This window comes from Eleutherodactylus coqui, chromosome 8 (genome assembly GCF_035609145.1).
Source record: "Eleutherodactylus coqui strain aEleCoq1 chromosome 8, aEleCoq1.hap1, whole genome shotgun sequence".
Classification (NCBI taxonomy): domain Eukaryota; kingdom Metazoa; phylum Chordata; class Amphibia; order Anura; family Eleutherodactylidae; genus Eleutherodactylus; species Eleutherodactylus coqui.
Genome location: NC_089844.1, coordinates 66,864,514 through 66,936,602, shown reverse-complemented (window position 1 = coordinate 66,936,602; position 72,089 = coordinate 66,864,514).

Below are 72,089 nucleotides of genomic sequence, written 5' to 3'. Positions count from 1 at the left end.
AAAGGGTTAACGGTTTAAATTTTTGGTTACCACTAACTGACTGCATTCCAGTGACAATGCTGGTTGCACTTTCTGTAAAAATATGGATTGCATAATAACCTTACGGCAGTTTAACAAAGTACAACTAGGAGAAATCGAGGCAAAGGTATTACTGTACGTTGACTATGGCGTGCATATGTTTAACTAAAACTGCCCTTGTTGCCTGACATGCAATGAAAACAGCCTCCGGACGGCAGTGTGCCCTTCTACGTAGCGTAGCCAGGTGGCACAGTACAGCGGTTACATAAGTTAGTAGCAATGCCAATTAATACAACGCACAGAAATAGCAGAACACAATGCTAGACACTACATAACTCCGCACGCAAGCCACTTTGAACTTTTGCAGCTACCCAGGCGAATTGCAAATGTTAGTCAATTAGTGCCAGCTATTGTGCTCAGCTACATATGCTACACCCCTTTACTGCATAACACCACAATGTACTAAGATAGCTATGCAGCAAGTGGCATGCGTATGCAAAAAGGTAGTGCACCGTGTAATGATTGGCGCATGGTGTTACATTGTGGGTGCGCAGGGACAAAGCGGTAGTGCAGTGCGTTGACATGCTTGTACCACATTAACATGCTCTACACAATCATTTAGAATTGTAAGCGGCCGATGCAGCAGTCCTGCAAACCTACGCTGCGGCAACCCTCTTAAACCAATTGAACAATGCAAATGTATGTGTGTGCATAATGCCAACCATTACATACTTGACAGTGAGTAAACACTTGCAAACAACCCTAACCCACGGCGAACCAAATTACCATGTTAAAATTACGCTAGTTGTTCCCATTCTATGAGTTAGAAAATTGCTGTTCTAATTAAAACGTTTGGCTGCATTCAAGGTCAAGGGCTGTAATGTGCCATGCCTCACACATGCACTTTGCAGTACAGCAAGACAGTAAAGATACAGAATTTTTGGACTTACGGTCCTAGGTCCATAAGGATGTCCAAAAATCCCAAGAGGTGCGCATATTTATAAGGATGCTTTCCTAGCTGTGAAAGTTTGGCCCTGGCGATATTCCCTTCTGTACTGGTCCCTGGCTGACTTCCAGTTACGCTGTACAGCGCCAACTGCATATTTTGCGGAAACAAATAAAAGGGGTAGAGGTTTGAAAATTTAGTTTAAGAAGAATAAGTTAATGCTGAAAAAGAAAGTTGTCCTTTTTCTTAAATCACAGATGCAGGGGGATCAGTAGGCTTATTACTTATTTTCAGACTGAAATCCTTTAATAAACTAAAACGTAACTTTTAATTAAACTTGTATAAAATGTGCAAGAGAGAAGGGCCTTATAGAAGACAAAATTTCCATAAGAGTTTGTTTACAGATGACTCATTATCCTTATGCACTATCGTATATATTTCTTATAAAAAACGGTCCGTATAGTCAGTTAGGGGACCGAATATACTTCTAGCCTTAGACAAGTATCTTCCCATAGAGCATTTCAATAGTGGCCAGAAATCGTTGTGGCCTAACCAGTATCACTTTGCTTGTCTTGGCTTTGATATACGGTAGTGCATACTAATATCTATGATCCTTATTGTGTGACTAGAATAAATGTTAAAGAAAACAAATTTCCTGTCCGGATTCTTAATTCTATGCAACGTTCAGCTTGACGCGTTTCTATCGCTTTCGCGATTCATCAGGAGCCATCAATATATAGAAAGAACTGGATATGTACAGGATCAAAAACTCTAGTGTATGTTTATATAACACAAGGATTATACACCTTGAGGGTGCGTTCACACGAGCGTCGCCGTTTACGCGGCGAAGCGAGTGCGACGTAAATGCGCTTTGGCGGTCGTATTTCACGCGGAAAGTTCTGCGGTGTCTCGCCCGTTCATACGAGCGTCGAAGCGCTGGCGAAAAAACGCCGATAAGAATGCAGACGCTGCAAGCTGTGTGCCATTACCGCTTAATGAGCTGGCCCTGCCCCTTGGCTTACGAACGTTACACACGGACTTCTTCACTCCACATTGACTGCACTTTGCAACAGAAGACAGTGAATACTCCTTGCAGAAATCCTGCAGTTACTGTTCATATGCTGCCCATCACCAGGGACGATGCCGCCGCGGCATGGCTGCTGCATCGCCGTTTCTGTCGACGGCGCAGAAGACAACGGCGTCTTTCTGGAGCAGAGCATGCATTGTTGCTGCATGCTGCGCCAAACATGCTGCGCAGGACAGAAAGTGAGCGCCGCTTTTGGGTGCATCCCATGATGCTGTCAGCGCAGAGCCAAGACTTCTTCACACAGATGTATGTTGCATTACGCAGCTATCCGGAACAGTTTAAGCTGTTCTGCAGGCTAACGATACTGCAGTTTGACTCTCTCCTACTGGGTTTGTCCGTTGCTCTCACACGCCAAAACACAGACATGCGAGACTCTGTGCCACCTGAGGAACGCCTCTTAATAACCTTGCGGTAAGTAACCTTTTTCTGTAAGTTCCATAGCGTTTTGCTGAACACTACCTAAATTGTTGTTCCCCTTTGGTTGATTTACACGCCAGGGCAACAAGTCTTTGAAATTAAACTGCATTGTGTCTGGCCGAGAAAGTTACCGCGGGTTCATGTAGCGTCAATTTGCATGCTTATTGCGTTGTTTGCCACGACAGTATCTTGACACAGATAAAAAGAAATCACAGCAGCCTTTTGTCTTTGCATTTCATTATCAGTGCTGGCTCTCTTTTATGCTGCAATGAAAGTGTTGATGGTATTTTTGCAGAGATAACTGATGCGACGTACAGTTTTTACAATAGCACTTTGAATGTGAAAGTTGCAATATTTCTTGGCACTGTTTTGAAACGACGTTCCGGGAGCTTGCCAATGCTCTCTTGAAACAAGGTGCTGTCACATACTGCCGGTGCTCTGCGCTCGCCAAGCTCTTAGTCTTGCCGCATGCGCATGTTGCATTAGGGATACAGCGTACATAACGATACCATGTCTACGCCCCCACACCATATATTATAGTAGCCACAGTCTTTGTTCTGCTGGAGCTCGTAGGGCAGAACAGTTAAAGCAGTTTGGGTGCTGCAATCATTTGGCAAGCCTTTGTCACATTGATGCCTATTCAAATTTAGCAACACTGCCAGTGGGCCGTTTAAGCACCGTCTGTGCCAAGTTAGAACACAACGTAACGGAATCTTTTGTTATGCGCTGCAAATTCCATTGCTGCTAGCACTAATGAAACGGCGTTGGCCATTGTCCGTCCATGGCAAACGATTCCTATGGCCTTTGTGGTGGCTGTGCAGCAGGTGATAGTGGCAATTGTGAAGCGGCATCACGTTTACCCATTACATGAAGTTATGACATTTTGAGGTCAGAGTCTGTTCGAAACAGTAATGTGTAGTCAATGGAAGTCAAAGGCATTGTTCTACTATTAACCTTTTTATTTGTTTCATGGGTTTCTGTCAACGGGACATTCATATGCATCGCTGCGGTTTGCATTTCAACGAGGACGTTCCACAATTTCCGTTATTGTCCCTGAAACATGCACTCTCATATGGGAGTATCTAGTACCTATAGTAATGGCCCCTCCATCGCAGCAAGATTGGCACGAAGTTGCGAGTGCCTTCTGGGAGAGGGCCAACTTTCCAAATTGTCTTGGGGCGCTGGACGGCAAGCATATACGCGTTCGAAAGCCTCCTAATTCTGGCTCCCGATATTTCAACTATAGGCATTTTTTTTCTATGGTCCTTCTTGCCGTCGCCGATAGCAACTACTGCTTCCGCATAGTTGATATTGGAGCATATGGTAGCAGTGCTGACGCACGCATTTTTAGCACCTCACGAATGAGCAGGAGGCTTTCGGCTGGCCAGCTTGCCCTGCCTGAACCATGTGCGCTTCCTGGTCTGACTGAACCAGCCCTTCCTTTTGTTTTTGTGGCGGATCAGGGTTTTGGATTATCAACCCATGTTATGCGGCCCTTTGCTCGCAGGAACATGAGCACCAGGAAGCAGGTATTTAATTATCGGCTCACACGCGCCAGGCGTTTTGTTGAGTGCACTTTCGGGTTGCTCTGCAACCGGTGGCGGGTGCTGCACTCAGCTATACAACTCACGCCGGAGCACGTGTGCGCTGTAATTAAAGCGGCCGTGGTCTTGCATAATTTCTGCCGGCGAAGCAATGTTGCCTGGAATGCTGTCGATGGTCAGTTTGCCATTCACAATGCAAACTTAAACCTGAGGCAGTATGCAAGGCAAGTACCAACTGCTGTGCGAGTGCGAGACAGTTTTTCTCACTTTTTTATGAGTCCACATGGACACCTTCCCTGGCAGATGGATCATGTGCAGGGAGGCAGTTGAACTTGCCCATCCTAGCAGCATTTTTTTTTTTTTTAAGCCTATAAGTTGTATTAAAGCAGATGAATTTGGGCTGCTCAGTTATTGGTACAACAAAGGGTAGGGACTCGCAAGCATCGAGGACCCGTGACGTGGGTTGCGAGCTTAAGCATCATATGCCGTGCAGATTTCTTTCATTTTCTCCTTGCTTGGCACAGCTAAGCAACAATTTGCACGGCATATGTTGTAACTAATACCTCGATTTCTGACAATTGTTATGTGTATAGCTGTGTGTACTATTTCATGACAACATCGGGAGCTTCCTCAGACACTTACCTTACCTGCCAACGAAGACCAACACTTATCCCAAAATCGGTGCCCGCATTCACGACTCAACAGGAAGATGTCTTTATTACCACAAATTTGCTGTCCATACTTCACAGCCATGTACGATAATGAATGAGTTGCTAAGGCCATCGGCCGCAAGCTGACATTATGTCTTTTGCTGGTTTGGCGCAAGTTACCCTTTTCTTGAAACATCGTTGCATCTTAGTCGGCACTCTGGGAAACCGTTAGCAATGCAGTGTTATATGGCTTCCTCAGTTCTTGCTGTTAGCACTCCGTTACTGCAGTACCACGGATAAGTCAGCTGAAATGTAATAGCCTACCGTTTCAGTGAATACATTCTGTTTGCCGATAACGGAGTTACTGCCACTACCACAAAATGAGTATTCATTCCTGGAATAAAAGACACTGTAGCTCGGTGAAGCAATTACAATGCTGTTGCCGACGACCAGTACATTGCACGGCAACACACAATAACGGTTCGGCCATTGTACCTGCTGGCTACTGCAATGCCCCTTTGCTGTTTATAGCATAAGCCTTGGGCAACTATTTTCACATGGAGTCCTTCTAGTTTTGTGCATCGGGACTTTAACGGGGAAGTGGTTGTTATGGATAAGTTGTGTAATGGTGGTGATTTACACCTTCATAGCTGCAATTTTCCCCATAGTCTGAGCATTTAGTTCTTGGTTGAGCAATTCTGACATTACTGCTTTCCTAAATGCCACTGCAGAATACCTGAAACCTTGCGTTACGCAACCCTGCAGTGGTTTCAAAGCTGTGCTCTGACATAACTGTGCAGCAACGGGCAATGGTTTGCATAAATGCAGACGCAAAGCAACATCGGAAGTAAGGATCCAAACCAGCAAGCGACAGCATTTGGCCCTCGATATGCCCGTACCTCACCATGCTTGCTGCGCTGATCTAACAATGTCTGTGTGCCATACCGCTGACATTTGTGTGTAGGACGCCACTTTTTAAGAACAGTGGAGGCCCAAGACAGTGCTTTGCATCACTTTCCGCAGCTAAAATTCTAAGCCCTATGCCTACTACATTTGTTTTTATTTGTACTTGTATGGGTGTACTGCATCAACTCGCACGTTTAAATGCTTGGTACAGTTAAGCTGCCCCAGAACTGATCAATTACAGAACAGGAAAGGAAAGGTTTTTGGCATGTTCAAAGCTGCATTACAGCGGCGCATTTGCATTTTGCCGCCTGACATTTTCGTATTTTCCGTCAGCTCTCCACGCTCGAATCGGTATGCTTTACGGGTTTTTCAACTCTTCCACTATTCTAAACTCTTTTAACACTCCACCGTTTATTGTCCACGTTTACGCGGTAGTAGAAATACTAGGAGGTTACGTCGAGCACACATGCGTTCTCCCCATCACCAGGGGGGGGGAGCTGGAAGAGCCCTTGAGCAGAAGAACAGCTTGCGCTAACTCACTGTCTCATCTGCAGCACGCTGCAATCTTTGCAAAGGGAAGAGGCGGCACGGGGGGTGTGGCTAACTTCCCAAAAAGTTATCCCGGCCCCGTACTGCCGCGCCTACTTGCAAATACTGCAGAGCGGCGGAGAGGAGGCAGTGTGGCGACGGGAGCACAGTTCCTGTTCCTGGCCTCTTCCAGCCCCCCACCCCTCTCTGCAGATGTGGACAACGATTATCGGCGCGGATTTAAAAGCGGCCTAAAAAGAGGACAACAAAATGCACACTTCTGCCTAAACAAGTTCAGAGATTGTGAAGTTATTATGACTAAGAAGGCAATGTCTCGCTTCTTTGTGTGCGCGACAGGCGTAAGGGCAGAAGTGTTGTCGAAGTACTAGGATCCCTCGGGGCACGTAATAATGTTGCAACGCTGGACCATGTGCTGCGCTGCCACATGGTTTTGATTTCATTTTATGAGGGGATACTTGAAGCATTTAAAAATGCAGCCCATAGTGCGGATAAACACGCACATGGGTTTGTTTCTAAAGGGTATGGGGCACTTTCAGTTCAATTAGCGGGGTAGTAAGGCTAACTTTCTGGTGTTCACTAAGCGGACAGAGGGATAGAAGCGGTTTAGTAACTTTATCAGCCCGTTTGTCTGTCTCGCATTGTTAGTGGTGTTCCAACGGCACAGCTAACATGTCTACTAATGCAAGTGGTTGTCCAATGAAGAGTTGTATTTGACGGAAGTTATTGTATCTGTAAGCGCATCTGCGAACATAGAACAATCAACGTAGTGCATATCGAGCAGCAAGTTGACCCAGCACAGGTAAAAGTAGTGAGGAAAGTGCAAAAGTGCGTAACTTAAGTTTTAATCCAAAATGCCAGCAAGTGCTGTAATACAACGAACACACAAAGAAAAAAAAAAATTATACAAAGGGCTGGAATGTCCATTTTGCAAACACGTCTTTAACTGCTGATTAAAATCACTGTTAAGGAAAAAAAAAATAGAAACTTAAAGGTGCGTCCCAATATTTTCTTCACGTCACGCCTCCAACTGGGCTACGCACTCGAGTGCCTCTGAAATATGGTGCTGTGCCGCCAGCAGTGACGCAGTGCTGCTCAGTATCAACTGCTGCAACGTGCTTGTATTGCTCTGGTTCGGCTCCGGCATGGAATCTAGCAAAAGGGGAAGAAAAGCTGTGGTCAGATGACGCAAGTCGGCAGTTTCACCAAATTGTGCAATGTGGCTTTTCAGAGCAGTCTGCCTTGGCAAGTGCAATCTCACCGCTTGCTTTGGCATCATATTCTCTAAAATGGTCTTCTCTGCTGATGACTATTCCAATGGAATGCATCGTTTGGTGGAACACACGCAATGTCGGTGCTGTGATTCCACCGCTTCTGCTGGTATTGCGCCGGGCAACAAAGGGAAGGGCATGTCATCTTCTAGATGCTGTTGCAGTGCGATTAACACCGAAAGAGCATCGTAGCGCAATGTCGCATATGACACCGAATGCAACATTATACAACGGTTATCTAAAATGGCCGATCGCTATTCCCCAACTGCAGGGAGCAACCCAAGCGAGTGCGGCCTGAACTCGTAAAGCAATATATTTGCCTTTGCAAAACTATGCATTGATTCTCAGTGAAATTGTGGTTAGTGGGAATAATGATTCCTTAAGCTTCCCCCAAGCAGCAGTGGAACCTTGGCTGGAACATTACAACTAGACCAATGCTGTTTGGGTCCCAGTCGTCTCGGAAGTTGTGATTACTGCTAGTTCTAGCATTTGTTGAACGCATCACAGTGCTCTCTGGTCTCCTTGCGCCACCGCCATAAAGTGCCAATATGGCCAAACAGCGGTGCACTGGCGCAACGTCCGCAATTTCCTTTCCATAGACGCCCGTTGGAAGATACCGCTGGCTGAGATTACGCCGTGTGGCAGTCTAACACTTCCATAACCATTTAAAGGGCCCACAGCTGCTTGAAAGATAGCGGTTGTTAATATCTTTGTATGCCCCGCCCTTAGCTTGCCCAGAGGGGGGGGCCACTGTGCGCAGCTTTGCGCTGTGCAGCGTGTGCGTGTCCAGTTACGTCCTCCTTTCCTTTTTACCACTGCAGCATCTGTAGCAAGCACACTGTGAAGCTGTCCTCTTGTTAGTCGTGGTATCAAGAGCTACCCGCCACGCATTCAACATAACTAGTTGAAACTGCAATGCACTGCCACCTCAGCGATGAGTTTAGTATTAAAAGAAAGACTGCCTCGCCATCCTGTAAGTTGCAGCAGCGCGGTGTGAAACGAAAAACGCTTTATGCGTGGTTGGGCTTTCAGATGGAAGAGATTAGAAGCTTTGCTATTGCTCATTGGACACAAGGCCAAAGCAGAAAGAAATGGGTCTTGGCAAGTTCAACAGACATGCAATGTGGATGAAAGAAATGCAATTGTATGCCCCCGGACGGTTGATCGGAGTGGAATGATGTACAGCAGAGCTATAGAGTTTTTCCCTTTGTTAAGCTTTTCAGCGACCAAAACAAACTGGCTGTTTTGTTCACGGGTTCAGGGGCGGGACTCCATGTAGTTTTCCATCTATGACACTTCAGGCGGTAGAGTATCTCGTCCATGGCGCCAGTTACACTGCTCCCGCTGCGAGTGCAGTTTTACTTAGCCAATCTATGCAAATACTTCTTTTGGTGCTAGTAGCTTAAAGAGTCAGCAAGTACTTAGCCTGCGTCGCGCCGAGCTTAGTTTGCGACTAGGCGACATGTGTGAAGAATGCCCACTAGGACCCCCAGACGACATAACTGTTCTTTTAGTGAGTTAACAGTGAAAGCATTCCATACCCTTTTCACGCCACTCTCTGCTGGCTGTCTCTGGTTGCGGTGGCGCATGACGACCGAGTTGTTGATCAATTCTGCGCCCGCAATGGCGGCAAAAAGCCACAGGGGGACTGGCCCGCCGAGAATCAGCACTGCCTGCAGTGAAACATAATTTTTTGGGGGGGTATTTTATAATGGACTGGAAATGGAGCCACAGATAAACAGGGCTAGAAGCACCGTCGTTTGGTACAGCTGAGAAGTCGAAAATATTACTGTACACTACACAGCATTCACAGTCGCTCTGCAATGACCTTGACTACTTACCGTTCTGGGGTCGTGACTGCTCCTCACCGTCCCTTGTTGGTTGTCTGTGTGGCGGGCCTGTTGGCAAAGGTCAAGATGCAATGGTCAGTTCACTGCAGACAGTATGCATGCCACTCATAATGAATTTTGCTTTCGACTGTCTACACTACTATCTGAGGTATTGCTAACGAGACACGTAGCTCCGTATGAAACGCGTGGAATGCATGCAGCTTGATTACACGCTGCGTTTGCCCCGTGAGCGAGTTGCCCTTCATTCTCCATGCTGTTTGTGCATGTTTCAGAAGTCCGTTGGCAGACAGTTTACAATTACTGTTCTGGCGCTTAATAACTGCCTCTGAAATGCAGAAGTTTGTGTATTGTTTTTGCTGTTTGCAAAGAACAGAAAAATGTAAGCGGACAAATGCGATTGCATTCTGCGCTTCCCGCAAAGCGGGGGCGCACGTCAACGCGCATTCTTCCGGAGGTAAACTACGGTGCTGCGTCACTACACAGTCATACTTTGCTGGTAAAGCCATCTCGTTTGGCCCCGGATATGCCAGTTAGGAACCACTCTCCCCTTCAGCATCAGGAATGCACAGACTGGGCAAGCAAGCAGAACAGGCGACCGAGGGACGCGGCGGTAAGATGCCCAAACCAATGATAAGTTCCCGACTTGGAGAACAGCAGTTTGTTGTGCTCATCGTGTTGTGTACTCGAGAGCAGAAAGTTAGTATGGCTGGAAAACTTTGAGTCATCCTTTGCACCAACATCGGCTCACTTGATCAAAGGGCAGCAAAGGATTGAGCAAAGCACAACTGATGTTGATTACACTAAACAGGGGCACAGCAGGGCATGACATCGGTCATAAAGTATTACTGCATTTGCCCAGACGTTTCTTTGTTTTGGAGACAAATGTGTTTCCCCCGGCGGCTATGCAACTGCACAAGTACGTAAGCCATTTTCCCAAAAGAAGGCCCATAAACTTCCTGCATGTACCATGTTTTGGCCCAAATTTCCCAAACCGTAGAAGGTCATCATGCGTTCCCACTGCATACCGCACTGCCGACACAGTTTGTCGAACGTCGTGCAGTGTATAAGCATGAGCACGCCATTTCCCTTTGCGTACGTCTTCTCCGGCGTTGCATTACACACCCCCACCTCTGCTGATCGACAGTTGTTTGCAAGTGCACGACATTAACAATGAAATTTTCGGTAAATTTTCGCTCGAACGAATTACTAACGGAACAAACCCCGCGGAGCTTCTTAAAACTTCCGGCATGTCACTGTAGCCTGAGCAAAACAGGGCCTACCTCTTCCGCGGCGACGGTTGCGTCTGCGGATGGAGCGCAGTCCCTCAGGGTCCTTTGCCTTCATGTCGCTCCACTTCTTTTGGAGCTGGGTGCGGCTTCGGACGGTGCCATAGCGCCGCTCCAAAGTTTTAGCGACTTCACGTAAAACTGTGCGCTTATGAGCGTTGGGGCGCAAGGAGGGCCCCTTCACTCCATCATAGTCCCGAAGATCCATAATCTGCACAAAAGTGTGCAGTTCCCGTTTGCCAAGTGGAGCGGTGCGGGAAGCCATCTTTGACATATCTGGGGGATGGTGGTGGGGGGGGGCCTGGGGTGCGCGCCAAATCGCTGAATTTTCCCGCCTTTCCTGTTTCGGGGCGCCGCGTTGACACGCATTTCCGTTGTAGGCCCAGACACAAGCCGTCATTGCAGTCATATGCAATCTCATCACAAAATTTTTCGCGAGGATGCGATTTGTCGAAAAACGGGCGACCTTTCATTAAAAAAAAATCGCAATTCGAACGGGTATCGCGCACTTTCATGCCTCGACAGTCGGAGTTTTTTTTTATTTTTTGCACTTGGGTGTTGCACTAGCATCGCAGCTACGCGACGCGAAAGCGCGTACAGGACGAGCCAATGCACTTTGCCCGCGAAGACGGTAGCATGACACCACCGTTTACACTTACGGTATGTACGGGGTCGAAATACAACATTCCCCCTATGTAATGGCTGTATGCACCTGCGAGCATAGCACATCCCGTTACTCTCCAGTTTCAGAGGCTGCCAGAAGTGATTCATTAGTAGAGGTTGCAGTTAAAATGCTTACTACTCGACGTTACATGTGCACCTAGGCGCACAGCGATTGCCAGAACGTCCCATTACGGACCATGGCTTTGCCAGCACCCAAAAGCCACGTCGCGGTGCTGCCGTCAACTGCCGTTTGGTGATTGGTGCGTTAAAGCAACCCAAAAAAAAAAAGAGTCCCTGACCCACGTGCTACGTCGTTTGGTAACACTGCTGAAGCACTCGCAGCCGAAGGCAGTTGGCGGATGAAAGCTGCGTTCCCTGAGTCAAGCAGCACATGTGAACACCCAAGTAGGACAGTCACATCCCACTACAGTGCTAACTGAACTCACCCAAGTAACTAGAAATGGCTTTTACTTTGAATGTTACCAGAAATAATGTTAACGCATTTAGTACACGACAGCAAAGTGCTCAACATTCATGCAGACTAACCCTTGCCCATGCAAATACATACATCACCCCTTCTCCCCACTGCTACCCTGTCTGTAACCCAGTACCACGAGAAACACGTATCCCCATCTAAGCACTGTAAGCAAATGCGTAACACTTTGGTAAGTATCTAACGCTGTGTGTCGCGACTGCATGTATAGCGCTGACACCTCATTGACAACGCGCCAATCGCTTGTCCCACTAACCACTACGCCAGGCTGTTTGTGCATTTCATATATACACTGCCATTTTAATTTTTTGAAGACACTGGCGTGCGTTACAATGAACGTGGGGCGGCCATTGCTTGATCACACCAGAGCCCTTAAAGGCCAGCAGGGAAAGTGAAAGTCCCAAAGTTTTCATTGCTGTTACACAGTTGCCAGCGTTTGCAGCAGCACGTCTGACGAACAAGTCTGTCAGCTAAGGGTAATACAGCCGTTGCGCAACAATTTCTAATGAACGACTTGTCTCCCCTTTAGGTTTGCCAGCTGGCTAGATATCTGAGAATACCGTCTCAGAATGATGTATGTGATGGGAGGTAGTTTGAGGCAATGCTGCCATGAAATAGTTACATAGCGGGCCTTGGCCGGAGCGACATAATAGCACAGGATGTTTAATGGACAAACCACTAGTCACATTGTTTTTAACAAATCAGTTTACTGGCAAATAAAAGAAAAGCAAACATGTACTTGGATTTCAGTAAACACAAGCTTTAACTTAGGCATGCTACAGCTTGGCAAGTTGCAGGTGAGAATAAACCATCCAAAAAAGAAGCGAAAGCCAACTTATGCGTCCGGCTTAGGGCAAACAAGAATACTCTTGCAGCGACCGTGTCTTTCCATCGGTCTTATCAGTCCACAAACCCCACTTCCCACCATGTGCCTGAACGGCAAAACTGCAGCAAAAAACAAAATGGCTATGCAGCATGTCAGGCAATCCATCTTTTTCGACATACTGGTCACATACAGGACTATCTCGCGGTTCAGTCAGCATCCTCTTCGCTAAGTGAACCAGAAGTGTGGGTGTAGCCGCTTAAGAAGTGCTTTGTTTGAAATACTTCTGGCTCTGCTGCTGTACTGCAGTGGGCTTTACGTACGGGGATTTCCATAGTTTCCTCGTTAAAACACGATCGAGAGGCTTCTGCCCTTAATCGCGCTACGCTTGCGACCAGCGGTATGGCCGGCGAGCGAGCAGCCATACTCGCACTTGTTCCCGCAGTGCCACCGGGTGCAGGCGTTAGCCGGGGCCCGCTGTATCTAAGCTCCTCTTCGCTAGAAGTTGTCTCCCAACCATGGCGCTGTTGAAAGAATGAGGACGTTCTTGTGGCAGTTCTGCGCTGTAATTTCACGCGGGGAGGTGTGGGGCACAGGACCGATCTTTGCGTTGCGGTGGGAGTTGTCATTCCCTTCGGCTTGTGCACTGTCTGGAACGGGTGTGGCACGTCTGTGTCGCTGTTGTGCCGCTGACGCGCCGTTAGTGCATTGCCGGGGCAGCTAGGCTGATGTACGCCAACAGTGTTTTCACTACTTTGCTGCTGCGCGGCAGCTGGCTGCGTTGCAGCTTGGTTTGCAGTGATTGGTGCTGTAATAGGTGACCTGAGGCCCTCCAAAAGTGGCGAGAAGTCCAACACTGGCTCTGGCCCGGGCTCAACCGGGTTGACTGCTCTTGCTGTTGGGTCCCAGCTGTAGGTTCCCCGGCTGGGGTAGCGATCGCGACCGTGGAGACTCCATTGCGTAAGCATCCAGAAGCATTCTTCTGTTGGGTTTGGCCCCAGCGCAGCCTCAAACAGAGTCTCCACGGCCACTTTCATTTTTGGGACAAAATGGGCAGGGAGAGCGCGGAAACTGTGGGCCAAAGAGGCGCAATACGCATCCGCCCAGTCCCCGCCCTCCCTCCCCCGCAGGTAGCCCAAAACAGCCTGGTCAACCCGTGAGCACGGGGACAGACTTCCAGGCGGCGGGTTCGGTCTTGAGGGAGCCGATTCTGGACGCTGCTGCCCATCGCTGCGCCGGGCGCGGCGTGCGGACATTTCAGAGCCCGAACTGTTGCCTGCGAGCCTCTCTGTGCGCTCTTCGTCTGGACGAGTGGCGATCGCCGCAGCTCGCCTGTGCACTGTGCCCGTCCCTTCAACCTCCTGTGCCGATGCGGAGTCCTGTGTGGCCGGCAAATTGGTGGTAACCCTGTTGAAGTGGAAAAAGGAGAATAATGGTTAGTCTTTACAATGACAAGGTCCATGAAGAAAAATCCCAGTTGTCAATGATACATTGCGTCTCGTAACAGGGGACCAACTTGTAAACAAACAATGGGCAGTTGCCCTTCTTGAACACTTAACAGTTACCGGTAGTGTGTCAGCGAGTGGTGAACGAGGCTATTAGGAGAGGTGACGCATACGCACACTTGGACATTCCATATGGCCAAAAGCCACGTCGCCCAAAACGTCACCAGCTACACATGGCGATCAGAGGTGCATGCATCAAGACAAAGAAGGAATGCTAGAGTCATCATCTTTACCTTCTGAGCGTCACTACTCTGTTCGGCTGTGTCACATTTACACCGTCTTGGCATATCGCACTTCTGATGGAAAAATATTTGCACATAAAAAAAAAGGGTAGTCAGGGTGCGTGTCCTCGTGAGATGTACAGCATTGTCACATTTAGCAAGACCGCCAAAGTTCTAAGAAGGTCCTTCTACATAGACAGTTTAATGGAGACAACATTGCTTTGTCACGCTCTACCGTTTGGTACTCCATATACTATGCATGTGCACACTACAAGGTGTTCGAGCTTTCAGTCTGGCACGCGTAATGGAGGACACAGTACAGTTTGGGGCTCACTCGAGCTAGCACACATAAATTGTGTGAATGAGACAACCCACAGACTGTGCGTCATGCCGTCACTTGGAAGCAGGGCAATATCATCCTTTAAACTGTGGGCCAAGGAGCCGCAGGGGCGCTTACCATCATGGTGCATAGCTTACTAAGAGCTGGAGTCAGCTAATAACATGTATGGACCGTTATATAGTTTAAGGTTTACACAGGGTCTTAGATTGTCTCGCCGTGCAACTGCAGTTCAGGAAAAGGGAGAGCTCAGTATTGTCAAAGCAGCATGCAAGTGCCTAGTAGCACGCAAGGCTAGAGGTTACAACGTGTCCCGCTCTCTGTGGTATCGAATTACATTGCTGTGTTTGGCATGCATCTTGTGTGCTGACGCTCAATGCAAGTCTGTAATATGGTCAACGAAGCTCCAGTTCGATATTACATTTGCAACGGGAGTACTGTAGAATCTAAACTGCAGTGTTGTTGGCCGTTCAGTTACTTATATTTTCCGGCCGTCCGGATCACATTTATAAATTTGCAAAGGCAACACTGCAATAATGCAGAAGGGCTGCTTGCCGTCCGAAAGACGGTGAAAGTAAGTCGGAGCTGTTAACCGTTTGCTGCATCGCAGCCTTGAAAGAACTGTTAGTGCTTGTGTATTAGTGAAAGGAAGCAAAGGTGTGCAAAAAAAAATGGGCACTACGCAGTGTTCAGTGTGCGCTTGGAGACTAGGCAGAAACTGTTGGACCAAAGTCTGCTAGCAGAACTGCAGTACGTCCCACTATGCTCCAAGAATATACCATCCTTGCGTGTCGTTTCTGTGTTCTGTTCGGCGAGTACGTCATGCAGCGCTAAGCAAAAAACAACACACAGAAATGACACACAGCGTTTTCAGTCTGAAGCGTGAATCACCATACAGAGGCATATGCAATACTGACTAATACGGTAATGCAAATTTACAGCTACCCATGGAACCAACTTTAGAAACGTTTCTTTCTGTCAGAGACAAAGGATCTTCTTTTCCTTGGTGTTGGGATGCGTGCGCTGCAGTCTGGAATGCGGCGAAGCAATGCTGGAAGAAGGACCGCGCAAAGGACATAAGTGTACATGAATTTCCCAACTTTGGAAAGCATTGCTACTGTTGCCAAAGTAGTCGGCAGCGCGCAACAACACAGCTGTTGCAAGCAATGCAACCAACATTGGGCATGGCTATGTAACATTGTTGGCAGCGAAAGTGCTAAATTTTTAAAGAGTCAGTACCCGAAAACCAAAGAAAGAAAGCAGCAAAACAGACGCGCACATAGCTAGGCAGAATCCCAGCCACACTTCACATCTGTATGGCCAACATGCAGCGTCTGCCTCTCGCTAATACATGCATGCAGTTGAAATAGTGTGATGGGAAACTTACGCTCCAACATCGATAATAATGTCTAGGAAGCCCAACAGGTGTGCAAATTTGTATCGTTTCTTTGAAAGCTGCTCCCCACTCTGCGTCATTCTGGATTCGCGGCGGTACTGGTCGCGTGCCGACTTCCAATTGCGCTGCACCGCGGCCACTGCAGGGATAGGAAATAAACCTGTTAGTTACCAGTTGCAAGTTAGTTAGCTATTGCAGTCACCTTTTCCCCTTTCAACAGCTGTATGCCAAGGCATGCACGCAATCGCATACTTTGTGGTGTAATCGAAAAGGTAACTGCTTCAAGGATAGTGCCCCTCGGTTACCACTGCAGAGGGTGCGTCTAATGATGGATGTAGGAACATATCGGTTAGCGTTCGTGAGCTTGTCCCAATGTTTGCGTTGTTGAGATATCATGTACTGTCTGCACACTAAAACAAACCGCAGAACAAAGGCTTCGCAATGCAACACCTTGCGACTAAACAGACAAGCGTGGATTACTTGTAGCAACTACAGTAGCGCGGTGACAGTTATTCTGGCTATTCCCGTCTGGGGGAGAAATTGCATACAAATCGCTTACCTAATTCCGCACGCTCCAAAGTGCTTGCCGAACACCACTGGGCCCGATGGGTCGCTTGGGCGACTTCTCGCCAAAGGGCGTCCTTCTGCACATTCCGAAATTGGCGGTGCCGCGTGTCCCACAGTGGCGGGCGCGCTTCAACGGCAGGGATCAGCCTGTTCATGACGTAACAATGGTGACACCGCTAAACTGCTGGAGGCCAGAGCGCAGTCAAAGATCGCTCCTTTTTTTTGTAGTTGCCGCCTACCGCCAGGTGGACGCATAATGTACAGCTAATCATCTTTCCCGAGAGAAAGGCTTCGCATCCGCGAAACACAGCTGGTCCTTTCGGCTAATCATACAAATTTGGAAAAGCGGCAGCACCTGTGAGCTTCTGAAAACATTCACGCCAAAACGGCGGGCGCAGCGTTTTTATACCACTACGCCGTTTTTACGTCGCGCACAATATGAATTTCTACAGCCCACGTACATACGAGACGTTCATTCGCTCGTGTGAACCACAGCATTGCAAGGCTAGGGTAACTATGGCGATGTATTTAGGCTGCGACGTTTATTCGCGCCGTTTATGCGCTAGTGTGAACGCACCCTGAGTGTGTAAAAGGCAGAATTCAACCAACTCTTGACATGACAACCGTCAGTAACTATCAGGTTAGGGAATCAGCAAGAAGCATATAGGTTGCCAAAGCGATAGACACCTTGTTTATATTACACTACATTACTTTCCCAGCAGAAGTCTATGGAAAACACACTGTTGAAAATCATGCTTGCAGATTATAAATAACTTACTCTGCAATCAATGAAGAAATGCCTGCCCGCCGCAGAAGCACACAACGCTGTGGGGCACTCAAAACAGGGTAGACTTGACATACTAAGTGGGCTAAGCGGTACAGTTATAGGTTTAAAAATGGCCTTACAGTACCCCAAATTACACAGATGTAATTAAAAACTACATACCTAATTCTGCACGCTGCAGTCCTGAAGCAGCATGCCACTCTGCCATGTGGACATACTGTGCCACCTCCCGCCACAATACGTCCTTTCTGCTCACATTGCGGTAATGTCGATGGCGTGTGTCCCACAATGCAGGCCTAGCTTTAACGGCTGGGATGAGGCGGTTCATGGTCTTCAGGGGTTCAGCCAAAATACAGCAGCAGCCCACAGCAGAATTCAACAGCAGAACTTTTATAGAGTGCGCCCGCCTATGTACAGGTGGCTGCATAATTGCCGGGTAAATGCCTTCGCTAGGCCGGCGAAAGCGCAACGAAAAAAACACACCTGTTGTCACTAAACTGCGCCAATCACTGCACTCGACAAGAAACAGATGATTCTCGGCATGTGGCGCACACTCCCAAACGCCGGTCGAAATGGTTTGACATACGACCACATCGTATATGCATTACGTTTCTGCTAGATTATTGTTAGCGACGTTTATACACGCCGTATTTTCGCTCGTGAGTACAACATTACAAATCATGAGCCACGATTGTCGCGTGTATACGCACAGGTGTTTTTATGCGCCATGTATTCGCTCATGTAAATCCAGCCTTAAAGACATACAAGCATTGCTTTTAATTTTAAACAAAGATTTATAGTGCCAAACGTCTCAAGGGGGTTCACTGAAAAAGGGGATTCATGCAGTTGTGTTAAACGGACATTCACTGTGTATAGTAAATTCAGCTGCCCCTGACAAAAAGCACATTAGTCAACACACACACAGGTGCAGGGATAGAAGTTCAAATTAAAACACAACTAATAAAAAGAGGAACAAAAGCAAATGTTAAGCAAAAAACTTACTATACCATTGCCATCACTGTGCCCTCAGTGATGGCAAACCCCACATAAGAACAATTCCTTACTGCACTTAGATCAAAAGCATTTTGTTAATTATCTTTTGCAAATTGCTAATTCTCAGCCACATACAAGAGTGTAGCTTTATTAGTAGACTCCTGCATGGGGCATGTAAGGCAATTAGAGCACAAGCCAATCCCACCCTAACAGAGTTGACCCTAGCTACTGGGAGAACAATTGGCATCACTCACCCAAAAGGGAAACAAATAACTATGGTTTTAGCGTTCACACACTATGGGCACATTGGCAGGGGAATTAGTGTCATTGTATTCGCCAAGTGGCATTAAGAAAAGCAAAACAGCAGGGGCTTGCACAGAAAGAGAAAGTCACACATACCCCAATGGGTCAAGAGACACCTTTCCTCTCCCACATAGCCTTGGCCCTTCCCCAAATTGCATAGCCTTCTCTGGACTTCACCAGGATGATTTGCGTGCAAAGTTGGGTGTCTGACCAAGGGTTACGCTACTATTGACCCCTTGCCCCTCTTTGACACAAGCAGCAAGGGCCAGGGGTCTAAAAGCACTAAAAGCTTTTTGCAAACATAATTAGCTACAAAGGCATTGTTCTTTATAGCAAGGAAATGAGAGAATTCTAAAAGTTTTCCAATCACACACACTCGGGACCCCCTCATCTACAGTAGCCTAGCACAATAGACTATGCAGCAGCACACACGGGCCTGAAAAAAGCAATGTGCTTGCATTTACATCACAGTACTTCACACATGTACCGTGCCAGTATCTTTACACACTTTGCAGGCGAGTTGCGTCTATCACACACCTTTTGCATTAATACAAATATTTTGGTGCCTTGGGGAAAAAAAATACCAGAAAAACCCCATTAAAAGACAATTGCGCATGGCCAAAACTGAGTCCTTTACTTACGGGGCCAGCTCAATCTATGTCCAGAAAGCCTAGAAAATTAGTACTTGTATGGCCTTTAGGTCAGCTGCCCTGGTGTGTGGATTTGACGGAACTCCCGGCGGTACTGATCCCTCGCCAACTTCCAGTTTGGCTGGACACCCTCGACTGGAGTTTGGGGAAAGCACCCAGGGCGAGACAGGATAATATAAAAGGGAATACAGAAAAAAACAAGGCTGTCACAAACATGCCAGCAACTGCGGACAATATTGCTACAAGCCAGATGCAGCAACACAATTAACAGACACTACCACAGGCTGGCTAACTATATCTATTTCATTGAGGTTACACTAGAGAAGAATGAGAACTCTGATGGTTCACTAAAGTGCGCAAGGGCCTACCCCATATATTGACAGAGCAAGCCAATGTACTAGGATGCAGATCGATGGCTGCACACACATTTCTAAATGCAGCCACAGAATCATGCGGTTGATTTAGTATGTGCAAAATGCATTTGCAAACTACTAAGGGGGTGAGATGCAAGAATAATTTCCATTGTAGAACCAAGAAAAAAAGAGACCAACCTACCTAACACTCCTCGCTGCTGTGTTGAAGCAGACCGCCACTCGCTTGCATGCGTGCGTTGTGCCACCTCCCGCCCCAACGCCCCGTTACGTGTAACATTTCGGTAATGGCAGTGTCTTGTATCCCATAGAGCAGATCTTGCTTCCACTGCAGGAATGAGATGGTTCATGGTCATGTACTTCAAGCAAATGCAAGTATAATGCACAGGAGGCATTCCCAGAAGCCCTTTAACTGCGTACACCCACCTATCCACAGATGGGCGCATAATGCCACACGTCTTCCTGTATGCTTTACAACCGCATAGCACATCTACGTCACGTATACTCTGTTTTGCGAACCAACCTTTATACGCACCATAACACCTGTGTGCACGAAGCCATTGAAAAGCAACGGTACAGATTGTCGCGTATATTTTTTTAGGGTGGATTCAGACGATCGTATATCAGCTGGGATTTCAAGCCCAGTCGATATACGGCGTCCCTCTCTGCAGGGGGAGGAAGCTGGCAGTGCACTGAGCTCCCACCTCCTCTCCACCCCCTATCTGCCTCTCGCCACTATTTGCAATGGGAGGGGGCGGGGCCGGAGCTACGTTGGGAAATCTACAAGCCAGTCGGATTGAACTAGGGAGAGGGATTTAGCCACATGGTGGAAGCTGCCCAACAACCTCTGCAGACAGTCGTTGTGGCGCTGATGTAGATGTGCAATGACCCACCCCCCCGCATCTCGCCAGGTATTCATAACCATTATGAGTAACTACATTGACTGGTGTAGCAGGCAGGATCACCAAGTGCAATATGCCCGCAGTGCAGAGGGTGTTGGGCGACTTCATTTTTGTTGGGTCATATTTCAAGGTCCTCTTGGCTCCAGTTCTCGGGGTCCATCTCATCAATAACTATGGAGCACTACACATGCTTGTACTACTGCCACAGCATTGCCGGGGGTGAGTTAGTCTCTTGCAAAATGCACACTCCACTGTGTGGCGAGCTCTTGCCAGTCAGGAATTGAACCTCTTCAAGGAGTCAGTCAGCAGTCTTCGAGGGGAAAGCAGCATGACATGGTGGCTAAGAGCAAAACCCTCATCTGCAACAAGGCAGTAATGGACAAAGAACTATATATGCGGGGGGGTGGCGGAGGGACCTGTAACTCCCCTGCCTGAAGGCGCTGCCCCATCCTTGAACTCATAAAGGTATGTGCATCCACAGTGCTGCCATATGCGTCTATGTCCACCAACACAAATTAGCAGTGGTTGTCGACAATAGCTAGCAGCACAATTGAGAAAAACTTTTTGAAATTAAAGTAGCGTGATCCAAAATGCTCAGGCTTATGCACCTGGGTGTGTTTTCCATCAAGGCCACCCGGGCAGTTTGGAAAACAGGTGCTGTCCATAAAGTAGTCAGCAATTGCTTGCCAGTGCTCAGTGGTAGAGAAGGGCATAACCTCGGGAAGAAGCTTCTGTCACAGAACCACGCAGGTATGTGGGACAATCTCTGCGATGGTGGAAGTTCCAATCCTGAATTAAAGTTGAAGAGACACACCAGAAATCTGAAAGAAAAAGAACAGAGTTTAGAATGCCATGATAGAAATACAAGCACAACTATAAGTCCACCATGCCTAGTGGTGAGGCAAAAGGGAGTGAAAGGCATCTCGCTCAAAAGTAAAGACTATTTTTAAGCAGCTGCGCAACATAGAATGCCCTCCACATTCTACATTTGATGCGTTTCGCTAAATGTTAAAAAAAATACAACACCTATACAGAGCCAGCCAGGAAGTGCTAGCCATTGCTGCCCTCCATTTTTGGCTACGGACATATTTCCCAGATGCCCTTAAGAATGGGAATACATTTTCAAAACCAAAACCCAAAAGAATATCCAAACTACACAGGGGTTGTACCTGCACAAGGTGGGCACATTACCCTTCAAAAATTTCCCCACAAAAACTATGGCGCACAGAACATTACACTGTGCAGAACCAAAAAAAAAAACTACCTCACAACTAAACATGCCTTTGCTCATCAAATACAATGTTACGTAGCCCAGCGTTTCAAGGGCCCACATTACTGTATCCACTAACATTATTTTGCCCACCACCATTAGCAAGCAGTAAATTTTAACATTGCAGTAACCTACCTCAAGGTCACAAGACGACGTTGGTCGGTGGGAATGCACCCCAGCATGTTGGTATCACACAACATCAAGTCTTCACTAACTAATTCAAGCAAAGCATCAAATGAGGCTATTGCCAGCTGAGTAAACGCAAGGAACTTTTCCCAGTAACACCTGAGGTAATTAGATATAGCCCAAAAATGGCCACACTCCAAACGCTGCTCCAAAATGGGGTGCACCCATGTGCATCTCCTGACTTCCGTACGACGTGAAAAGATGTTAAATGTTCCACACAGTGCAACTTTCCTAAGTACCACTACCAAAGGAAAGAAGCACAGATGTGTTGCAAATTACAAGGGGCCAGGATCAGGTCCCTTTACACTTAACTACATGTTAAGTAATTCTCTCGCACAATAAAATTGTTCGTGAAAACCGCAGGATCATGCGATGCAATGCAAGATTTTTCACGAGAAAATCGCGCGTGCATTGCAGCGATCCGATTTTCTGGCTTCCATATCGTCGCTCGTGTGGAAGCAGCCTTAAGTGAAAAGTGAATCAATGATAAAATCCCTTTCCTATTAGATCCAAAAAGGAATCACAAGATTTGCCACCCAGAAGAAATAGGTGAGAACTTTAAGCGATTTTAATGAAAATCTCTATAATTTGAAAGACCCCCAAACCTTCAGAGGAAATGTTCAAGGTCTAGCTATCAAAAATGAACCTCCCCTCATTAAATACAGACCAGCTGAACAAGCTAAATGCCCCTATGTGAAACAGCAAGATTTTAGATACAATCCAATGTCTAAATAAAGATCCAGTCCCAAACTGTTAGAATGAAAATTATCCTGCGCCTTCTGTTCCCCCTCTGCCACCTTCTGCTTCCCCTCTGCCGCCTTCTGCTCCTCCTGAAGATTGCCGGATTTCCTAATAGGAGGGAGTGCAAAAAAACATTAGTGCAAACTCCCAATGGTGTTAAAAAAAAAACAAAACAAAAAACATGCCTCAACAAGTGAGACCAAGGAGCTCTGTCCTTGAGCTCTTGGGGAAGATGTGGCTACCAGGGCGTCAAGGCACTTGCAGCTTCGGGGAAGGGCCCTGGCTTCGGCAAATATATCGCAGGAGCCTGCTTTGCCCCGAAGGTCCGGGGCACTCTTGTAGGGAGGCTAGGGGGGCCACACTGGAGATGGGAGGCTGCCCTGTATGGGAAGGGACAGAACAGTCATTATAGACCACATGGTGACCATGAGGTGATTGGGAATCCTGCCAGTTGCACAAAGGTCCGGGACATGTTGTGGGTGGTAATTGGTGGGCTACAGGTGACAGGCAAGGCTGCCCTAAGTGCCTAGGGCCCAGCTGCTCTGGAGAAGAATTAAGATGGGCCCTAGGCGCAGTGCATGCTGTGTTCCAGAAGGGCTGGGATGCACAGGCAAGGCCCTGCCTTGAAACTTAGGGGGGGGGGGGGAGGTTTGAGCAGAGCCATGTGTGGGAGGGGCAGTCCCAGCCAGTGGGCCTTTTGATGCAAGCAGCTGCATTGCACTCTCCTCCATCAAAGCCCCTTGGGCCTGACCTCTGGGAGGCATTTTAACCACGGGGACTGAAATCAGTGGTGGTGGTAGGGGGCTGTAATAATTCATGTTGACTTTCACATTTTGAACTATGGGTGGGGTAGGAATTCGGGGACATACACCTCCCCCACCAAAAAAAGAAAAAGAATTAATAACTAGCCAGAGGAGAAATAAAATTTGGATGCATTTTGATCCTCCACAGGATCTTGATCACCTCTAAAAGGTCGTCTGTCTCACTTCTATTAAAACCAACATAATTAAAATCAGTAGAAAACACCTGATAACCCTTGCTGACTGACCAACTGTGTAGTGCAAGACCATATTTAACTATCTCACTACCAAGGGAAAAATTCACCACATTTACTCTGTCTACAAAACCTGAATCTGGTTCCAGAAGTATAATTTGTTAAAGAGCATTATGGGATAAACATTTAATGGTTGTTCTGTCATAATTACATAGAAAATATAACATATCAATTAATTTCTAGCATATGCATTGTATCGTATAAAAAAGATATGTATATTACGCAATCAGATGGAAGAGGGGAGTGCAGGGGAGAAAATGTATGTAGTTTTCTTTTTTAGTATATAATTAAAAATGTAATAGAATTCAATATTGTTATGATGATCAATTTCAGTCCTCTGTTATTACCTGATTCTTCTTCTGCCATATATCCATTCTCATGCCCTGCCCCATCATCTTGAACATATATTCATAAAATGATATTAGAACTTTGTATATATTTAACAGGTCAGTTTTCTTATTCATCCCCTTAGTTAAGAATCCAGTACGCTTCTCGCTTTAAAACGGATTTCTGGCTAATATCAACTTTCCTTATATTCCTCACGTTTTCAATTCCATAAAAGTAAAAACTGTTCGTCTTTCCTTGATGTTTTTCAACAAAATGCCTCGCTGCACCTGAGCTACTTGGATTTAGATTTTTTTATGTACCCTAAATGCTTCGTTATGCGTATCTTTAATTTACGGGTGGTGCAGCCGGCATAATTTAAATTGCATTCAGTACATGTAATATATATAACACTACATTACACGCAATTCATAAAGCTCTTTGTAGCATAATAGTTTGTTCCTTCACTATTTTGAAAATGATTCTTTTTAATGGTCATATCGGATACTTTGCATCGCTGTTTACCACATCTGAAAAATCCCTTGTGATTTAACCAAAAGTAGAAAAAAGTTGCAATTGCGCTACTTAGAGAAATATCCCCAGTTGAAGAAACAAAAAAACCTCAAACGTAATCGAAGAGGTTTTATTTCATCAAGAAAATAGGGATAACACACCTCTTAGTAAACAAAAAAACACATAGTAGCACTAATAAAGGTTATGCAACGCGTTTCGGCGCAGTGTAGCCCCTTTGTCAAGCATAAAATGCAGACAGACCTTAACACCATATATAGCTAATAAGTAGTGACTAAACGAATTCCATACCGTTTTCAAAAGAGGAGGAGAAAAGGAGGTAATCCATTCCGGTGTGAGGCGCCATCTTTGCCTCATTATGACATGCCCCTGATGAGCGCGTCGTCATCATGTTCAGAGACGCTTCCGGCGTTTCCCTGAATTCGTCACAGGGCGTGCCTACGCTGAACGTCGCTCCTGTGTGAAATGGAGCGCAGCGATGCATTTCATGGACACGTGACTGCAGTCCGTCACGTGATGTGTCTATGAGCGCTCCGTATCGGGTGGATCGCAGTGCTGTGTACCAAATGATATGTGAAGGCTTATTAACCCATACAGCAGTAAAAGGACAATATTACTTGCAAAAAACAATAAGATGCACTTCATTCAAATCCTTATAACCAGACAAGTGCATAAAAAAAAAAATTACTAATAAACGGAAGATATATAAATGTACAACCACCATAATTTCTAAAACGTCATAATCTGCTTATAATATAGTAAATAAATAATTAATATATATATAAAAGTATAAATAGAACATCTTTAAAAATATGCACTGCAGCGAAATAACCCTAAACACAATAATAAATAAGTATTGATGCAATTTTCCACATCTTAAGATGCGCGAGACAAAACCACTGATTTAACCACCTGAGGTTTGGATTTTCTGGACATATATAAGCTCGGTGATAACATGACCCCTCAGTTCCTATTCTTCTTGGCCACACGTAGGATACCTTTATCTAATATATCATGTTAGATTTCATCTTGTTTAAGTATGGGAAGAAATTTAAAAAAATGTTTCTTAATGCCAAAAGTTATTACTATAGGATGTGGAAAAAAGTTTCATTTTTAGAACAAATTGTGGAATACTTTTCTGTTAGATCTTCCATTTGTCTATTTTATTAATCGCTGCATTATGGATAACATTTTTATATCCTCGATCATGTAGTCCTGTAACAATAGTGTTTTTAGATGCTTCGAATGTGTCCTCATCAGTACATGCCCTTTTTGCTCAGGTAAATTCTCCAACTGGGATTGCACTAAAAATGTGTTTTGGATGTGCACTTGAAACATGCAACACTGTGTTACCCGCTGTGTTTCCTATATAGACAGGTCTATACTTTTCAAATTTCACAATGTCGTCTTCCATTGCATCATTTGACATGTCACCATCCCATATGATATCAATATAACGAGCATACCACACCATGTGGCCACAAAAAGGATTATCGTTAGAAAAAATAAATAGTTCCTCCCACCAACTCATAACTAGATTAGCAATCGTGGGAGAGAATTTGGAGCCTATCAGGGCTCCTGAAATTTGTAAAAAATATTTTCCATCAAAAACAAAAAAAAACTTTTTAAGAAATTCGACACACCGAACAATAAATTCCTTTCAAGGTGCCGAAAATCCACTGTTTTTTAAAATGAAATTTCACTGCTTTAATGACCAAATAGTGTGGTATGCTCAAATATAAATCTTTTACATCACAGAGAAGCCATCCATATTTTGACCTCCATTCAAAATTTTGCACCTGTTTAACACTTTTGCTGTCAATTAACCCAATGGTTGCAGGGATCAATCCACCCAATCTCTTACAGGGGGAAATCTATCCCGGCAACTAATGGACATAATGGGGTAAGGGAATATCTGTATGTTTTTTAGGCAATCCATGGAAAATGGCCATGAACAGATTATAGGGGGACAAAGAAAAGAAGCCTCTTTCTTTTAGAATACCCATTGCCACTCCTTTTAACAAGTTTGGTTAGTTGCGACATACCTTCCCTCAGTGGATTTTCTTTTATTTTTATATGCACTTCTGTATTGTTTAATATTAAACCATACTGGCATATAGATCAGCATCCAAAATAACCTACCTTAACCCCCGTATCAGACCCCCTGATGACCAAGTTCTTGTTGATCGACAGATTTCTTAGTTCTTCTCTTTGTTTCTTGGAAAGATTCCCATATCTAAATCATTCCTTTTCATTCTTCCTTAGTAATTTAATTCTTTTCCATAATGAACTGGAAGTCCTCCATGCACTTGGCTCTGGATGAAATTGGATAGAATGTAGTATTCGATATTGAGAATGTTATTGATAGAAACAATTTTCCCTTTCTAGGTCTTGTAGGTCTAACTGTCCCAATACTTCTTAAAACTGCTTATTCATAAACTCATTGGAGGAAACATGAACTTTATTTTTTGCTTGATGTTCCAGCATTTAAAGTCCGTTTCTTTAAAGTCCGTGTTCTTGCAAAATCTATTTAAATCCAGCATAGTATTAAATAGACTGAAGTTGATATTGAGCACAAAATTAAGCCCTCTATTTAAAACTGACTTCTGCTCCGCAGATAAAATGTACGGGGTTAAAAAAGGACATTGTTTTCTATTTCCTGAGTCTGTTTGGATATCTCTTTATATTTGCTGTTTCTCATGCCCCGTTTTTTTCATTTATCTTTTTCTGCGGTTCACATTCCTGTTTGTCAGTAATTCAGGGCTTGAGAGATTGCAGCTTGATGTCTTGCACTCAGTAGTAAATTCCTCTGTGTCCAAGGTTAAAAAGGCTGGAACGGAGAGAGACTTTGCAGAGACTAATTGAATGCTACAGGGAGAGGAAAGGTGAGCTAACTTTCATATATATATATTTTGGGGCTGAGTTGGGCAGAGAATGTGTTTTTTTTTTTTTTTTTTTTTCAAACTGTACAACTGCGGGAAAACGTGCATATCCGCAATCAACAGCTATGCTTTTTTTGCTTACAAATATAGGACTACCGCAGTTATTATGCCGGTGTCAGCTCCGTCCGTGGGCATGAGGCCTTAGCAGTCAAACAAATGTAACACACAAGTGTCATACTCTGTACACAATATATTACAATAATGAAACATTCATGTACATCCTAATTATTGTAGTGAGATCAAACAATCCATTTAGTGGTTAAGGGATGTAGTAGGATGCTGTCTTTGTAGAATAAAACACTTATAAAATATTCATGTGTCTGCCAGTGTCTTCTACCTGCCAATCATTCCAGCCCTGCATTGTGCATGATTACGTGTTTCCCTGACACCAGAGTGATTAAGATTCTAATTGCCACATTTCCTAAAATTCTATCCGTTACATTCAAACAGGAGTTGATCAAGGAACTTATGGCAAGGCTACAATAAATTGTACATCAAAGTAAGAAATATAATCATTAAGTGTAGGTATGGGAAGAAGCTGCCCCAAATAAAGACTCATAAAAGAACTGAAAATGTCATTTAGTCTATCAACTCAATAATAAAAATCTAGTGAATAAGGAAACAAGAAATAAAACAATCTAGCTGCATTTTCCTGCTTTATAAATGTTTGATTTTATTACAACTGATTCAATAACTACTCAAATGTAAACTTTACTTCGAACTAAAATTTGGAGTCAGTATCCTAATTTAAAAATACACAGTACTGTGCAAAAGTTTTAGGCAGGTGTGGAAAATTTGCTGCAAAGTTAGAATGCTTTGAAAAATAGATGTGTTAATTGTTTTGCCAGCGAATGAACAAAAGAGATCTAAATCAAATAAATATTTGGTGTGATTACTCTTTGCCTTCAAAGCAGCATCAATTCTTCTTGGTTCACTTGTGCACAGTTTTTGAGGGAACTCAGCAGGGAGGTTGTTCCAAACATCTGTCGATGTAGGCTTGCTCAAATCTTTTTTTTTTTGTGTCTCTTCATGTAATCCCAGGAAGTTGAAATCGGGGGGTCTGTGTGGGGCCATTTATCACTTCCGGGACTCCTCCTTTACACTGAAAATGGTTCTTAATTAGAGATGAGCGAGCACCAAAATGCTCGGGTGCTCGTTACTCGGGACGAAATTATCGCGATGCTCGAGGGTTCGTTTCGCGTAACGAACCCCATTGAAGTCAATGGGCGACCCGAGCATTTTTGTATTTCGCCGATGCTCGCTAAGGTTTTCATGTGTGAAAATCTGGGCAATTCAAGAAAGTGATGGGAACGACACAGCAACGAATAGGGCAGGCGAGGGGCTACATGTTGGGCTGCATCTCAAGTTCACAGGTCCCACTATTAAGCCACAATACCGGCAAGAGTGGGCCCCCCCCCCCTCCCAACAACGTTTACTTCTGAAAAGCCCTCATTAGCAATGCATACCTTAGCTAAGCACCACACTACCTCCAACAAAGCACAATCACTGCCTGCATGACACTCCGCTGCCACTTCTCCTGGGTTACATGCTGCCCAACCCCCCCGCACGACCCAGTGTCCACAGCGCACACCAAATTGTCCCTGCGCACCCTTCAGCCACACTCATGTCTATTTATAAGTGCGTCTGCCATGAGGAGGAACCGCAGGCACACACTGCAGAGGGTTGGCACGGCTAGGCAGCGACCCTCTTTAAAAGGGGCGGGGCGATAGCCCACAATGCTGTACAGAAGCAATGAGAAATAAAATCCTGTGCCACCGCCATCAGGAGCTGCACACGTGGGCATAGCAATGGGGAACCTATGTGCCACACACTATTCATTCTGTCAAGGTGTCTGCATGCCCCAGTCAGACCGGGCTTTTTAATTCATAGACACAGGCAGGTACAACTCCCTATTGTGAAGTCCCTGTGGACCGACAGCATGGGTGGCTCCCTGGAACCCACCGGCGGTACATAAAAATATCCCATTGCAGTGCCCATCACAGCTGAGGTAGTAATGTCATGTTTAATGCAGGTGGGCTTCGGCCCACACTGCATGCCCCAGTCTGACTGGGGTTCTTTACAAGTGGAAACAGATGCATTTATAATTCCCTGTGGACCCACAGCATGGGTGGGTGCCAGGAAGCCACCGGCGGTACATAGAAAAATCCCATTGCATTGCCCAACACAGCTGAGGTAGTAATGTTGTGCTTAATACAGGTGGGCTTCGGCCCACACTGCATGCCCCAGTCTGACTGGGGTTCTTTACAAGTGGAAACAGATGCATTTATAATTCCCTGTGGACCCACAGCATGGGTGGGTGCCAGGAAGCCACCGGCGGTACATAAAAATATCCCATTGCATTGCCCAACACAGCTGAGGTAGTAAGGTCGTGCTTAATGCAGGTGGGCTTCGGCCCACACTGCATGCCCCAGTCAGACTGGGGTTCTTTACAAGTGGAAACAGATGCATTTATATTTCCCTGTGGACCCACAGCATGGGTGGGTGCCAGGAAGCCACCGGCGGTACATAGAAATATCCCATTGCATTGCCCAACACAGCTGAGGTAGTAATGTCGTGCTTAATGCAGGTGGGCTTCGGCCCACACTGCATGCCCCAGTCAGACTGGGGTTCTTTACAAGTGGACACATGTAGGTTAAACTCCGTGTGCACCTACAGCATGGGTGGCTCCCTGGAACCCACCGGCGATACACAAAAATATCCCATTGCATTGCCCAACACAGCGGATGTAACGTCAGCTGTAATGCAGGTGGGCTAAAAATTCATTTGATTACACTGTAGGCGAGGGCCCACAAAAATTGCTGTATGAACAGTACTAATGTACATCCAAAAAATTGGCCATGGCCAACCAAGAGGGCAGGTGAAACCCATTAATCGCTTTGGTTAATGTGGCTTTAGTGGTAACTAGGCCTGGAGGCAGCCCAGTTTAACGAAAAATTTGTTCAAGTTAAAGTTTCAACGCTTTTAAGAGCATTGAAACATATAAAAATTGTTCAGAAAAATTATATGAGTGAGCCATGTGGCCCTAAGAAAAATTGCCCGTTCAGCGTGATTACGTGATGTTTCAGGAGGAGGAGGAGGAATATTAGACACAGATTGATGAAGCAGAAATGTCCCCGTTTTGGATGGTGAGAGAGAACGTAGCTTCCATCCGCAGGTGCAGCCTACGTATTGCTTACGTATCGCTGCTGTCCGCTGGTGGAGAAGAGAAGTCTGGGGAAATCCAGGCTTTGTTCATCTTGATGAGTGTAAGCCTGTCGGCACTGTCGGTTGACAGGTGGGTACGCTTATCCGTGATGATTCCCCCAGCCACACTAAACACACTCTCTGACAAGACGCTAGCCGCAGGACAAGCAAGCACCTCCAGGGCATACAGCGCGAGTTCAGGCCACGTGTCCAGCTTCGACACCCAGTAGTTGTAGGGGGCAGAGGCGTCACGGAGGACGGTCGTGCGATCGGCTACGTACTCCCTCACCATCCTTTTACAGTGCTCCCGCCGACTCAGCCTTGACTGGGGACCGGTGACACAGTCTTGCTGGGAAGCCATAAAGCTGGCAAAGGCCTTGGAGAATGTTCCCCTGCCTGCGCTGTACATGCTGCCTGATCTCTGCGCCTCCCCTGCTACCTGGCCCTCGGAACTGCGCCTTCTGCCACTAGCGCTGTCGGATGGGAAGTTTACCATCAGTTTGTCCACCAGCGCCCTGTGGTATAGCATCATTCTCGAACCCCTTTCCTCTTCGGGAATGAGAGTGCAAAGGCTCTCCTTATACCGTGGATCGAGCAGTGTGTACACCCAGTAATCTGTAGTGGCCAGAATGCGTGTAACGCGAGGGTCACGAGAAAGGCATCCTAACATGAAGTCAGCCATGTGTGCCAGGGTACCTGTACGCAACACATGGCTGTCTTCACTAGGAAGATCACTTTCAGGATCCTCCTCCTCCTCCTCCTCTTCCTCCTCCTCCTCTTCCTCCTCCTCTTCCTCCTCCTCTTCCTCCTCCTCAGGCCATACACGCTGAAAGGATGACAGGCAAGCAGCATGGGTACCGTCAGCAGTGGGCCAAGCTGTCTCTTCCCCCCCCTCCTCATCCTCCTCATGCTCCTCCTCCTCCTCCTCCTCAACACGCTGAGATATAGACAGGAGGGTGCTCTGACTATCCAGCGACATACTGTCTTCCCCCGGCTCTGTTTCCGAGCGCAAAGCATCTGCCTTTATTCTTTGCAGGGAACTTCTCAAGATGCATAGCAGAGGAATGGTGACGCTAATGATTGCAGCATCGCCGCTCACCACCTGGGTAGACTCCTCAAATTTTCCAAGGACCTGGCAGATGGCTGCCAACCAGGGCCACTCTTCTGTAAATAATTGAGGAGGCTGACTCCCACTGCGCCGCGCAAGTTGGAGTTGGTATTCCACTATAGCTCTACGCTGCTCATAGAGTCTGGCCAACATGTGGAGCGTAGAGTTCCACTGTGTGGGCACGTCGCACAGCAGTCGGTGCACTGGCAGATTAAACCTATGTTGCAGTGTCCGCAGGGTGGCAGCGTGCGTGTGGGATTTGCGGAAATGTGCGCAGAGCTGGCGCACCTTTCCGAGCAGGTATGACAAGTGGGGGTAGCTTTTCAGAAAGCGCTGAACCACCAAATTAAAGACATGGGCCAGGCATGGCACGTGCGTGAGGCTGCCGAGCTGCAGAGCCGCCACCAGCTTACGGCCGTTGTCACACACGACCATGCCCGGTTGGAGGCTCAGCGGCGCAAGCCAGTGGTCGGTCTGCTCTGTCAGACCCTGCAGCAGTTCGTGGGCCGTGTGCCTCTTCTCTCCTAAGCTGAGTAGTTTCAGCACGGCCTGCTGACGCTTGCCCACCGCTGTGCTGCCACGCCGCGTGACACCGACTGCTGGCGACGTGCTGCTGACACATCTTGATTGCGAGACAGAGGTTGCGTTGGAGGAGGAGGAGGAGGAAGGTGGTTTAGTGGAGGAAGCATACACCGCCGCAGATACCACCACCGAGCTGTGGCCCGCAATTCTGGGGGTGGGTAGGACGTGAGCGGTCCCAGGCTCTGACTCTGTCCCAGCCTCCACTAAATTCACCCAATATGCCATCAGGGAGATAGTGGCCCTGCCCGCCTGTGCTTGTCCACGTGTCCGTTAAGTGGACCTTGGCAGTAACCGCGTTGGTGAGGGCGCGTACAATGTTGCGGGAGACGTGGTCGTGCAGGGCTGGGACGGCACATCGGGAAAAGTAGTGGCGACTGGGAACCGAGTAGCGCAGGGCAGCCGCCGCCATCATGCTTTTGAAAGCCTCCGTTTCCACAAGCCTATACGGCAGCATCTCTAGGCTGATCAATTTTGCAATGTGCACGTTTAACGCTTGAGCGTGCGGGTGCGTGGCGTCGTAGTTGCGCTTACGCTCAAACTGTGGCACTAGCGACGTCTGGACGCTGCGCTGAGAGACATTGCTGGATGGGGCCGAGGACAGCGCAGGTGAGGCAGTGGTGCAAACCGGAGGCGGTGAACGGGCATCGTCCCACCTTGTGGGGTGCTTGGCCATCATATGCCTGCGCATGCTCTTGGTGGTGCCTCCCCAGCTGATCTTGGCGCGACAAAGGTTGCACACCACTGTTCGTCGGTCGTCAGGCGTCTCTGTGAAAAACTGCCACACCGTAGAGCACCTTGACCTGTGCAGGGTGGCATGGCGCGAGGGGGCGCTTTGGGAAACAGTTGGTGGATTATTCGGTCTGGCCCTGCCTCTACCCCTGGCCACCGCACTGGCTCGGCCTGTGCCCACACGCTCACTTGGCCCTCCGCGTCCTCGGCCGCGTCCACATCCTCTAGGCCTACCCCTACCCCTCAGCATGCTGTATTACCAGTGATTTGATTTCCCAGGCAGGAAAGAAATTGGCGCAAGGCTGCAGTAAACCGTAGGTGGTTGCGTCTGATTTTTGTACGTTCTCCACGCAGCACACACGTACACGGAGACCTTAGGACTGACACAGGCAGGCCAAATATAATTTTTTCGCTTTTTTGCAAAGGGAAGGCCCCACTGCGTATATTCAATGAACAATACATTTAATAACTGTGGTGTGGCCCTGAAAAAGTGTCACACAACTTTAGTGTAGCAGAGTTATTAACTCTGGCAGAGCAGGTATTTGCCAGTCAGGAAAGAAAATGGCGCAAGCCTGCCGTAAACCGTAGCTGGTTGCGTCTGATTTTTGTACGTTCTCCACGCAGCACACACGTACACGGAGACCTTAGGACTGACACAGGCAGGCCAAATATAATTTTTTCGCTTTTTTGCAAAGGGAAGGCCCCACTGCGTATATTCAATGAACAATAACTGTGTTGTGGCCCTGCCTACACAATTCTGTCCCTGTAGTATCAATGGAGGGTGCAATGCTCTGCACAGACGATTTTTAGAAAAAAAAAAAATATGCAACACTGCTAACAGCAGCCAGCACAGTACTGCACACGGTTAAATTTGGCCCTAGAAAGGACCGTTGAGGTTCTTGAAGGCTACACTCACTCCTAACACTCTCCCTGCCTAAGCACCACTTCTGTCCCTAATGCCGGGTGCAATGCTCTGCACTGCCTATTTTGAGAAAAAAAAAAAAAAACCACTGCTAGCAGCAGCCTGCACACAGGTAGATGTGGCCCTAAGAAGGACCTTTGGGGTTCTTGAAGCCTACACTAACTCCTAACGCTCTCCCTACAGCAGCTCCAGCACGATAGTACTTTCCCTCAGCTAAGTCACAAGGCATGTGTGGCGAGCCGCGGGAGGGGCCGATTTTTATACTCGGGTGACATCAGATCTCCCCAGCCACTCACAGCAGGGGGGTGGTATAGGGCTTGAACGTCACAGGGGGAAGTTGTAATGCCTTCCCTGTCTTTCAATTGGCCAGAAAAGCGCGCTAACGTCTCAGAGAGGAAACTGAAAGTAACCAGAACACCGCGTGGTACTCGTTACGAGTAACGAGCATCCCGAACACCCTAATATTCGCACGAATATCAAGCTCGGACGAGTACGTTCGCTCATCTCTATTCTTAATGACATTGGCTCTAAATTTATTCTACAGCCAGACAAAAAACCCAAACATATAGCCTATCTGACACCTCCCTGAAAGTCTTGCATGATGGTTAAGTATCCACCTGTATTTATCAGCATTGACAACACCATTATTCCTGACCAAATCCCCATCTCGATTTGCTGAAATACAGCCCCAAAATTGCAAGGAACCTCCACCATGGTTCAATGCTGCCTACAGGCACTCATTATTGTACAGTCTACTATTTTATCTTTACTCAATGCTTCATCTAGATAGGTCACACTATTCTGGGACAGCATGGAAAAGGAATATCCCTAAAGTAGGCTTCCAATTGCCTATCCAAGCAAACAGGTTTGGAAGTATACAACTCAACATAGTGAGTAGTGAGCGTGTGATAAAGTAGCATGGAGTCATCTGCCCAAGCATCATCAGCGCCCTAAACAGCTAAAATTGAAAGTAATGTGGTATTCTCTCTGGCTAAAAAGACCAATAGACCAGCAGGTGGCTATTTTTAGCAACTTGATTAAATATGCGGTGCTGCGGATAAAGAAATTTCTTCTTGGTGTAGTCAACTAACAGCAGCATATATTCATGTTGCAGAACATTTAGGACAGACTGAAAATCCGGAAAGGGACTAGCTCTATAACTGGCTTAAACTGCGATAGGCGACTCTCTAAATCAAGCCGAACAGATTAAGATATCCTGTATACAGATATCAAGATATAACAAAAACTATGTAAGGACAGTGCTCACAGAGAGTATTCAATAAATATAGCCCCTTTGGCTGGATGAATAAGGTGTAGACTTACCCGGTGTTTAGCAGGACCCAGATTAGGGACCCACTAACACCCCATATCCACGTAAGCTTTAAACGATTGATCAATCCTCCTCCAGAGATCCTTTTTATCCTGTCAGGCTAGAGACTAGGAGAGCCAGCAGATTCTCTAAGCCGTATCCTTGCAGAGATCCATACACAAATAATGAAAGTAAATAAGAAAAAAAGGGGGAACTGCGCTCCTGAAGGAAAATCTCCTCTGGTGTCAATAATAGATACAACCTCCGTTTATTCAGTACGACGCGTTTCGTCACTAGGACTTTATCAAGTACATACAAATCAAACAACAACAACACTTTATATAGTATCCGCATATTACCTTTCCTGATGGGGATCCATAGCTGCCTCTGTGCCTCCGGCGCCTTCTGACGTCCGCTCTGCGTCCCGCGTCATGACGTTACGCTAGGGCACGCAGCGCGATGACGTCATCACGTTAGACGCTTCCCCTTGTGCGGGGAGGAGTTTGGAGCCGGCCGGATTGTATACTGCACTATTGTACCTTGTATATTGTCATCCAAACTGTGCTTCTAGCCTAAAACACAATTAGAAGCAATTTTATCAAACAACTAAACTATACCTATTTAAAAAGAAGTGCCTAACGATCATTTTACTGGAATTTCCACAGAATGTATATGGGTCCTCACCCTGATTTACCACCTATATAGAAGCTATACATATTAATCTAAAAAATGACATAATATATAAAAATGCATAGATATATCATAATAGAAGAAAATTTAAACGTGTATATACATACCCATTAATAATATTAAATAAATATATGAATAATACTATAAAATTTTATATATATATATATTTAAATATATATATATATTTATACTATATATATATTTATTTATACCATATATATATATATATATATATATATATATATATATATATGGTATAAATAAATATATATATAGTATAAATAAGGATACAATTATATTTTTCCTAAAAAAGACAATTCTTCCAAATTTTCTGTCCAAAATTTTTATATATACAGTGTGTATGTATATATATGTGTGTGTGTGTGTGTGTGTGTGTGTGTGTACATATATATACATACACATATTATAAAACCATCCTAAAAAAACCTACATATATACCTATACATACACTACTCCTAATTTTTCTAAAATCTCATTAATACCATTCGGGATGAGTGTATTTAGCCTAAAAATCAAAAACATCTCTTTCTCTCGCAATTTTTGTACAGACCTTTCAGTGATACATTCGATAGGTGTAACACGCAATCCTACAGCATCTTTATTATGATTATTAAGAAAGTGGCGAGATATACTGTGTTTGGTGTATCCTTTACGGATATTGCTCCGGTGTTGATTTAACGTTTCACGAAGTACATTCTTCGTCCTCCACACATATCTTAACCCGCATGGGCACTCCAATAAATATATAACATTTTTTGCCCTGCAGGTTAAATGTTGTCTAATTAAAAATTCCTCACCATTAGGTAATTTGATGCTTTTTGTACCATATGCAATATTGGCACAGCATTTACATTTCTTTTCTTTACATTTATAAACCCCTATATCTCTATCATCAGTCTTCATCACTTCCTTGTTTTTCTTCTCCCTTCTCGGACATGAGGGAGCAATAAGGTTTTTGTTATAGTCTGATTATTACGAAAAATACAGGGAGGTTGTGTGGGTAATGTATTACTTAAAAAGGGATCCTCCCTGAGTATAGTCCAATTTTTTCGGAGAATATGGTTGATTTTATTAGCCTGTATACTAAATTTGGTTACAAATGCTGTCCTATATTTTCCATTGTCCTTGGTACTCTGTTTTTGAGATGTTTTTTTCTTTATTCTGTGATAATATTTTATTATATGCAGCATCAATTAAACCTTTAGGATACTTTTTATCCAGGAATCTCTTCCTCATAATCTGAGCTTGTGTCTCAATCTACCAATTTCGTACAATTTCTTCTAATACGCTGGAACTGACCAAACGGAATATTTCGCCTCCAATTTTTATGATAACTATAATAATTGAGGTAGCTGTTACTATCAACACTCAAAGTGGGTACGAGAGATAATTTTCTCTTTCTCATTTTCTAGTTCCAAATCCAGATAAACAGCCTTATTGGCACTTATGCAGTGGGTAAATTTGAAATGAAATTCATTATTAGATAAACCAAGAACGAATGTTTCTAAATCCCTTTCACTTCCATCCCATATCATAAGGAGGTCATCTATGAACCTCTTATATAGTACTATCCTGGGGTCCCTAAATCTCTCCTTTTCAAAGTACCCCATAACGAGGTTGGCGAAACTAGGCGCGCACTTGGTGCCCATCGCTGTACCCATTCGCTGTTTATAAAATGCGCCATTATACGAAAATATATTATTCTTCAAAATAAAGGTTATACCCTGAAGTATAAAACTCCTCTGGTGGGTGGGCATAAGTACATCTTCACTTAGTATCTCACCCACTGCTTCAACCCCAATATCATGACTAATATTGGAATATAATGCTTCCACGTCGATAGTACACCACAGATAAGTAGACTTCCACTGAATATCCTTTATAATCTCTAAAATGTGTCCAGAACCTTTTACGAATGATGGTAAATTAATCACGTATTTTTGGAGTTGGTGATCGACATATTTGGATAATCTGTGAGTAACCGATTGCATACCTGCGACTATAGGTCGACCGGGGGGATTTTTTAGGTCCTTATGGATTTTGGGAATATGATAAAAATAAGGAATTCCTATAGATGTTTCTTTCAAATATTGGTATTCTACTTTAGACATGCTATTATTACAATATGCATTATGGATCAGAGCGAAGAATTCTTTAGTAATGGTCTCTGTAGGGTCACTAATCAATTCCTCATAATATGTTTCATCACTTAAAATTCTTAGTGCCTCTCTGTGGTACTGTTCATATCCCATGACAACTATTGCCCCTCCCTTATCCGCATTTCTGATGACTATAGATTCTTCTTCCATAAGAGCCTTCAATGTGGCCTTTTGACTTTTATTTAAATTACCCTGTATAGATCTATTATTGTTACATAATTTTGTGAAATCCTCCATAGTCCTTCGATAAAACAATTCTACATATTCACCTTTAGCCTCTATGGGATAAAACCTACTGCGAGGTCTAAGGTCTGTTACTATTGGATCTTCCAGATTAAATTCATATTATTTGAATTCATATAGATCATGAGTTTTTTGTCCAATATTCTTGAGTTCTTGTATATTATAATATCTATTTAGAGTTATCTTACGAATAAATGAATTTAAATCAATAAATAGATCAAACAAATTTGATCCTCTAGTGGCGCTAAATGAAAGACCTTTTGCCAAAATCTCAAGTTCCTTTCTTTTCAACAAATAATCAGATATATTATATATACCACATTGTCTTGCGGTTTCAAAGTCTACAACCTCTTCGCTGTTTGATTTAGATTTGATCCGGTTTTGGGAGAGTTTGATGCCACCCCTCTTCCCTCTCCTCCTTTTATTGGTTTTAACTTCGTTGTTTTTATGGGATGGTAAAACTGCTGAATTTTGGATTTCACTATTGGTGTCTTGTTCATTCTGCCTGTTTGTGTCTTGGCAAAATTCCTTTCTGCACTTTGCCTCAATCCTATTGGTTCTTGATTGTTTATAGAGGTCCTCGGTTCTCTGAGTAAATGGGGACCTCGACCTCCTAAAAAAGAACTTCCTTGTCTTCCTTCATTATCAATTTGGGACCCTCTACTATCCCTTCTCAAAGGGTATGTATTTCGTGTTGTACTCAAATCCACTATGTCAGTGGGTGAGTCTGCCATAGGTGAGCTTAATAATGTGCTGATCACTCTCTCTGGTGTTAATATGGGGGTAGACAATAAAGGCTCTTGGTTCTCTCTAGATCGTCTATCATTTTGACGTCTCTGAATAGGGGTACTCCCCAATGCACTGCAGATTGTAGAATCGACAATATATAAAGAACTACTGTTCTCATCTAAGTATTGACCCATTGTGGTATTATCATTAACGCCCCTCCTCTCTGGAAGACCATTGCTTGATGAGGAATCCTGTCCCAAAGGTAAGGGATCTGTCTGGGTGTTGGTATTGATCAGACGTTTCCCTCCCCTTTCTTTATTGTTATATCTCATTTCTTGTGTCCACATATTTTCATGTCTCATATTAGTTTGTCGTAAGCTCGGTAGCCTCTCCCTAGAAAAATTATTCTGACGGGGGTAGTTAGAGGATGGGGGATCTATGTGATGATGTCTATAGGACCCTTTCCATGACTCTTTAGTGTGATTCCTATATCCCATATATCCCCTGGTATTTTGTTCTTGATTATAAGGGTGATACCTATTTCTATTAACACGATATTCTACATTTCTCCTATCAGATTGAGTTCTCTCTATTCTAACTTGATCTACTCTAGGTTCCCTGGAATGGGTTCTCGTATTACCCCTATATCTATTATTACCATTATTCTCATACCCCCTTGTTTTCTTATAATCCTTTGGAAAATAGTTTTTATGTTCAAAATCCCATGAATCCCGTATCAATTTTTTAACCTTTCGATCGATAATTTCCTTCTCACATTTCTCAATATAGTCATAAATATCGGAATACAGACTAACATCTTCAAAAGACAATAACTCTTTCATATCCTGAGCTAAAAGAGACAATCTCTTATTAATCAATTTAGATAACATTAGGGAAGTGAAGGTGTTTAACATTAACACCCACTCCCCTACAAAATCCTTATCATGTGGGAATGCAGGGAGTATATTAACACGTAAACCCCTGGGTACCCATTTATAAATCTCATACAATTTAAGGAATAAAATATCAAGTGAGCGTTTCCAAATCTCATGTGTTTTTCTCTTTATGGACTCTTTACCAGTTTCCACCACATCAGGGGTAACATCCCATACAAGCCCCTCATTATTCAAATGTGGGACCAAAGATGGATCTATGTCCTTAAATTTCCTCTGATTTTCCTCCAAGCAATAGATTATTCTCACATCAATAGTGGCCCACAGATCTTTCAGCCTCTCCATATATGATACTCCCGGTTCGCCAAGTCCTCTATAGGTCTCCAGAAATCCTCAGAAGTCCGTGTAAAAAACAGCAAGATATAACAAAAACTATGTAAGGACAGCGCTCACAGAGTATTCAATAAATATAGCCCCTTTGGCTGGATGAATAAGGTGTAGACTTACCCGGTGTTTAGCAGGACCCTGATTAGGGACTTCTTTTTAAATAGGTATAGTTTAGTTGTTTGATAAAATTGCTTCTAATTGTGTTTTAGGCTAGAAGCACAATTTGGATGACAATATACAAGGCACAATAGTGCAGTATACGATCCGGCCGGCTCCAAACTCCTCCCCGCACAAGGGGAAGCGTCTAACGTGATGATGTCATCACGCTGCGTGCCCTAGCGTAACGTCATGACGCGGGACGCAGAGCGGACGTCAGAAGGCGCCGGAGGCACAGAGCCAGCTATGGATCCCCATCAGGAAAGGTAATATGCGGATACTATATAAAGTGTTGTTGTTGTTTGATTTGTATGTACTTGATAAAGTCCTAGTGACGAAACGCGTCGTACTGAATAAACGGAGGTTGTATCTATTATTGACACCAGAGGGGATTTTCCTTAAGGAGCGCAGTTCCCCCTTTTTTTCTTATTTACTTTCACTGTATACAGATATGGTAGAGGTAAAAAACCCTCTACTGAAAGTCTTAAAGGCCTTTCATATTGTAGACATGCAGACACTTCATTTACAGTCCAATACATAACTGCCTATTGCCCCACATAATTATCCTTTAAGAAGGATGACAACCAGATCATTATTTACATGTCGGCGAAAATCTAAGGGTTTCCTTCCAATATGTTACCGATTGCCAAATCGGCAGAGTATCAAGCCGGCTTGGAGAAATCAATGCAACACAGCAACAGGCTGTGTGCAAAAAGTTTCTGCTTTTAATTGCGGAACCTCTAGTTTATATACCATTCCAAAGATATGAAGGGTTTATGCAAAAAAGCGTACATGTATTCTCGACAATCTGGAATTTCCTATATATTTTAAGATTACAGTATGTGAGGCGAAACTGCTTATGATTGAGTTTCACCCAAAACCAAAGTACAGAAAGCAGGAAGCCAGCTGCACAGCAGTCAGTCAGCAGGTTAGTATTTTTATCTTGTACTGAGATCATCATGTGAGTGTCAGTCAAAATCATGTTAGTATTGTCCATTAACTGTGATTATGAAAAGGCAAGATGGAGGGACTTCAGCTCTTATCCCTCACAATCCCCCATTTGAAATTGTCCATTTAGAGTCCAATGTCCATTGTAGCTGATGGTAATTCCGAGAGTTCCATTCCATTCCTGCTGGGCTTCTTTATTTCTTCTACCGGATTTCCACCATAACTCTTTCCTCGATGGATGATTTAAAGCATTCTTAGGGGAATTGTTTCTATGCTGAGCTTCTGTCTCCTTACAGCACAGTACAGCCAAAAGTTCATGATGCTCAAGAAAACAAACAAAAAGAAAATGACCAGCATAGGATGTAACACAAAATGCATCATCTTAACCACACTTGGTGACCATCCGGTGAAAATATAATACCAATGATGTCCAGTATCCGCTTGTATTTTAGTGCCTATTTCTGCTAGCTCATCCCCCACCCTGATGGTCTGTTTCTGAACCTCCCTAAGTGATATATTAGCTTTTTCTAGATGTTTACGTAAGTGTTCAGTGTCTTTCATTAGGGCAATCACCCCTCCCAATGATAGTCAGGTTGGACATCGGAAGGAATGATGGGAACCAATGAAACCTAACCCATTGTTCAGCATCAGGTAGAAAAGTGTAAGTGTAATTACCCCAGTGTAATATAGAAACATTCTGTAGACATCCAGAGAGAGGATTAGACAGGTTGTACAAGTTGGTGGTCATCGCATCATTAGTAACCATACAGATATATTGTGGACCTACTTCCATGAGCATCTGAGTACTGAGCGGTATGATTGCCGAGGCACAGATGCTCACGGTGTGCTGAAGGAAACATGATTCATATACATGAGTACATTGTCCGCACACCAGCCCATCATAGGTACCTTCACATGTTTCCTCACTGTGTTCTGTTTTTACTGTCTATCAGTGTACCTGCAAACTTAGGCAACCAGTACTGAGGAGAATACAGTGGGGGACCAAATATTACTGGCAAGGCCATGAATTTACACATAATATCATGGTTATCAGGCTCGTAGTACTTAAGCACTCCTGTACAATAGGTAGCTACTCAAACCATGTCCTGGGGGGTGGGCATGATCCATGCATCGTGTGGAATGAATTGGGAAAAGATATTTCTCCACAGTCTTTCATTATTGGTCATAAGTCAGACTGAGCCTTGTCCTTCTCATGTGTCATATAGATGTATTGAAGGCTACACTGAGAATAGTTCAGAAAGGAAGTCACATTTTTAAATGTTAAACTGCCGGGCAAAACTGAGGTTAAATAAGGTAACGACATCCTTGTCATATCCCAGATGTATCCATTGCAGGTAGAAAATGGACAGCATCCATTTGGCCTGTAAGTTAACCAATCTGAATACCTCCTTGCCTACCCCGGCCAACTTAATTGCTGCTATCTCAATGTCCATTGAGTTCAATAAACTAGTCCCTGTCCCTATTCCTCCTAACAGTGTGTCATACCATTCTCTTCTCTTGCGGGTACTATATTTACGCATTTCCGGTAATGTGATTTTAAAATGTATCACTGTTTTTCGAGCATTTAGTGTCACATTTTTGCAAGTGGAAGGAATTTTTACCAATGTATCATTGTGCACCTTAGGTTCGAGCTGGAGAATTGTAACGTAAATTATCCAAGAAGGGAAATTATGGTTCTCTATTGGGGTACCGTTTAGACACAATAGGGTATATACCTCATTTAGACTAATGTTGTGAATTTGTCCTATAACATTCTTATTTTATTGAAATTAGTATACTGCTGATCTACTGCAGCCATACAGGATTGTGTTAGGGTGTAGCACTTTATACTCACATTAGTCTGACTTGTGTCTAGGGAAACAAATAAACCTCTTGTCTTTTCCTGGCAGTACATACATACGTGCTTTAAGCTCCTCCTCCGGCCCATATACCACCTCAAATCTGTGGAAACTGACATTCACAACAGGGCAGGAGGTACGAACCGGACAGGTGAAATTGTCCTGCTTTCTCTGCCGTGCGTTACTTGACCAGCTCCGTTTTACAGACAGAGTTCCATTAGTTGCCTTGCTCTTAAGTAACAGTCTACTCCCAGGTGTCATTCCCCATATCCCAAAGGCACACAACCCTCCTATGATGAACAACAAAAACAACCTCATTATTTCAGTCTAGCTGACTGGTGACCTTCTTGCAGTGTGAGGCGTGTATCCACGTGGATTTTCCTTCCACGTTACCTGAAGTGCTGGTAGTTAGCAGAACATGATAGGGTCCATAAAATCTGGGTTCAAGTGCCCTTTTAACGTGTCTCTTTATGACCACCCAATCTCCAGGTTCTAGGTCGTGAGTACCTTCCAGGGAATTTGGATCTGGAATGGAAGAGACCTGCTTGTGAGTTATTGCCAGGCGCTTACAAATGGACTGTAGATAGCTAGGTTACCATACTGAGCCTGCAGCTGATGCGAGAAATACAGGCTCAGTCTTGCCACACTTCCAAATAATATCTCATAGGGAGATAACCCTGTTTTCTTGTTGGGAATGTATCTTACTGACAAAAGGGCCAAAGGCAAATATTCATTCCAGGGCTTGCCTGTCTCGTTCATTGCTTTTTGAATTTTCAGCTTCAGGGTGCCATTCAGTCTCTCCCCCTTGCCGTCACTCTGAGGGTGGTAGGGTGTGTGGAAGGCTCCCAGAGCTGACATGGTGTTGCATTATTTCTCCTGTGAAGTGTGTACCTCTGTCTGACTCAATTACCTCTGGTACCCCATACCTGCAGATGACTTCACTCATGAGTTTCTTTGCTGTCAGCTGAGCAGTTGCCTTAGTTACCAGATAAGCCTCAGCCCACCCTGAAAAGCAATCAACACAGACCAGAACATATTCATACTTTCGTACCTTAGGAAGCTGAATGTAGTCAATTTGCAGTCTCTGAAAAGGATAAAGTGGCCTGGGCAAATGTTTTTGCGGTACCTTTATCTTCTGTCCCGGATTGTTCATGGCACAGATCATACAAGATTGGACAAAGGAGGCAGCAGCAACAGAGAACGCAGGACTTTTCTACTGTATAAACCATAGCAGTCTTAGACCAGTGTGTCCGTCCGTGTATCAGCTGAGCCATCATTGGGAACAGGGTGCGGGGGAGGCAAATTTTGGCTGAGTTTCCATATACCATTGTCCTTCAGTGCCCCAATCTTAGTCCATTTGTCCTTTTCTTCCTTGCTGGCTTGTGCTGAAAGTGTCTTTATAGTGTCCACATTGGGCGAAAGTGTCTTTTTGTAACTATCTGAGTCCTTTGTAATGTCCGCATTGGGCAAAAGAGTCTTTTTTGTAACTGTATCCGAGTCCTTTGTAATGTCCGCATTGGGCAAAAGTGTCTTTTTTGTAACTGTATCCGAGTCCTTTGTAATGTCCGCATTGGGATCTGCACGTTGCGTTATCAAGACCCCCTTTTCTTCTTTTCCCTTTTTCTTCCAGGGTAGCACTGCTGCCTTCTTGGCGGTTGCATCTGCGAGGGCATTTCCTTTGGCTTCTGCTGTGTTGGCTCTGATATGGGCTTTTACCTTTACTACTGCCGCCTTGTCAGGTAACAGCAATGCCTCCATGAGTTCCTTTGCTACCGGTCCATTTTTAATTGGCTGCCCTATAGAGGTTAAGAAACTCCTGGCCCTCCAGATAGGACCAAAATCATGAGCTATGCCAAAAGCATACCGGAAGTCAGTGTAAATGGTTGCAGATTTGCCCTTTGCCACTCTACACGCCTCAGTGAGCGCTTTTAGTTCCGCTTCTTGTGCTGAGATATGCGGAGGTAGAGATTTTAATTCTATTGTGCCGTGCTGTGCGACCACTGCATATCCAGTGTGGAACCGACCGTCCTCACCCTGGTACCTGAAACCATCTACAAAAAAACTCAATCAGGGTTATTAAGAGGTATTTCATTTACATTTTCAAAGCCTGCTTTTTTTTGTTCCATTACAGCTACACAATCATGTTCATGTTCAACATCAAAAGCCTCTTCTGTTGTAATTGAATTTAAAAACAACCTGTCTGCACTATCACTCTCCCCTCCTCCATTTGAACTGGGGTACTCTATTGGCAGAAGAGTAGCCAGGTTCAATGTAGTACAGCACCTAAAAGAGATGTTAGGAGGCATGAGAAGGGCACACTGTAACCTGATTTGCCTGGCAATAGACAGATGTTTTGGCTGAACCTGTGACAAAATTCCTTGAATGTCATGTGGAGTCTGGACCACTAGTGGGTAGTCCAGGACAATGTCTGAGGCTTTATCTACCATGGACTGAACAGCAGCCACTGCTCAGACACAAGAGGGAGCTCCTCTGGCTAACGGGTCCAGTCTCATGGAATAATAGCCAAGTGGCCGGGGTCGGCCCCCATGCCTTTGGGTGAGGACAGCTGTTGCATGACCCAGAAGTTCAGTACAGAAGAGATTGAAAGGTAAGGTATAGTTTGGAATACCTAGGGCAGGTGAGCTGAGAATAGCCAGTTTCAAAGAGTAAAAGTTGTCCACTGCTTCTGAGGAAAGAGAAAAAAATGTGGAGAAGCAGTCATACAGAGGTTGCATTAGAACAGAAGCAGAGCGGATCCGGGGTGGCAGAATGATACCAGCCCCAGGAAAGTTCGGAGTTTCGCAACAGAGTGAGGGAGAAGTAGGTTCTGGATGGCAGCTTTACAGTCCTCAGTGAGGTGTTGCACGCCTTGTGAAAAACAATGTCCAAGGAAGACCACTCTTTGTTTACAGAACTGCAATTTGTCTTTAGAAGCTTTGCACCTGTTCTCCGCCAAAATGTTTAGCAAAGAAAGGGTGGCCAGCTGGCATGTTTTCAGATTCTCCGCACAGAGGAGAAGATCATTAACATACTGTAGAAGAACCACGCCTTCCAGCATCTGCCAGGTCTGCAACACAAACTGCAGTGCTTGCGTGTACATGTTTGGAGAGTTTTGCGCCCCTTGGGGCAACACTGTCCAAGCATACTGCTTGCCCCTGAAAGTAAAAGCAAACAAGTATTGACAATCTGGGTGGAGCGGAACTGAGAAAAATGCATTGCACAGATCAATGACTGTGAAGTAGGAGGCGGAGCTAGGGACTTGGGCCAGAAAGATATGGGGATTGGGCACGACCGGTGTGTTCAATACCTTCACCTTCCTTACTTCGCAGAGGTCATGGACCATCCTGTAAACCTCTGGTTGCCCCTTAGGGGTCTTTTTCTTCACCGGGAACAGAGGAGTGTTGGCAGGGGACACTATCTTGTACAGCAATGGCATCTTCTTGCTGCATACTGAGAGGGTACTGTTTGACTCGTGGAGGGGGACAGCCTGGCTTAAGGAAAACCATCATGGGTGCAACCTTCAGTGATCCAATATCAGTTTTTGATTTGGCCCACAAGGTAGCTGGGACGGTTGCCAGCAGCAACTCATCCTCCGGGGTCAAAACACAAACCATAAGGGTAGGGTCCTCTGAGGCCAAGGCAGCTAACTGACAAAATTTATCCGTGCAAGTGTCTGCAAAATCAACCTGCACTATTCGCTCAGGGGTGAATCGAATGGACGCAGACAGAATGTCTGTACCTAAAATGGAATAAGGTACATCACTGATTAACAATTTAGCAATAACCGTCTGATCCTTGAATTTTAATGCAGGGCTGTGGTTTCTTGTGAAGAGGTAGGGACCCCTCCCAACTCCACCACGGACTGGGTAGTCTGCTGTTCATAGGTCTCAGGTATGTGCTGCCCCTGAATTACTGATATGGCTGCTCCCGTATCAACAAGGAAAGAAATCTCCTTGTTTAAAAGCTCCCCTTAGCAAAGGCAGAAACACCTTGATCCGCAGCTAATTTAGCGGGAAGCAGGGGCAAGGGATCACCCACACTTCATGCCTGGTCCCGTGTGTCCCCAGGATCAGGTGTGGGCTTCCCCTGTCCTTTTTGCACCTTAAAAGCCCTGCAGTCTCTTTTAAAATGTCCTGGCTTCCTGCAGTAGTGACACTTGAAGTTATGAGTTCGGGGTCGGCCACCCTCTCTCCCAGAACTTCTGTTGCCCTCTGATTCGCCTTGTACTATCATTGCCATTTTGGTGAAATCTTTTTTTCATTCTCTCATTCATCTCTAGCCCTTTTGCAGCTTGCAATAGAGCAGGGGGTTTTATCTGTCTCCACTCTGGTTTGTTATCCATCAGCTTTGTTCTTATGGAGGGTTTAAGACCTTCTACAAAGGCTAGTGCTAGCAATTGCTGTCCTATTCCTCCCCCCATATCTCCGTAACCCAGATCCACCCATCTGAGCTGTAACTTCCCGTAAAAATCTTCAACTCCTTCATTCTTTTCCTGAATAACATTGCTTAAGGAGAGTGAAAATTCCTTCAGTTTTTCCTGTGCCCACTTCTCCAATCCGAGTATGAAAGCCTTGCCACTCGCTAAGCCTTTCTAATTCATAGTGAGAAAATTTCTTCCACATTGATCTATTATCATTATTTGGGTTGCAGCCGCTTCCCCTACCTTGCTGCCTAGCAGGGGCTGTAGATCCTGCCAAGTAGCCTGGTAGGTTTCCTGTATCTGTGACATTTGTCGGAAAAATGCCATGCACAAAACTGCCTCTCTGCACTTAGGTTGGGTTCACACAGGGCGGATTTGCCGCGGCTTCGCCGCGCGGCACTTGGCCGCGGCAAATCCGCCCGCGGCCGCTAATCTCGGGATTAGCCAGCCATGTGGACGAGATTTCTCAGAAACCTCATCCACACGGGATGGCCAATCCGCTGCGGTAAGTCCGGCTGGTTTCAGAAGATGCAGCATGTCTATTTACTTTTTTTTTGTGTTTATTTTCGTCGCGGCCGCGCTCTCCTCTATAAGAGCGCCGGCCGCAACGGAAAAACAAGCGGCCGGGCCGCTTCAAAGCCGCTGCGGCTTAAACTGCGGTGGTTCTCCCGGCGGAAATCTCAGTAGGACAGCCAATTAGGAATGGTGCAGCGGTGCAGTCTCTCATGGAGGCCCTACTTCTACCTGACAAAGTGGAGAAGCAAGAGGAAACACCCTCGCAGACCACACAGCAAAGGCAGCGGCCCTCAAGCCGTGGAAGAAAAGAAGAATTTGACACAGCCTTTGGACATTGACACAGCCTTTGGACATTGACACAGCCTTTGGACATTGACACAGCCTTTGGCCTTTGACACGCTAAAGACTTTACAGTTACAAGCCAACAAGGAAGGAAAGGACAAATGGACTAAATATGGGAGCAGCAGAAAACAGGACGGTGTATGGCGAACAGTCAACAGAACTTGCCTACAACAGTCCCTGTGCCCCAGGATGGCTCAGCTGATGCACGGAAAGACGCACCTCCTAAAGCAGCGATGATGTCGACACTTGAACAAGGACAGGTGCCTCCTGGGTTCGCTGTAGCTGCTGCATCATTTGTCCAATTTTGCATGATCTTTGCCATAAGCAACAGGGCAGAAGTAAAATTTGCCACATCACACTTGCCGGGCCACTCTACCCATTTCAGGGATTGCAAATTGGCTACATTCAGCTTCCACCTGTTGGGAAGTATGAATATGTGCTTGTTGGTGTTGATGTCTTTCCAGGTTGGAGACCTACACTGGTACCAAGATAAATGAGCAGGTTGCCACACGGAAGCTCATAAATGAGCTAATCTGCAGATACGGGGCACGGGAAGTGATTAAGTCAACAAAAGTACACACTTCACAGGTGAAATAAGGCAATACATCATGTCTGCTTTGGGTATATGTAAGGCCTTTCACACACTCTACCATCCACAGAGTAGTGGGAAAGTAGATCCAAAAGACAATGGAGGAAATGGGCAAATTTTGAATTGAGTATCTTCCATTAGTTTTTTTTTTTCTCCAGAGGGTACATGACACAGTGGCCGAGTTTGGGAAATGATTCTCTTGTTAATTTTGTCATAGGTCTCTCCAAGGAATTGTCAATAACGCATTCTGTAGTCTCTGCTTCTCTCTCAGGTCCTACAGACGAGTGTCACAATCTGAAACCAGGTGACAGGGTCTATGTGAAAAAGTTTAAGAGAAAAGCCCAGTTTAAAGGTCCCTACCAGATGTTGCTCACCACCCCAACTGCAGTCAAGCTCGAAGGAAAGCCCACTTGGATCCACACCTCGCACTGCAAAAAGGCCCTGGGTCCCGGAGCACAGAAATCATGATCCTGCATATCCTTTACAGGCTATGGGCAGGGTTGAGGACCTGGGCGGAAGTGGATGTCACAGTGACATTGTGGTACAATTCCTCTAACACACACAAGTAGCCACATACACCTTTAACTACTGTACACTAGCCCCCTGTTTCAGGGACCAGGACAAATCAATACAATCAAGTGTGCAATGACACTACAGTGAGGGTGAGAATCCAACACCGCATCGTGCTGAGAGAGAAATTGACGATCCAGGTGGCAGGTTTGATCCCCATGTGTACATAGATACAATAGGAGTGCCTAGGGGGGTGCCAGACGAATTCAAGGCTAGAGATCAAGTGAAGGCAGGATTTGAATCTTTGTTCACTATCGTCACCGCTAACAAAAATGTAGCCTGGATAAATTACATCTATTACAATCAGCAAAGGTTTGTCAATTACACTAGAGATGCTCTGCAGGGATTAGCTGACCAACTAGGGCCTACTGCATCCATGACGTTCCAGAATAGAATATGATTCTAGCAGAAAAAAGGTGGAGTATGTAAAATGATTGGTGAGACTTGTTGCACCTATATCCCTGATAACACTGGGCCTACAGGTAAAGTGACTGTTGCCATTAAGAAACTAACCGATTTGTCAGAGGAACTCTAGAGAAATTCCGGGGTCACAGATCCCTGGGACCAGTACTTTTCGTGGTTGAAAGGATGGCAGAAAATGCTGGTACAAGTAGGTGGGGTCCTAGGTATTGTTCTGTTAGTCCTATTGATTTCCTGTACGTGTATTATCCCCCTGATCAAGAAAAGTATGAGTAAGGGACTAGACAATGTGACACCAACATTCCCCCTGGTTGAGAGAGAAGAGGAAGAGCCGGTCCCATTAATGCCAACTACAGTACGTTATCAAAAAGATGGAGATGTGGTGGAGATACCTGACATCTAAGACTGCATCTGTTCCGGTCTCTTGTTTTAAAAATGTCAGTGGATTTCCCATACGCCTAGGGATAGTGTAGAAGGCCGTAGGTTCGAGCGAGGGCGCACCCTGCGGGGTGTTAACTTGTATAGATAGAGGACATGGATACCTGAAAAACATAGTCCGGGGGGTCCATGTCCTCCTCCTGAGGTGAGGTAGGAATCACACCACCCTAGGAGTAGGGCTTTGTGGGCGGTGGGGGAACCCTGACGCTGGAGGGATGACCAGGAACAGGTGTGGGACATGATGCAGGATTTTTCATATTATGTTTTTTAGGGGGGGGGGGTTGTGAGGGCATGTGTATATATTGCTATATGTTTTCTTTTTTATATCTTTATACCTGCGTGCAAATTTTATGCAATGCTTTGTGACAAAAAAAAACTTAATATTCAAAAACGTAATATGCATTCTTAAAAAAATCATATCAGATATGAAGAGGAGCTTTTGCAAGGCGAAGAAGACTGTCTTGGAAAATTACAAAGAGGAACAAGATACAACGGTGATTAGCTTGGCAGTTTAAGGAACTTGCAACATCTTGTTTGAAGGAAAAAAGAGAAGTGTCTGCTGCGAATAAGGAACATGTGATTGATACAGCTGCCTGTCTGATTAATTTTTGCTATGGACAGTATTATGGACATATATGATGATGCTATATATCTGGACCAATGAGATGCTATATGCTTTGTGTTGCAGCAAGAGGGTATAAAACCCTGTGTAAGCCTGTAAAGTCACTCGCCATTACTCCCGTACAGGGAAGCATACCAGACCTGTGTGTGGTGTTTTTCCTTACCGTCGACCACAAGATTTTAGGGTGGGCTTTGATTGATGCTGGACTGATTTATTACCCTGACACTTCTCAGGTCTTGATCACCTCCAGATCAAGTAGAAGCTGCTTGAAGTGCCAACTTGGCCCATCCCCCACTAATGCATTTACATTTCCTTTTTATGAAGTTGTTTTTTTATTTTTTAATTAATTCTTTTTACCGTAGTTTAATCTAATCTAATTTAACAGCTAACTTTAAAGTTTGCATAAGGACTGCAAATTATTTGTAGTGGCTGGACTAGTGACTTTGAATGTCTGAGGCTACTGACACACAGTGTATTTGTAGATTCTTTGGTTTTCTTTTCTTTTTATATTAAGAAAAGTCACCGCCAACTAAATAAGTCACAATCTCTGGTAGGCACGATATGTGAAAACAGAAGACCACTTGTATCTTTGTGAGCTGTGTCTGTTTGACACAGCATAATTGAACTCCCTAAACCCCACTGCTAGCTGCGTAAGGTTCGCAAATAATTCATAGTGGCCAGACTGGCAACTTTGAAAGACATCTGAGACCACAGAGAACTGCAATATTTCCAATGCTAAAACCTTTTTTGTCTGTCTCCTTTGCTGCTTTATACGTTGACTGCAACAGAAATGTACCCCTCCCAATGTACAGATCACATTTCATGTAAGCATATAAGTGTGGCTAAGCAATTTTTTTTTTTGCTCCCTCCAATTGCCAATTGCAACAGTCATTGTGGGAATTTAGATTTTTCCTGTGATTTTTGCCAAAAATCAGTTAGGAATGAGCAATGTTAATGTACATGCTTCTGATCGAGTGGCTCAGCAGCTGAGCCAAAGCAATCCCCAACAGGAGGTGTATAATTTTAGTAATAGAAAGCTACACATGCACATACTTCATGCTGTTTTGTTGAACATCTACCATTTTGCATTAAAGACTGAAAATAAGTGTGAAATAATGAATGAAATAAAAAATATGCTACTTAGAGCAATGGCTTGAGAGAAGTGCACTTGAGTTCGAATATTAAAGTATATTTACTGACCATTTAAAATATATGAGAAATTTTCTGATCTGAAAATACACTTGTCAAATCAGAAGCAGCCTAAAGAAGAAACCCCTTATAAATAAGCAATAAGTGAAGACCTGGAGTTCTATTATGTAGCACTAAACAGCAGGATAAATTTATTCTGTTTTTAGGCAATGTGTAACGGATACATTTTGCTACATAAACCTTGCAAAGTGTAATCTTAGCCTGGGGCTTGAGACACTTTGCTTTTCTAATTTTTGTATTCTAAATCTATTCATGGAATGCTTAATATATACTGAGAGTTGCCGTACATGATACAGCCTGCACATACACAAAAAAACCCATTATCAATGCCCTACTCACAGTATTTTAATATTTTTGGTTAATCAAATCTGTGACTCCATAGTATAGAGTCCTAGGCACTTTGTGTGCCACCATACGGTGCTCTGTATTATGCCGCATTGTGAAATTATTCTTTTCTAGAAAAATGCCTATAGAGTAGAATTTGGCACCCAGTGGAGTGAATGTTGTATTTTTCCTTCATACAAAATGGCAAAGAAGCAACTCAGTTTGTCTCTGTATGAAATCGTTGGCATATGAAGTTAAAGTAGGGCCTGATGAAAGTCTGATGGCACCATATTATTGTTTTGCACAACTGTGAGGTTGCTCAGTTGTAAGACATTCAAGACAAATGTACGCTGAGCCCAGTTCACATGGGGCTTATATTGTGGATGTAAATTTGAATTGAATCCCCACCAATTTTGCATGAAATCCACATCATGGTCAACATGACACTTTTTTCTTTTTTATCTGTGATGGAAAAAAGTGGTGGGTCATTTCATTATGCAGATTATGCTTCAGGTTAGGTCTAGCGAATTAAGGCAATATGCATGCAATCTGTGGCTGCACTAAAGCAAATCCATGGCATAAATTTGCACTTAAACATGAAGATTTTTGATTCAAAGAAATGCAATGAAAGGACAGCGCTTAAGGTAAACATTAAAATTGGATATACAAATATTTGTATAAAGTAGGGACTTACCTGGTGTAGATGGTCTAGGTCAAAGGTTTCACCCAGACGGCTACACCTAGACAACATCCCAAAGACCAATCAACGTTGCCTCATCCTTATGTAGATCTTACATCCACAAAATACCTAGAGCTACCAGGATGTTCACCAGACACCGCATATAGTGGTCCGGAGATCACCATAGTAAACACAAACTAAAAATAAGTCCTGCCCTTTTTTTAAGGAGTGAGATGTAGAAGTCAGTATATTCCGTGTGTATTACTTGGGAGGGAGATCACCTGTCCCTGAGACACTGTTGAATGAAATGATAGCCAAAGTCTGGAATCTCTCAGCAGGATATTGATCCAAAAAGATTGATCCAACTGCGGCTATTGAAGCTTTTAACTATTTTATTTTAACATATAAAAACAATTTAAGGTACAAATACATAAGAAAACAAAATGAAAGTTGGCGGCAAATGCAACGCGTTTCGAAGTCCAGAAATAACCCTTTCTCAAGCATACCGGTGAGGACTTAATGATGGCTTTTACACTTGAAATTTTCCTAGGGTCTTCTTCCCCAGGTGACATCACACGTCTGACACTGCGCTCTGCACACTGTCAGTGCGGTGTGGTCCATGAACTTGACCGCCCATGCCATGTGAAGCAGTGCATAGTGAAGAGGCACATGGTGAAGAGGCCTTTTATCTATTTGGAGTGCTGATATAGTATGGTGCACTTGGGGAGGGAACTACTTCCTACCAGGGTTGTGGTGCTCCCAGATGATGTCATATGGCAGGCTGGGATGACAATGCGTTCCACCAATTATTGGAAATGTGCCGGTGTTCTAACTCCAAGTTTTATACTGAAGGGACTGTGCTGAAAGGTCCTGTATAATTGGTTATATATACTGGTCACAATATGGTTGTATAACTGGAACAAATATTCCATATTTTTCTGTGTATTAGAAGCACCCATTTTTTAACCCAATCTCTCACCATATGAAAGGACGCAGAATCCACGGCAAATGTATAAATCCTAAAAGGACACTTTATTCCACACAGTCAAAGTGATGGCAGACAGCGACGTTTCGATCTCTAAGGATCTTTGTCAAACTGTAACAAATATACCGTATTTTTCTGTCTATAAGATGCATCCACTTTTTAACCCAAAATTTGAAGAAAAAAACATTTTAATCATAAAACAGAAAACATTTTTATTTAGTAATAACCGCAGGTAATATTTACATCCCAGTACTATGATATTATGCAGCATATCTCATTATTTAGCCTCTGTTGCATCACTACTCTCTTCTTAATCACTGGTAGTTCCAGACAGATTGATTTGACCACTTCTACATCACTGCTGTCCTCTGGGTCACTGTCTATATATGAGGTCATCTTCAGCTCCGTCCATGGCATTGCTAAATGCACATTTCTTGAAGGACTTGACAACCACCTCCTTTGTGACTCCATACCATTAATTTAGGACCCAATGACAGACCTTAGAAAAGGTTGATTTCTTCACTCTTCCTGCCAGTGTCAAGTTATCTCCTGCTTTTTGCATCCATCCATTCCATTCTTCTTTCATCAGGGCTTTAAATGGCTTGTTGATGGTGTGAGGGTTATGAACATATTAATGTATATATGTATGTATCTTTATACGTTTCCGGAGGCTGTAGGCCTAAATTGTACACTCTATTCTGTGTCCTATGAAAAGCTCTGCTAAAAGCTTGTACATTTAGGTTAGTACTTAATTACATTAAGTAGAGGTGTAATCTTAAATGTCCATCATGTCTCCAAGATCTTGTTTATCTCGTTACACTGATCAAAAGGTTGTGTGGAATGCTTTGTTCTTAACGGCTGTCTAGGTAGGGCATGTGATTTAATATGTAGATTGGAATCAAGGATACCAGACAGGGAGTCTACATACAAATAAATAAAGCACTGTTTATTGAGAAAACGCAATTATTCACCACCTTAGTACTTTGACCTCAGTATAACAGATTCAACCTCTGTAACACTAGCCTTTGATTCCGACGACACTTGGATACGCCTACTTATTTTTGTATAAGAATAAGTCAATGTACACAATAAACTCAGATTGCTTCTAGACACAGGCCTGATCTCTGTGTTTCATAGCTTTCTCACGGCGGCCGCCATAACCATCTTTGATTTGGAGCCTCACAGCATATTGACGGAACATTGAATTCCCTAACAGAAATTGGCGCCCAACATGGGGCTTGATGGAACAAGAGGACCACCTACACCTCGAACCCCCCCGGACCAAGATGGGATAAGGAGCCACTCGGAACCACGGATTGACAAAAACTGCGCAGTAAGGTAAGGTTTTATCTTGCCACAATCTATCCGTGCTTCCTGGCTGCTCCTTTCCTGTCCGAGGGGTAAGAAGTGCATGCCTCTTATAAATCTTCAAGCTTTTTAAGAATCCATATGGTGGGCTGAATATGCTGTGCGGGTGTTTAACTGTTATTGTCTTTATTTGTTACTTTGCATGGTCAGTGTACAGAATATGATACCCTATTGCCAATCTCTGGAAGGCATGGTATAAGTTATACCAGGGAAGCCTAAAATTTTCAGGGGATAAAACCCCTGATGGGATCCTCTTATAAACATAAGAGAAGTAGTAGAGACGAGGTAAAATATACAGGGTGAGGAAGTACAGAATATGAAACCCTCTTGCCGATCTCGGGAAGGCATGGTATAAATTGTACCAGGGAAGCCTAAAATTTTCAGGGGATAAAATCCCTGATGGGAGCCTCTTATAGGTATAAGAGAAGTAGTTGAGACGGGGGGAAATAAGCAGGGTTGGGAAGTACCGACACTTTTAGACAAGTGAGGAAGTACTGACAGTACTTGACAGTTACTTGCAGTAACTGACATGCAAATGTTTTTGTCTTTATGTGTGTGTATAAATGGAAGGACCTGTATGAGAGTTAGACTGTGTTATATGGTGTATACTGTCCGGTAACCAGAAACGAAATGAAGCAAAAATGACCAAATGCTGAGCCAGACCACAGGGGGTGGAGCTAGGTGATGTAAGGAGATGGGAGGGAAGAACAATAGGAACAGGTCTTGCTCCACCCTCCACACAGTCCAGCCTAGGTGAAAAGTGTGTCTCCATTTTAAGTGGATGTTGGTGTATATATATGTATATTGTGGTAATGTATAGAGTGAAGGTCACTCTTAGGCCTCATGTCCACGGGGAAAATAAGAATTAAAATCCGCAGCGGATTTTAACTCTTCTCCCGCGCGCGGATCCGCACCCCATAGGGATGCATTGACCACCCGCGGGTAGATAAATACCCGCGGATCGTCAATAAAAGTGATTTTTAAAAAAATGGAGCATGAAAAAAATCTGGACCATGCTCCATTTTCATGCGGGTCTCCCGCGGGGACGGCTCCCGCGGGCTTCTATTGAAGCCTATGGAAGCCGTCCGGATCCGCGGGACACAAAAATCATATTTTACTTACACGCTCCGGTTCTTCTCTTCGGCGCCGCGCCATCTTCTCTCAGTCGCGGCCGGATCATTTTGCTTCGGCCCGGCGCATGCGCGAGGCACGTCACCGACGTCATCATGCACATCCGCCGAGCTGAAGAATGAAGATCCGGCCGCGACGAGAGAAGATGACGCCGCCGCGAAGAGAAGAAACGGAGCGGATGGGAGGTGAGTTTATTCTCATTTATTCCCATTTTCAGCGCTCATGTCCGCGGGGCAGGAGGGACCCGCTGCAGATTCTACATGGAGAATCTGCAGCGGATCTGATTTTCCCCGTGGACATGAGGCCTTAGACTCCATGTTAAGTCTCTCACTTGAACAAATGGAGTGACCAAAGGAGGGGCATCTAATTATCTAATTTTATTCCTGAGACTAGTTGTGTGAGATAATAGCCCAGGATTACCACAGTGTATATATGTATATACAGATTCGTGGAATATGTGGAATTCAAAAATATTGGGTTGTTAATTTGAATATTATTGAATTAAGATATTAATATGAGATAATTGTGTACTTGAAACACCTGATAAGTACTTTAGTCAAATTAATAACAAAAGTTCTATTTAAAGTGTAATTCATCTTCAATGAACAACAGTATTTTATTTGAAGAGTGTATAAAGAAAATAATAATAAAAATAATAAGCCTCTTGGTGTATATAAACCGCCAGCCATTGGCCATAGTGCTGGTAAAGAGGATAAGGTATGGAAGACTGCATAAGAAAATAGTGAAACAAACAATTGTTTTATGTGTGTGAAAGAATAAAAACAATAAGCCTCTTGGTGTACATAAACCGCCAGCCATTGTCCATACTGCTGGTAAAGAGGATAAGGTGTGAAAGATAGCTAAAGAAATTGGCAAATGAATATTGGTCCCCATCCCACTTATTAGGGTCCCAATCAACTACAGTATGAACCTTTTATAGTGTCTAACTCTCTTTAAAGCGTAATTTGAACTAAGTCTTGCTCCTTGCAGCAATACATAAATGGCGCTGTGAACAGGATTACGCAGAGAGTAATACACTAGTTTGTTTTAAAGGAAAATTTTGATAAACTGATAATTGAAGAATTTCTTGTGATAATCTGGCATAGTGTGAAAATGTCGCTGTTTAAGAAAATCCGCAATAGTACGAAAATGTCGGTAGCTAAGAACAAAGAAGTGTCCGATGAATTGTTAATAATGCCAGGGTGGAATAAAGCCCCCTATAATATATTGGCCGCTGAGTGGTCGCAGTGTGGTGAATATGAGTATATGGGTAGAAATGGGCATAAGTTGTATTGTGTTTGTCATTGGGTAGCCTATTCTGAGCGAATTGTGTAAAAACCGCGGTACTAAGAGTTTTTCTTATCTATACATAATTCGCTCATTATTGGAAGTCTGGTGTACAGTAAATACAATCCCAATTTCTACTTCACATATTATCAGTCCGTATAGGAATGAATAAAACCCCCCTTAGTGAGTGTGAATTTGCAGTTTTTGTAAGGTGGAGGCAAGTGTATTACACTCTAAGTTCATTTTGAATAGTCAGCCCAGGTTATTTGCAGTTTAGAAGATGTTTACAGGCAGTGGAACCAGTTATACAGCTATTTGTCTGGAGAAGTTTCTGTGTTCTATAGAAGATAAGATACATTTCAAAGGGTGGAGTACTGGGCTTTAGAAGACCTACTTGTCTTTGCAAAGAAATCTGAATTAAGAATTGGTTATATTGGGCTACATAGGAAGTATGTTGTATCATATATATATATATATATATATATATATATATATATATATATATATATATATATACTGTTCAGTAGCTGAAAATGAAATGAGAAAAGAATTCAAAGATGTTCTCTCATTGTCGGGTCAGTTCCCTCTTCCATCTTCACCCCCAACCGTCTCCTCCTCCCCCTATGCCAAGTCATCCACTCCAAGGTCAAACATTGGACTGGAGGGATGGACCTGCTGGCATTGTCGACAACAGAACCCGGATTGGAGAGAGAGCTGCCCTGCTTGCGGAGCTCCTCGGCACAAACCGGTTATGCCTATGCTCACTAGATCCTAGGCTAGTGAGTGGAAGCATGAGGACAAGAAAGAGATGCAGGGAGCGGAGGGTGGAATAGGAGCAGATGTAAAACAAGGAAGGCAGTGGGAACGATAATCTAAAATTATGTGAAAAACTATTGTGGCACAGATTAGGATTAAATTAAACATAGAGAATTGAGAAGTGGTAAAATATTTTTAATTTGTCTGGAACATTGGGAAAAAGAAAAACAAAAATTTGAGAGAATTCTCCTTGTCTCTTTCTAATATCACACAAAGAGAAGGAAGAAAGTGTAAAACAATTCTATGCCCGCCTTCAACAACATTAGTCAGATCTGGGGTATAGGGGCATAGAAAAGATGGGCAAACATGTACTTAAGTATGGCCTTTGTAGAAGGTCTATTGAAATCCCTAAGGTCATAGATAATAAGCCAGAGTGGAGACAGTCTGAATCTCCGGCCCTTTTTTTTCAGACAAAAGGGCATTTATGTAACTGTCCTGCAGGCTTGGACTCCGCCTGAGGGGACTGTGCTGTTGCAATATGTTAATGACTTTCCAGCTTTGTGCTGAGGATCTGAAACATGTCAATCTGCATCTATTTCTCTTCTAAAAAAAAAAAAAAAAAAAAAAAAAAAAATTTTTTTTTTTTTTAGCATAAAATGGCTGCAAGGCTTAAAAAGGAAAAATTACAGCTTTGTAAACAAAAGGTTGTTGTCTAGCTCAAGAAGGCAGACATCTCACAGAACGACACAGGGCTGCAGTTCAAGCCATTTCTGTATCTTCTTCTGCTGCCAAAGCTTCGCACCTTTTTGGGACTTGTCTCATACTGCCGTCCCTGGCCTTTCATGCGACAGCAGTATTGACGCAAAAACATGGAGGACGTCCACGGTCACTTGGGTATTACTCCATGAGATTGGATCCGGTAGCCCGAGGAGCCCCCTCCTGTGTCCGTGCGGTAGCAGCAGTACAAGCAATGGTTGACAAATCTTCTGAGTTGGTCCTGGACTACCCCCTAGTGGTTCTCACCCCTCATGACATCCAGAGTATACTCACCCAAGTACAACCTAAACACCTGTCTCTAGCCCGTCAAATAAGGTTGCAATGTGCTTTGCTCATGCCCCCCTTTAATATTTCTTTTCAATGGTGAACCAGGCTACTCTTCTTCCAATCGAGTATCCTGTTTCAAATGGGGGGAGGGGAGGCATAGGTGATCAAATGGGGGAGGGGGAGGCATAGGTGATCAAATGGGGGAGGGGGAGGCATAGGTGATCAAATGGGGGAGGGGGAGGCATAGGTGATCTATGTATTACAGATCAGCTATTTTAAAAAAAATTTTTGCAAATAAGAACGTGATCTATTTGGAATAGAATATCAGCATGATTGTCTAGCATTGATACAACAAGAAAGTTTAAGTTTTAAAGAGTTATTGAAACCCCTTGTTAATACATATTTTGAGTTGTATTTTATAGATGGTACCAGGGTGATTGACAACTCCACACCAGATATGCAGTGTTCACACAACAAGATCTCTAAAAGCAGAATGCCTCCGCATGTCTCAGCACAAGAAGCGGAACTGAAGGCCCTCACTGAGGCGTGTAGAGTGACAGAAGGTAACCATTTACACTGACTCCTGGTATGTATTCGGCATAGATCATGGTTACGGCCCAATATGGAAGGCCAGACATTTTTAAACTTCTGTAGGACAACCCATTGAGAATGGTGTAGCAGTACAGAACCTTATGAAAGCCCTACTCCTACCAGACAAAGTAGCAATCCTGAAGGTGAAAGCTCATACTAAAGCCAACAGTGCAGAAGCAAAAGGCAACGCCCTAGCAGACTTCAGCGCCGACAGCGGCCCTCAAGCCATGGAAGAAAGAAGAAAAGAAGATACTGACCGCACAAGTCAGAGACTATGATTTGGACTTTGATAAAAATTTGAACATTGACAGTCACAAGCCAGCAAAGAGGAAAAAGATAAATGGACTAATATGGGAGCAGTAGAACAGGGTGGCGTATGGCAAACAGTCAGTAACTTGCCTACCACAATCCCTGTACCCCATGATGGCCCAGCTGATCCATGGAAAGACTCACCTATCGAAGGCAGCTATGTTACCTACGCTTGAGAGAGAAAGGGTTGCCCCCTGGGTTCTTTGTAGCTGCTACATCATTTGTCCAGTTTTGCATGAGTTATGCCGTAAGCAACAGGGTAGAAGTAAATTGACCACAAAGGCACTTGCCAGGACCACTCTACCCATTTCAGGGATTGCAAATTGACGACATTCAGCTCCCACGTGTTGGGAAATATGAATATGTGCTTGTTGTTGTTGATGTTTTTCAGATTGGAGGCGTACCCTGTTACAAAAGTAAATGAGCAGGTAACCGAAAAGAAGCTCATGAATAAGGTAATCTGCAGATACGGGGTACCAGAGGTAATCGAGTCAGATAGAGGTACACATTTCACAGGTGAAATAATGCAACACTTCATGTCTGCCCTGGGTAACTCCCAGGCATTTGACACCCCCTTATCATCCACAAAGAGCCAGAAAACAATTGTGCATTATAATATTTCTCTTCAGGCAATGAAACCCTGCACCAGAGGAAAACGAAAATGGTATGATACCCTATTAGGGGGAATTGGTACAGGTGTAGGGGTTCTGAACTCTATAGATTTAGAGGTGATGAAGAATAAAATGGCTGGGGTAGGACAGGATGTTTATAAATGTTCAGGCACAATGCATGCCTTCCTTGTTCCTCCCCCGATGTCTTGCATTAGGATATGATAAGGATGTATTAACGCTTTTTAATCTGGTTTTGCGGTTTAAAAGGATTTGTTTGTAAATATGAGTAAACTCATAAACTATACACAATGTAGCCTGCACTATGTATATATGATTCACGAGAAGGACAAAGAACAGTCAGATGTGATGACAAATAATGAAAAATTGTGGAGAAATATTCTCAATAATGTAATTCCAGTAGCATCTTGGATACGGCCCCGGGCTGATGGTGTAGAATGCTCTGATGAGTATAGCACTGGGAAAATGACTTTTTATGATGTAAAGGACACAAGCCTGATGTGTAAGTCTGTAGTACTACCTGTGGTGTTCGGACCGCCTCTATATGCTTTACAATATTGGTTGCCCAAGTTCACAGGTATGATGATTTATAGTGAAAATAAAACCCATGGTGTAGAGAACTGTGAAGAAACACTGGATGGCCTAGCATGCGGACGGAGTACAGCCGCATATGAGCCATGTTTCCAGCAGCCTTCAATCAGCATATGTGATTGGACGGTGTTACCTGCTTCTTCTATATGCTGATAGAAGTTGGCCCCCAATATGTATATATTCTTTGTTGCCAACCGAACTGGAACCACCAGTATGTATAATCTCACCACTCCATTGTCTGGATGTATACAGAACATATCGGTGATACATTGATTTACAGAAACTTACACATTTTTGCCAGATGCTGAAGCAACATTAAGGTACTACTGGTACCCAGATGCTATCCCTATGTCAACTCTGACAGTATCCTTGGGTAGAATTGTAAGACTAATGATAGATACTGAACACCTTTAAAAGCATTTGGATGTTACTAACCTCTCCCTTATGGAATTAGAAAAATGTATGGGTAGGAGATAAGTTGGTCAGCATAGGTACAAAGATCCAGGTAGACACAGAGTATAACTGGTATGATATTGTTACTGAATGGTCACCTATTGCAGGAAAGATGATGGATTTTATGTTTCACCCTTTACTAATACTGTTTCTTTTGTTCATTCTTTTGAGTGTTTGCAATTTATGGACATTCTGTGGGATACGGAGACAAGCAAATTATCTGGAATCGCTCCCTCTACGATAACGTTAAAACAGTCATACGTAAAAGAGCAACAACAGTGGGGATCCGGCGAAGAGGATAGAAAGACCGGCAGGGGTGGCTTAGCACCCCTGATAGTACCACTACAAAGGCTCTTTTCAAGATGGACTGTTTCAAATGGGGGATTGTGAGGGTTATGAACATATTAATGTATATATGTATGTATCTTTATACGTTTCCAGAGGCTGTAGGCCTAAATTGTACACTCTATTCTGTGTCCTATGAAAAGCTCTGCTAAAAGCTTGTACATTTAGGTTAGTACTTAATTACATTAAGTAGAGGTGTAATCTTAAATGTCCATCATGTCTCCAAGATCTTGTTTATCTCGTTACACTGATCAAAAGGTTGTGTGGAATGCTTTGTTCTTAACGGCTGTCTAGGTAGGGCATGTGATTAATATGTAGATTGGAATCAAGGATACCAGACAGGGAGTCTACATACAAATAAATAAAGCACTGTTTATTGAGAAAACACAATTATTCACCACCTTAGTACTTTGACCTCAGTATAACAGATTCAACCTCTGTAACACTAGCCTTTGATTCCGACGACACTTGGATACGCCTACTTATTTTTGTATAAGAATAAGTCAATGTACACAATAAACTCAGATTGCTTCTAGACACAGGCCTGATCTCTGTGTTTCATAGCTTTCTCACGGCGGCCGCCATAACCATCTTTGATTTGGAGCCTCACAGCATATTGACGGAACATTGAATTCCCTAACAATGGAGACATCCAGTGGCTGTAGCTGACCTGAAAGCCCACCAGGAATAATTGCCAGGTGTGTTTGCAAATCTGCTGCAACACTTTTTGTCTTTTCTGTTAAATGTGCTCAGAGCTGATCAAACACAAGGAGAGCTGGCTTCTTTAAGAGTCCCACAGGTTTTCTGAGCCAAACCTTTGCAAGCCAGATAGCCATAATATCTTCATTCATCCATCCCTTCTCTTGAACTTGCACAATAATGCCATATTGTATGGTCTCTTTCGGATAGGTTTTCCTCTTAAAAATCCGCATAGGAGGCAGTTTAGTACCATCTGCACTGATGTTATCGGTGTCTATGTTTTGGGGCATCTTTATTGCTTCATTACTGCTCCCTGGTGTTGGATGCAGCTCCATCACTACATGTATCACTACTTTAGAGAGGACCCTCCTCTGAACATGCTGCCTGCTGGGACTTTTATTTCCTGCACTATTAAGCTTTCTGCTTTTAGGCTTGGCAGAAACTACAACTCCTAGAAGCAACTGCGGACAGGTGTGTCCTGACATCAGAGGATCCTTGTTCGCTATCTGAATCCGCTGAGAACGGGCTCCTTACCTAGGAGCCAATCAACAGAGGACCATAGTAAATACTGAGAAACATGCTGCTAAATCCAGTCCCCTGTGTATAAGACGCAGTTAAATCTTTAACTTAGAAAAATGGGCAAAAAACGCATCTTATACATGGAAAAATATGATATATATAATCTTGAGTATCTAGGTTAAATTTAAATGAATCTTATATTCTTCTATTAAAGGAGATGTCCCGAGGCAGCAAGTGGGTCTATACACTTCTGTATGGCCATAATAATGCACTTTGTAATGTACATTGTGCATTAATTATGAGCCATACAGAAGTTATAAAAAGTTTTATACTTACCTGCTCCGTTGCTGGCGTCCTCGTCTCCATGGAGCCGACTAATTTTTGGCCTCCGATAGCCAAATTAGCCGCGCTTGCGCAGTCCGGGTCTTCTGCAGTCTTCTATGGGGCTCCGTGTAGCTCCGTGTAGCTCCGCCCCGTCACGTGCCGATTCCAGCCAATCAGGAGGCTGGAATCGGCAGTGGACCGCACAGAAGAGCTGCGGTCCACGGAGGAAGAGGCCATCTTCAGCGGTGAGTAGAGAAGTCACCGGAGCGCGGGGATTAAGGTAAGCGCTCCGGTGAGCTTTCTTTACCTCCCTGCATCGGGGTTGTCTCGCGCCGAACGGGGGGGGGGTTGAAAAAAAAAAAAACCCGTTTCGGCGCGGGACAACCCCTTTAAGACAGGAGGTGTATAAAAGCAATCAGTTTTTTACTGGATGGGATTGAGTTGATTTTTAACAACTGAATAGTTAAAATGCCTTAAAGGTATTGTGAAGTTATATCGTGTGTTAAAGATGGGAGTAGTAAGTATCTTCAAGGTACTTAATACGGACTTTTATTATAATAAAATATGAGCAACGCGTTTTGGCTATATGCAGCCTTTCTCAAGCTCAAATATACACAGAATGAAACAACACAGACAAATATAAAACTTAGATTTTCCATGGATTTGCTGTGGGAGGATGCCGTAGGCAGTTCTCCGGCATTACAGCAGGAGGGAGGTCCCGCTGTGTAATCTCACGTCACATGGAACGCACGTCGCGTTCCAAATTTTAAACTACCTTTATTACTAGAGATGAGCGAACGTACTCGTCCGAGCTTGATACTCGTTCGAGTATTAGCATGTTCGAGATGCTCGTTACTCGTAACGAGTACCACGCGATGTTCGGGTTACTTTCACTTTCATCTCTGAGACGTTAGCGCGCTTTTCTGGCCAATTGAAAGACAGGGAAGGCATTACAACTTCCCCCTGCGATGTTCAAGCCCTATACCACCCCCCTGCAGTGAGTGGCTGGCGAGATCAGGTGTCACCCGAGTATAAAAATCGGCCCCTCCCGCGGCTCGCCACAGATGCGCTCTGACATAGAGGAGGGAAAGTGGTATCTTGGTGGAGCTGCTATAGGGGGAGTATTTTAGGCTTCAAGAACCCCAACGGTCCTTCTTAGGGCCACATCTAACCGTGTGCAGTGCTGTGGAGGCTGCTTTGTGCAGTGTTGCACATTTTTTTTTTTGTATATCGGCCGTGCAGAGCATTGCGCCCTGCAGTAATACTCCAGGGACAGAAGTGCGTAGGCAGGGACAGAAGACATATTGATTGAATATAGGCAGTGGGCCTTTGCTAAAAAATTTGGGGCAAAAAATCTATTTGGCCTGCCTGTGACTGTGCTCAGTGTTCTGGGTCTGTGCTGGGTGTAGTAGTTCTACAAAATCATACGCAGCCAGCTAAGTGTTAGAGCAGGCTTGCGCCAAATTATTTCCTGGCTCTGTCTGGGCTGTGAAATCACTGCTGTATTGCAGTCCACAGTGCAACACTCTGCAGTTCTTTGACATACTCCAGGGCCAGAAGTGGTGGTTAGGCAGGGACAGAAGACATATTGATTGAATATAGGCAGTGGGCCTTTGCAAAAAAATTTGGGGAAAAAATCTATTTGGGCTGCCTGTGAGTGTCCTCAGTGTTCTGGGTCTCTGCTGGGTGTAGTAGTTCTCCAAATTCATACGCAGCCAGCTAAGTGTTAGAGCAGGCTTGCGCAAAATTATTTCCTGGCGTTCCGTAAGCGAAGTCAGCCTCCAACCACAGGCCAATAAGCGGCACATTTAATTACAGCGTTCTGTTTCTGCACTACTGGTAATACAGCATGCTGAGGGGTAGGGGTAGGCCTAGAGGACGTGGACGCGGGCGAGGACGCGGAGGCCCAAGTCAGGGTGCGTGCACAGGCCGAGCCAGTGCGGTGGCCAGGGGTAGAGGCAGGGCCAGACCGAATAATCCACCAACTGTTTCCCAAAGCGCCCCCTCGCGCCATGCCACCCTGCAGAGGTCAAGGTGCTCTACGGTGTGGCAGTTTTTCACAGAGACGCCTGACGACCGACGAACAGTGGTGTGCAACCTTTGTCGCGCCAAGATCAGCTGGGGAGGCACCACCACCAGCATGCGCAGGCATATGATGGCCAAGCACCCCACAAGGTGGGACGAAGGCCGTTCACCGCCTCCGGTTTGCACCACTGCCTCTCCCCCTGTGCCCCAACCTGCCACTGAGATCCAACCCCCCTCTCAGGACACAGGCACTACCGTCTCCTGGCCTGCACCCACACCCTCACCTCCGCTGTCCTCGGCCCCATCCAGCAATGTCTCTCAGCGCAGCGTCCAGACGTCGCTAGCGCCACTGTTTGAGCGCAAGTACGCCGCCACGCACCCGCACGCTCAAGCGTTAAACATGCACATTGCCAAATTGATCAGCCTGGAGATGCTGCCGTATAGGCTTGTGGAAACGGAGGCTTTCAAAAGCATGATGGCGGCGGCGGCCCCGTGCTACTCGGTTCCCAGTCGCCACTACTTTTCCCGATGTGCCATCCCAGGCCTGCACGACCACGTCTCCCGCAACATTGTACGCGCCCTCACCAACGCGGTTACTGCCAAGGTCCACTTAACAACAGACACGTGGACAAGCACAGGCGGGCAGGGCCACTATATCTCCCTGACGGCACATTGGGTGAATTTAGTGGAGGCTGGGACAGAGTCAGAGCCTGGGACCGCTCACGTCCTACCCACCCCCCGAATTGTGTGCCCCAGCTCGGTGGTGGTATCTGCGGCGGTGTATGCTTCCTCCACTAAACCACCCTCCTCCCCCTCCTCCTACGCAACTTCTGTCTTGCAATCAAGATGTGTCAGCAGCAGCATGTCGCCAGCAGTCGGTGTCGCGCGGCATGGCAGCACAGCGGTGGGCAAGCGTCAGCAGGCCATGCTGAAACTACTCAGCTTAGGAGAGAAGAGGCACACGGCCCACGAACTGCTGCAGGGTCTGACAGAGCAGACCGACCGCTGGCTTTCGCCGCTGAGCCTCCAACCGGGCATGGTCGTGTGTGGCAACGGCCGTAACCTGGTGGCGGCTCTGCAGCTCGGCAGCCTCACGCACGTGCCATGCCTGGCCCATGTCTTTAATTTGGTGGTTCAGAGGTTTCTGAAAAGCTACCCACACTTGTCATACCTGCTCGGAAAGGTGCGCCAGCTCTGCGCACATTTCCGCAAGTCCCACACGGACGCTGCCACCCTGCGGACCCTGCAACATCGGTTTAATCTGCCAGTGCACCGACTGCTGTGCGACGTGCCCACAGTGGAACTCTACACTCCACATGTTGGCCAGGCTCTATGAGCAGCGTACAGCTATTGCGGAATACCAACTCCAACATGGGCGGCGTAGTGGGAGTCATCCTCCTCAATTACTTACAGAAGAGTGGGCCTGGTTGGCAGCCATCTGCCAGGTCCTTGGAAACGTACAGGTACCCTGGCACACATGGCTGACTTCATGTTAGGATGCCTTTTTCGTGACCCTCGCGTTACACGCATTCTGGCCACCACGGATTACTGGGTGTACACACTGCTCGACCCACGGTATAAGGAGAGCCTTTCCACTCTCATTCCCGAAGAGGAAAGGGGTTCAAGAATGATGCTATACCACAGGGCGCTGGTGGACAAACTGATGGTAAACTTCCCATCCGACAGCGCTAGTGGCCGAAGGTGCATTTCCGCGGCCCAGGTAGCAGGGGAGTTACAGAGATCAGGCAGCATGTACAGCGCAGGCAGGGGAACATTATCCAAGGCTTTTGCCAGCTTTATGGATCCCCAGCAAGACTGTGTCACCGCTCCCCAGTCAAGGCTGAGTTGGCGGGAGCACTGTAAAAGGATGGTGAGGGAGTACGTAGCTGATCGCACGAACGTCCTCGGTGACGCTTCTGCCCCCTACAACTAGTGGGTGTCGAAGCTGGACACGTGGCCTGAACACGCGCTGTATGCCCTGGAGGTGCTTGCTTGTGCTGCGGCTAGCGTCTTGTCAGAGAGTGTGTTTAGTGTGGCTGGGGGAATCATCACGGATAAGCGTACCCACCTGTCAACCGACAGTGCCGACAGGCTTACACATCAAGATGAACAAAGCCTGGATTCCCCAGACTTCTCTTCTCCACCAGCGGACAGCAGCGATACCTAAACAATATGTAGGCTGCACCCACGGATGGAAGCATCGTTCTCTATCACCATCCAAAACGGGGACCTTTTTGCTTCATCTATCTGTGTATAAAATTCCTCCTCCTCCGCCTGCTCCTCCTCCTGAAACCTCACATAATCACGCCGAACGGGCAATTTTTCTTAGGCCCACAAGGCTCAGTCATATAATTTTTGTAAACAATTTTTATACGTTTCAATGCTCATTAAAGCGTTGAAACTTTCACCTCAACCAATTTTTATTTTTACTGGGCTGCCTCCAGGCCTAGTTACCAATTACGCCACATTAACCAAAGCGATTAATGGTTTTCACCTGCCCTCTTGGTTGGGCATGGGCAATTTTTCTCAGGTATATTAGTACTGTTGGTACACCAATTTTTGGGGGCCCTCGCCTACAGTGTAATCCAATTAATTTTTAGCCCACCTGCATTACAGCTGACGTAACATCAGCTGTGTTGGGCACTGCAATGGGATATATTTATGTACCGCCGGTGGGTTCCAGGGAGCCACCCATGCTGTGGGTGCACACGGAATTCCTATTGCGGAGTTGTACCTGCCTGTGACTATTTATAAAAAAACGCGGTCTGACTGGGGCATGCAGACACCTTGACAGAATGAATAGTGTGTGGCACATAGGTTCCCCATTGCTATGCCCACGTGTGCAGCTCCAGATGGAGGTGGCACAGGATTGGATTTCTCATTGCTTCTGTACAGCATTGTGGACTATCACCCCGCCCCTTTTAAAGAAATACAAATTAGGGAGAGCGCCATAGCCATGGAGAAAAGAATGTAGCAATCATATAAGATTCTACTTACCGGGTGTCAGGCGGAGCAACAAAAAAAATTTTTTGTGTCCCGCCTGCACCCGGAATCCGAGTTCGCCTTTCAAAGGTTTCTTTACCAGAGGGTCTTCTGTTTTATCCAGAGAAGCTCATAAAAATATATTTAATCATCCAAGCTCTTCTGGAGAGCAGCAGCTTAAGGAAAACCCCAACATGCGCCAGATAGGGAAAAAAAGAAAATACTGACAGAAAAAACCTTATTAGCTGCGCTACACCATTAACCCTTTGCAAGAAATGGGAATAAGCTTCTAGAAACCTCCGTTCATAGCAAGCTGATTTTTATTCCCCAGAATACCATATACATAAACAATAAAAGCAACGCGTTTCAGCATCAACTGATGCCTTTATCAAGCTCAGAATAATGCTATTACATCACACCTATAAATACATAAACAACATACCTTAATCCTATATCCCAATAAGGAGCATCTGACTTCATTCCTGCACCATGCTGAACGCCGATCGAGCGCATGTGTGCAGGAGGCGGGGTTCCCTGAAGCTCTGTCACATCATCTGGCTGATTCCCCGGTGTACGTGCATTCCACCCTGGGTAGCACGCTACGTACCACCGTCATCACTGTCACATGAGGGGCGTGATTTGAAAAAATTCGTCACGCCCCTACTATGAGTTAGCTCCGTAATGTGGAGTGTTTATACTTACTAAACAGGATATCGGGCGCACGCTACGTACCACCGTCATCACTGTCACGTGAGGGGCGTGGTTTGCAAAAATTTGTCACGCCCCTACTATGAGTTAGCTCCGTAATGTGGAGTGTTTATACTTACTAAACAGGATATCGGGCGCACGCTACGTACCACCGTCATCACTGTCACGTGAGGGGCGTGATTTGCAAAAATTCGTCACGCCCCTACTATGAGTTAGCTCCGTAATGTGGAGTGTTTATACTTACTAAACAGGATATCGGGCGCACGCTACGTACCACCGTCATCACTGTCACGTGAGGGGCGTGATTTGCAAAAATTCGTCACGCCCCTACTATGAGTTAGCTCCGTAATGTTGAGTGTTTATACTTACTAAACAGGATAACGGGCGCACGGTTCAAAGCTACCTTGATGGATCGCAGTACAGAGATTTCTTTTAAATATAAATAAACCGATACCGATGTCCACATATTATACAAAATAACCGGACATATGCTTTACCCATAACACACCTCAAAGTTATTCATATAATTAAATGTATACATATGGAAATATATTATAGTGACCCTATAGAACGATAATAGCCATGTAATGAAATTATAAATACGGTTAAATAATCGGACATATGCTTTACCCATAACACACCACAAAGTTATTCATATAAATATGTACATATAGAAATATATTATAGTGACCCTATAAAATAACCATATAAAATATTATAAATACGGTTAGATAATACGCTTATTAAATACAATAAATATGATATAAAAAATATAATATTTCTATGGCTATATTTTTACAATTCATCAACAATCACTACTGTATATAAAAATACCTAAAAGAGAATAATTTCATAATAACAAATCCATCCAAAAAAATTTCTTCTTTTTTTAAAAAAACTGATATTAATAATATTAGGTGATTTTTTCTAAAGTTTCATTCAAACCGTTAGGATGTAGGGAATTCAACTGAAATATCCAAAACATTTCGCGTTGACGCAGTTGGGAAAACGATCTAGTAAGAATAATTTCAAGTGGCGTAACGATTAATTTAGTAGGATCCTGGTTGTGTGTTTCTTTAAAATGTCGTGATACACTATGTTTTGTGAACCCCGATACTATATTAAAACGGTGTTGGTTGATTCTTGTTCTCAGGGCTCTCATCGTTCGACCAATATATTTAAGTCCGCATGGGCACTCCAATAGATAAATTACCCATGCGGACTCGCAATTTAAGTGTTGTTTAAAATATACCGATTTGCCCTCCCGTTCTACAAAAATTTATTTTCTTCCGTTCGAGATAGACACAACACTTACAGCGATTTTTTTTTACATCTAAAAACCCCTACATTCTGTTCACTCGTTTCCCTTGAAGTTTTCTCTGATTATTTGCAATTTTTTTCAACGGGTCTGACGGCGCTATAATATTTCGAAGGGTTCTATTCCTTCGATAGATAATCTTAGGTACCTCAGGTATTTCTTTAGACAGAAAAGGATCCTGTTTTAATAGATCCCAGTTTTTTCTCATTATCTTTTCTATTATCTTATGTTGTGTATCAAATTTCATCAGGAATAAATTTTTTTATTAAAATCTTCCTTCCCCACACTCTTATTGGTCTCATCCAATTTTTCTTTCAGAAAGGGGGGTCTCTGATCTGCTAAAACTTTCTCATATGCATCGTTAATTAAACTATTGGGAT